Source organism: Alligator mississippiensis, chromosome 13 (assembly GCF_030867095.1).
Source record: "Alligator mississippiensis isolate rAllMis1 chromosome 13, rAllMis1, whole genome shotgun sequence".
Classification (NCBI taxonomy): Eukaryota; Metazoa; Chordata; order Crocodylia; family Alligatoridae; genus Alligator; species Alligator mississippiensis.
In genome coordinates, this window is record NC_081836.1 from 7,736,071 (window position 1) to 7,793,416 (window position 57,346).

At 46.5% G+C, this 57,346-nt stretch overlaps 3 protein-coding genes across 8 annotated transcripts; all 3 read left to right on the top strand.

Annotated features, from left to right (window-relative positions):
- Window positions 1–28,075: 28,075 nt before the first annotated feature.
- ANKRD65 (ankyrin repeat domain 65) lies at window positions 28,076–33,017 on the top strand. 2 transcript variants are annotated; one of them, XM_006263012.4, is made up of 5 exons: window positions 28,076–28,473; window positions 28,611–28,797; window positions 29,979–30,198; window positions 30,313–30,862; window positions 31,814–33,017. In XM_006263012.4, exons 2-5 carry the CDS (start codon window positions 28,791–28,793, stop codon window positions 32,249–32,251), a joined length of 1,215 nt encoding a protein of 404 aa, XP_006263074.3. In that variant the 5' UTR covers window positions 28,076–28,473; window positions 28,611–28,790; the 3' UTR covers window positions 32,252–33,017. The 2 variants fall into 2 exon arrangements, with proteins under 2 accessions (XP_006263074.3, XP_019349591.2); XM_019494046.2 differs by having other exon boundaries at window positions 28,615–28,797.
- A 4,970-nt stretch (window positions 33,018–37,987) lies between these two features.
- On the top strand, window positions 37,988–41,800 carry MRPL20 (mitochondrial ribosomal protein L20). The gene is made up of 4 exons (XM_006263013.4): window positions 37,988–38,110; window positions 38,812–38,922; window positions 39,430–39,507; window positions 41,357–41,800. The coding sequence occupies exons 1-4, from the start codon at window positions 38,024–38,026 to the stop codon at window positions 41,528–41,530; spliced, it is 450 nt and encodes a 149-aa protein (XP_006263075.3). The 5' UTR covers window positions 37,988–38,023; the 3' UTR covers window positions 41,531–41,800.
- A 100-nt stretch (window positions 41,801–41,900) lies between these two features.
- Window positions 41,901–53,249, top strand: CCNL2 (cyclin L2). Of its 5 annotated transcripts, XM_059716659.1 has the most exons (11): window positions 43,094–43,474; window positions 43,758–43,832; window positions 44,132–44,241; window positions 44,590–44,710; window positions 45,973–46,037; window positions 48,954–49,053; window positions 49,142–49,246; window positions 49,458–49,599; window positions 50,157–50,274; window positions 50,364–50,456; window positions 51,846–53,249. In XM_059716659.1, exons 1-11 carry the CDS (start codon window positions 43,109–43,111, stop codon window positions 52,198–52,200), a joined length of 1,650 nt encoding a protein of 549 aa, XP_059572642.1. In that variant the 5' UTR covers window positions 43,094–43,108; the 3' UTR covers window positions 52,201–53,249. The 5 variants fall into 5 exon arrangements, with proteins under 5 accessions (XP_059572643.1, XP_059572642.1, XP_019349388.1 ...); XM_019493843.2 differs by lacking the exons at window positions 43,094–43,474; window positions 43,758–43,832; window positions 44,132–44,241; window positions 44,590–44,710; window positions 45,973–46,037 and adding an exon at window positions 46,044–48,639; XM_019493842.2 differs by lacking the exons at window positions 43,094–43,474; window positions 43,758–43,832; window positions 44,132–44,241; window positions 44,590–44,710; window positions 45,973–46,037 and adding an exon at window positions 46,044–46,888 and having other exon boundaries at window positions 48,284–49,053.
- The last annotated feature ends 4,097 nt before the right edge of the window (window positions 53,250–57,346 follow it).

Here is a 57,346-nt window from a genome sequence, read left to right on the forward strand (position 1 = left end):
CATACTTGTACACAGCACTTTGCATTCATGAATTCACCCATGCTTGTTGTTTCCCGGGAGCGAGAAAACAGCTACTTTCCCCATTTCATACATGGGGAATGAATGCAAAGGTAATGAGCTTAATACAGGGAGGGAAACTGAGGCAGACAACCTGCCCAAGGTGCATAACTAGCTAATGGCAGAGTAGAGAATAGAACTCATGAGTCCTGGCTTTCATTTCAATATTCATTCCTACAAACTAGATTTGTTACCAGAGAAACACGATTTTGGTGATGCTAAAACAAGGTCATCTTTATGATACAAACAAGAGCTGGTCAGGAACTATTTTTCCCTGCCCATAAAAAAATTCACTGAAAATTGTCAAATTTGCAGGGGACACAATCGGGGGATGTTTCCACAGGAAGAAATTATTTTTTTTGTCCATCCTGGCTAAAAGCCCTTTGTCGGGGGGAAAAGAAAACAACCAAATGTTTGCCCAGATCCAATATACACATATTGTACCAATGACTCACTTCTTCTCTATGGCTCAGGTGCTGTGGTTAGGAGCACTATTTAAACGCATGGGTTATATAGAGGAGATGGACGTCTCCAAAGGGTTCTCTGGACAGACATGAGAGCTTTCCCACTCAGCTGGAAGCCTTGGGAATTGTTACAGCAGAGGGATGAGGATACTGGACAGTGCAAAAGTGAACAGAAAATAGCTCAGTGTTAGATTTGCACCGAGGAAAAACAAAAGAGGGGCTGCTGTGCTTTTGGGGGGCTTGGAGGACAGTCACATCTCGCACAGCTTAACGGCATCCTTGCAGCCTGATTTCCGAGCAGCGCGGGGATCCATGCAACACCTTCCCGGGCATCAAATCCATCCACGTCTGAGCAGCTCTAAGTAAACAGGCAAAGAGAGATTTCATAACAACCAGTCCCCCCGCACTGGCGCTGCTTCTCTCTCATTATACAGCCGTTCATTTGGACGCTACATGTCTGAAGTGATTCCTGCAGGAGAAAGCAGCTTTGTTCCTCAAAGGTTCTTTTCAAAATGCTCCATTGTCCAGAGCAGGGCCAGCACGGGCTAGCCGGGCATGCCGCGTTCCCCGCACTTCGGTCACGCTCTCTCCGGAGGAGGAGAGCTTCTGCCAAGTGGGTCTGAGCTGTTTCTATGCACCCAGCCTGCTGCTGGGAGTGCCAGGGATCTGGGGCACAAATGCCCACCAGCTAAATTATGGTGGCTGTCCCCTGCAGACGGCAATGCTGCTACAGAGAGGGATTTCAAAGGACTGAGCAACACCAATAACAAGGTGGTGGGGGGAGAGGACTATCCCAGTTATGCAGTTAGGGAACAGAGGCAGCAAGAGATTAATGACTTCCAGAGTGCAGATCTGAGCCCAGGTCCCAGTCCAGTGCCTTCCCCACAAGCCCAAACTTCTCTGCCTTCCTGATTCACAATGACAGGCTCAAACATTGAGGCCCTGGCATCACACCCTCAGCTCTGTACAACTGGGAAAGGCTCTTGGTCTCTCAGGCAAAGCTCAGACCCTTTTCACAGCACCTCTTGGTTGGAGCTTTCGGCATTGCTGCAGCGAGGTGGGTCCTCTTGGCTCCTACGCGCTTTGGCACATGGGTTGCTCAGAAGAGGATGGTTTTGGTCACAGTTCATTGCGCTTGCCGCTGCAGACACCGAAAAGGCTAGTGGCAACATGGCCTGCTATTAATGCAACTCTTGGCTGCCAATTAGACTGTACAATGCACGCAGGTTTCATCCATTTGCAAATGTTCAGTCGCACAACCCATTTGGTACACGTAGCGCTTCCCCTGTGGTGGAACGGACGTGATAGCTATGTCCGCTGCGGCGGCTGGGGGAGTATATTTTGGAAGTCAGGTCTATAGCCTGGGGGTGACCATCTGGGTGTGCACCATATGGAATCTGCTATTCTAACGGAAGCCAATCTTTTGGGCTGGCATGCTGTAAATTAAGCCCCATACGCTCCCTGCCTTTCTGATTCCCTGGTCCTGCCTGATCTGCCCAAGCTGCTGCTCTACTTTTTGCTCTTTGCCCTGCCTTCCCAGTGCTGCCTGCTCTCCCTCCAGTCTACTGCATGTCACATCCAGAGGCTGACACAAGCTGGACACTCCTGAGCTACTGCTTTTTCACTCCCCATTTGCTAATGGGGCTGCTGTGAGCTGCAGCCTGCACATGATCACTAGAAGAGCTCTGTGAAATCAGCTCATCGGTAGTTGGTAGAGAAGGGCCCTGAGCATGGCATTCGGTGCAGGAGGAGGGGAGTGCTCCACTCCCACGAGAAGGAGCTGATTTCACCTTCTGCTTACCAGATGCTGGTAGAAATGCCAGGAAAAGGAAACAGCTTTAAAATTCTGCAGCAGAGTGAAACTAAGATGTGAGCAGTCACGCTTGCCCTGCGAAAGCACCAAAGGGACAGGCCGATGTTCTCAGAAACCTTCCCAGCCATTGCCTTGTTGCTGGAGAGAGAACTTCTGTGGTGCCCCAAGTGCTGCTGTACCCCATACAAAAAGAGAAACCAGATATACACATTGCCACCTTTTATAGCACATCAGGCTTATTCAATATCCTCCCACAATCCTTAAAAAACTAAAGGGCTGCCTAGGAAATCAGTAGTTCAGATGCTGCTCCAGTTACATGGGTAGAAAGCAGGAATCATTTGCCATTGAGAGGTGAACCTTCCAAGGCATCTTATTTTGTCCGACAACAACTATTTTTAACAAGCAGAGCAACCCCCATATGGGCTCCCCAGTTTCACTGGGTCGATGATATCTCTTTGAACCACTTCAGGGAGCTCAGAAATCACAAGAGGTTACTCTGGGATGTGCAACAAATGTTTGCAATGAGCAGAAGGTGATCAAAAAATGCACTTTCTGCCAGACACTGTTTAAAAAAAAAAAAAAAAAAAGTAGGACAGGTTCATCATTTTGGCTAAATGAAAAGGGGAAACGAGTTCAAAAAAGCACATCCTGGTAGCGTGGCGAGAGTGACAAGGTCTCATGCTGGGAAGGCTGAAACGTTACTCTTTGACACTTTCTAAACCAAGCATTTTGATTTTTCATATTGAAATGCTGCCATTCCTTCCCACAGAACATTTTTAAATGGGCTAGGAAGGAGTTAAATAGCTCCAAGAGGATATAAAATGATTAATTTCAAGTCCAAGAGAACACTTCAGGTAGACAATAAAATATCCATTTTTATCACTTTTTTCCTTTCATTGGAAAATCTCTGAAAAAAAAATCTGTTTTGGTTCATCTTGAGCCAAGTTCATTCAGCCACCGAACTGAACAACCCAGTGTTTGCCCAGATCTCCTTGCTTCTCCATATTGGGCGGTTGGTCCACCCACTCCAGGTCTGGTCTCAGACAACAGCCAGAGCAGATAATGCAGGAAGAGGCACAACACCCCAAAATGGACAATTATAGGGAAAAAAACTGCCCAAAGGGATGGGTTTTTTTCCTTTCCAGACAGCCTTCAGTTTATTCCCAGAAGCACAAGCCTTTCAATATAATATTTGCCTTGTCCAGTGACTCTGGAAAATGTACTCCCTTTCTTCTGCGGGGCAGAAAGGGTTAGCATGAATCTCAGTGGGCAATTATGCAAGTGGCGCCAGCACCCCAAAAGCAAACAAAACAACCAATTTTACACGGGAGTCTTAAAATAATTAAAATAATTGTTTATCACTGCCAGAATGAATGGCTGACTCTACTGGGCACCAGAAGATCTCAAAGCCCTGCAGAAGCGTGGGAAAATCTGTCACCCCGGATCCCCAGGAGCGGATAAAATTCACCCCACGTTACAGGTGGGAGGGAAGGTAGGAAAGGGCAGCATGCCAGAAGCTGACACAGCTTATTCTGCTTGCAGCAGGTGCCCAGCATGGTACCGGGCAATCACCCCTCATCAGGCCTCTGCTCCTGTCAAGAAGAGAGGAACTGAAAAGCTTTCCATTAACTTTCCAGAAACCCAGATGCTGATGAGCCTGTTTGTTCTGGGGAAGCATCTCTCCCCTTCGCAAGCCATTGCTAGTCGGCTCCCCTGGGAACCAGACCAGAGAACTGCTTTTAATGAGCTGAATGGCAGGCAGGGGTGTGGGAGGAGATATGTCAATACCTAATTACTGTGCCACGATCTGCATAAGTGCTGAGGAAAGTTACACAGCTAGGCTAGTTTTCTGCAATGCCTAAATTAATGGCTTTGCTGGGGAGTTAATTGTGCATGTGAAGGGAAGGATGTTAACATTTATGGAGAACACAGACCTGACTTTTCAGATCCTTCAGCTATTTGCTAGCAGGTTTTAGAGCTCCAGCTGTCTTACTATCCTCCTTTCAGCTATAAAGGATCTGAGTGAGAAGGCAAAATTCAAGCAATGAGGATGGAGGGTTTATTAGCCCTATGCCAATCCAGTCCTTAGCCCAAATTTAGGATCTTTTCACTAGGAAGGAGAACCTGATTATCGAGGTGTGTATCTTTGATGCGACTCTGCTAACTTACAAAGCACTTTGCGCTCTCATCTCCAAGTCCCTTTCCAGCCAGCACGCTGCCCAAAAGCAGCTTCTTCCCAGGGCCCTGCTCCCAGCACTGGGTCATTAATTTTCCTTCTCCAAAGCTGTTTGTGTGTGCCATATTTGTCCTGCTTCTCTCAAACCCAACATTTTCAACTATTTATGCTGGTGTAAAAAAAGATATCGGATTTACCCAAAGAACCCTGTCTCTCGTAACCCAAACACGCACCCCTCTACCAATGTACCCCCCCCCCCCCCTTCCATGCACACCTCATGCATATCTTGTGGTTTGGGAGGTTACGTGGACCTATGGTTTGGATGCTAGATCTCTGGTCCCATAAAACAGCCAAGGCCAGATGAATGCTGGCTACTACATCCTTTGCTTGGGTGAGGTTGGTTCATATTAAATATACCTGGCTGTGCTGAGTAGTGCTTCCCATGTATCTGAGCCACCCAGCCCTGCAGTGAAGGAAGTGAGCTGCACTCTTTCAGAGGCTGAAGTAGCCAAATCCCCTCCCCAGAGAAAGAGGAGAGCACAGAAACCATAGGAGCTCAGCCAGGTGTCTCTGCAACATGGTGCCGCCTGGCCCTGCTCCTGAGGTTACCACCTCTTTCCAAGGGTAGAGCCTACTGACTTAAACCAGCCTTTCCTTAATTCACCCCCCATTTCCCCTTTTCTTCAGCCCTACTGGTGACACCAAGCTAATTCTATCTCACTCATTACTATTTATCCTCTCAGTCAAGTTTTCTTCAGGGGGAAAAAAAAAAATGCAGACGTGTCAAAGAGGGGGTTGCTTTAAAAATAGAAGCTCAGACTGACAGCACCAACACCAGCTTGAGTCACGACATGTTCCAGCTGGCAGCTGGTGGTAAATAAGGCAAAACATTCATTTCTAACGGTGTGTTAAACGAAGACAACGCGTTTCAGAGCACCCGCCTGCACTGAAGCCAACCGCATACAGGGCTGGGAGCAGGACAAACACAGTAAGACCTTGTGTGGGCAGCAAGCATAAAGCAATGCCCCTGGAGAGGATGGGTAGCAGAGGATTTGAACGCAGCGCCTGAGAAGAAAGGCTCCACTCTGTTAGCTCAAAGCTCATCAACAGGTATATGGTCCAGCCAGTGGGGCAGGCTAGTAGGGCACCTCTAGACACAGGCCCTGGCAGAGCGTTGGCATCAGCAGTGCTGCATTTCACAGTGAGGCACAGCCCTGGAAAAGCCTTTTCCCATCAAAGGGATACTCCAGTATCCTCATGCGGTGGCAACACAACTTCATGGCATAAAATAATGGATGCATTTGTATCTCATCAGACACCCCAACTGAGACCAGAAGCCCATTGTGTGAGGTGGCACGTGCACAGTCCCTGCCCTGAAGGAGTCACAGGCCAAACAGATGGGAGAGGGAAGAAAGGAAGCGTTGTTATTATCACCACTTTACAGGTGCGGGGTTGAACTGAATCCAGACCTGCCCAGTTCCAGCCCATGTCTTCCACATGAGTCCACCTTCCCCTGGTCCTGCCATATTGCTTCATAGCCTAATGGTTGGGGTGCCCAGGACTGAAAGTCAGGACTCCTGGGTTCCCTTTGGTGTCCTTATTCAAAGCTCCTTAATTATTATTCTTACTTATGATGTGTGTTGTGGTAGCATGTAGCAGCCCCAGCTGGACACCAGAACCTGATTGTGTAGAAACACTTAGAAACTAGATCATCTGGAAGGCACTGGGTATTTACCTGCTTTCTACGTGCTATGCATGGAAATGTGCAGCAGAGAGGAGCGCTCCACTGCTAGTGTGGGATGAGATGAACTAAGGAGACCTTTGCAGCTGCAATGCCTAGGCAGCCCAGAGGAATGACATGAGGCTCAATGATTTAAAGTCTGCAAGGTGTCTCCGCTGTGAGATCCAGCCAGAGCGAAGCAAGGTGGAAATGAGGATGCCTGACCGGAAGAGCAGGTGATGGACAGCTGTGCATTTTGCATTTGTCTCCTTGCCGTCTTGTTATTTTCCTGCAGTCTGCGTCCTCTGGCACCAGGTCCTGGCCGTGACTCCTCGCTGATCAGTAGCTGATACAGCTCTATTCCCTCTGAGAGATACAAATGCTAGGGAGCTTTTGTCTCACATTTCTCATGGGATCTGAGATACTGGCCAGGCCAGCTTGACACCCAGGGGCAAGCAATAGCTCCATGACACTTATCTGAAGCCAACTCCCTCAGTCGCACGATGGGCATTCAAAGACGAAGGGAGAGCAGTGCACTTCGAGGACCTCACAGTCCAGACCCGAGCATTAATAGGGTGGGCTAGTGGTGGGGATATAAATGGGGCAGACAGAGAGATCTCAGCCGGCACGCAGGCATGTATAGAGACTAGGGACTGCACTCTTTACTGTCTTGCTCAATGACCTCTATAGCATGAGGTAGCACAGCCACTTGTAACCAGTGCTAAACTCAACTCCTGGCAATATCCGTCCTCACCAGGAATCTCAGCAGGGAAGGCAAGGACTGGGGTGCAACAGTCTCCCCGCTCCGTGGCTGGGCTCCCCCTGGGTTTTGCATGCTGAGAGGATGCAGCGTGCTGGCAGTCAGCCCGGCTAGGAAAACTAGCAGACAGCAGTGCAAGTCTGGCCTGGGGGCAGGTGCCATCATGAGACTCTCCCACCCCCATGCAGCCCTCACTCATAGTGGTCAGGAAAACAGGTTGGAGTTGCACATTCTGGGTTAAACAGTCTCCCATTTCCAAGCTGCATGTTTGTTTAAAAAAAAAAAAACTGAAATCCTTTCTAATTCCCCTCTCATCAGAAACCAGCAGAGAAAAGGCCTGCAAATGCCAGCCCCGTGTTCCCCCCGCTTTCTTCCCTGAAATTTAAAAGTTGTGATATTGAGAAAATATTAGCCAGCTCACTGCCAACGGCTCCAAGTGATTAAAAACACAGCCCAGCTGGAAGATCGATTTCTGCTTTAATCAAACTGCAGCTCTGCTCAGCCCAGCCCTTTACCAGGGAGAGCGGTGCAGATCTTTGCCAACAGCTGGACAGACTCTTCAGCGAGAGAGGCTTTCGGCTGGAGCACTAGGGAAGCTAGCAAAACATCTCCATAAACATCCTGCCAGAGAGCAGGAGGTACAAGCCTGCTAACCACTGGCACTGCAGGGCCTGGGAATGAGATACCTTGAGGCAGGAAATTCATAATCTCACATCGCCTAGCAGCAATGAATAATTCAAGGTTTGGGGAGATAAATGACCCAGAACAACAGGGCTCTTATGTGCCAAATAATACTAATAATATCTCACTCTCCTATTGCATATTAATAGATCTGTGAATGCTTCAGCAAAGGAAGACAAGTATCACCATCCTCACTTTGCAGGGTGGGGAAGCTGCACTACAGAGCAGTGAAGTGACTTGCCCAGGTCACCTCACAGGCCAGTGGCAGAGGTGGGAAGGGACTCTGGGCTCTTGCAGGATGCTCTGTCCTCTAGGATATAGTCTCCCTTAGGATAGGTTTATAGCCCAGTTCTGAGGACAGGCCACGCAATAAGCAGAGCAACCGTGACAACACCAGCTCTCCCTGCATCTTAATTCAGCTTTTATCTGGCTGAGCTGGTACAGAGATCAGCTGGAGCCAACTGCAGAAAACAGGAGCTGAAACACTAACAGGCACAGAGGAAAGGCTGATGCAGAGTAACGCAGTAACCCTGAACTGGGGAGCAGGTCAGCCCCAGAGATGCAGGGGGAGCAGGGAAAGGGCAGGATCCTGACCCCGGGACAAAGCTGCTGGCTGGGCACAGCCAGAGCTGGAACAGAGACCAGGAGACAGCCCCAAGCCCCCCATCTGCTGCAGCTGGTGGTTGGACTCAAGGAGGAAGGTCCCACCCCAAGACAGCTGATCAATTATCTTGCATTTCTGAGCCTGCAGCTGGAAGGAAAAACCCCAGGAAAGGGAGCCCCACATGCCAGGCAACCAGGGAGATGGGTCTAAGGCCAATGTGCTGACCTGAGCCCCCCAGTAGCCCTAGAGCACAGCGAGCACATAAGGTACAGCAGAGAGAACCAAACACCACCTTATTGTGGGCATCTCATGGCTCCCACAATGGTTATACTCAGGGCCTTGAAGCTGGCATAGCAAGCTAGTGCCCCTTGTTAAAAGCATCTGCAGCTGAGCTCTTCAGTGCCCTTCTGTGTCCCTGGCTAATTAAGCAGCATTATCAAGGGCTGTGTCATGAGCATGGGTGGGGCACCAGCTGCAGCAAGGCAGCCCTCACCCCCAGCAGGGAGGCATCGGGGCATACAGGAACACGAGGGCAACTTCCCACATGGTGCTCCAGGAGCAGGGTCTCCCTCAGCACAATGGGGCCCAAGGCTTTACTGAGTCTCAGAGAGCTGGGCTACCCCTAGCAAGGCCAGGGGGAGAGCACAAGGAGCTCCCAACACTGAACGAGGCTGCAGCAGCTGAGACAGCTCCCAGCTCATAGTGGCTAGGCCTTTCCCAGAGGAGCAGAGCCACGTCCTCTCCTGCTCCTACTGCCTCTCCTCTGCATCCCACCCAGTGGTTACTCTTGAGCCACAGCTGACCTTCCCAGACACCCTGATTCAGCCAGCAAAGCAGCTAAGGAAAGAAAGAGGAGCTTTGTGGATGCAGAAAAGCCTACATCTACATCTACATCTACATCTACATCTACATCTACATCTACATCTACATCTACATCTACATCTACATCTACATCTACATCTACATCTACATCTACATCTACATCTACATCTACATCTACATCTACATCTACATCTACATCTACATCTACATCTACATCTACATCTACATCTACATCTACATCTACATCTACATCTACATCTACATCTACATCTACATCTACATCTACCCGCTAGCCCAGCCCTGCAGGAGCAGAGCCAAAAGTGCTACCAACCAGCCCACCACTGCTTTATAACCTCCTGGTTCCCTCCTGAGCACCCAATTGGACACCAACCCCCAGCCTCCTTCCTTACTCACCCTGTGCACCTGTGGAGGATCAGTGCAACAGTTAACCCCATGTTGCCAACTGAAAATTAAACACCAGACATGGTCCTGCCCCACACACCAGGGCTCCTCCAGAACTAGAAGCTTGTGACTGAACAGCTGAAGAGTCAGGCCTGAGAGGGGCAGCTGAAGCTGGAAGCACAAGAGGGAGCTTGGGCAGAGGGGAGCTGAGTGACGTATGCTGCCCAGTAAGTTGCAGGGATGAGCTCTCTGGCTTGTTCTAGGACAGAGGAGTCTGGAGCAGGGGGTGTGGAGCCCACAGCAGGTCAGGATTTGCCTGAGCATCCTGGAGCATTTAACCAGAGTGCTGCAGAGCTGCCCAGCCTACCTCCCCTGCATTGGGGAATAGCCCCAGCAGGAGAGAAAGCAGCACTTGGGAGTTCGTCTACCACCCTCATGCTGACAGCTGCCCACGGTGCCCTGTGGTGTAGTTCGGGGGGTGCCTTTGCTCTTAACGCGGAGCAGCAGCCCACAAAGCCATCTGGATGGAGCTGTATGTGTAGGAGCTGTGGTGGTTGAAGGAAGGTGGGTTTGGCTGTGTCCAGACAAATAGGAACAATACCACTCAGCGTGTCCAATCTTCCTCCTTATGGGGCTGGATTCAAAGCCCTGTGGAAGCGACAGCAAGTCTCTTGCTGCTTTCCGGGAGTTTGGGATCAGGACTGCAATGTGCAAGAAAGGATGATGCCTTGAAAGCCCTGAGCAGGGTGTGGAGGCCTGTCCCCAGCCTGCCCCATCCAGCTCCTGCCCCACAGTGGAGGTGGAAAAGGCAATGCAGCAGAGCCGTACGTGCTGCCCTGCTCACAGCTCTGAAACATCACTCCAGAGCCGTCCATCTCTCTGGGGGGAAATAACTGTCAGATACATCCTGCTTCTAGTCACTGCACAGGCCATGCCCAATGTTCCTATCGCCCCCAATCAGAGCATAAAACCAGATGGCGCTGGCTATAATAAACATGATGAATGGCATGGAGGGTTCCAGATAGTCTGAGCATTTATGGAGCCTGGCTAGCCGCCCCTGATTTAAATGCACAATATTGCTGGAGCCCGAGTTCCGACCTCTAATCGGGGCCAAGGGCAGCGGTTTATCAGAAGAGGCACATCTGCACACAGGGAAGACTATGGGAAAACAGAGGGGAGGATCAGGCTAAGCCAGGGAAAGGCACAAAGGAAGTGCCGCGGATTCAAATTTGACTCTTACAGCACCCCTGCTGTGCCCTAGTACTGCCCTTTACTGTGCCCTGGTCCCTTACCCCCGCTACAGCACAGCGTTGCAGCTCTCAGGTATTATATAGCAGGGCTTACCCTTCCCTAATGGGTCCTTTGTAGCCCTTCTAGCTGGAGCCTTCCACCCAGGATGCTCCTTCTCTCTTCCTTTTTTCTGAGTGCAGGGTGCATCTCCACCCTGCAGATGGAGATGTGATTGCAGCACCAGTAATTCAGCTGCCTCAGGTACCAGCATAGGGAAGATGAAGCAGCACACAGGCTTCAGTGTGAGCTGCACAAACCCTCGGGGCCCCTGGGCATTCACCAAGGTGGAGCTACCCCACCATTTCACTCGCACCCGCTAAATTAAAGTCTAGCTTCACCCTGCAAAACCATCTGGTCCCACCAGGATGGAAACAGGCCTAGAAGAGCTTGTAACATTCTGGCATCTTCTAATCTAAATGTCAGCCTTGATTGAGCTTTGAATTGGAGCCCTTTGCTCCACCATGACTCTCAGCCAGGTCTCGAGCCAGCCTGCAGCAGCGTCCTCTCCTGTCTCCAGGGCAGTGGTGGCTTCCCCCCGGTCCGTACGTGGCACAGGGAGTTCCCCACCACTGTGCCCAACTCCTGTCTCAACAGAGAGGCCTCAGTAGAGTGGTTTGTAAAGCAGAAAGAAAAAGGCATGAAAAACCCCAAGTTGTTGCCATGTCACAGTTCCAGGAAAAAAACCAATATCTTAGACCTGCTGAGAACTCTCCGTTTTTAGTGATTTTCCTTTCTGTCTCCCCCCACCCTGCTAGCCTGTTCTCACCCTTACTTCTCTTTTGCCACTTTGCTGCTAGGAAAAAAAAAAAATCGATCAACCTAGAGCTTTCTTGCATGACTGACCCTGGCTGGATTTGAACTTGTGATGCAAAAAGGCAGCAGTAACTGAGAGTCGTGATGTTCTGAAGGGTCAGTGGTAGGTGATATATAAAGACTGATCTATAACTATAGCAGAGGAGGTACCAAGTGGTTCCTTGAGTCCAGCAGCCTGTGCGCAGGATCATATGTCTCATAGGGCACAGACAGAAGTGACAATTTTCACCTGATCTGGCCACAGAAAGCAGTTTATAGCTGTGACCAAACACAAATAGTGAAATGAAAGAAAGCCTCTAGTGACAGCAATGGGCAAACTTGCCTGCAGGGAGAAATCTCTCCCCACCCCCGGTAGTTAGGTTGGAGAAGGTCTGGAAGGACAAGGATTTAAATCCCTTCCAAAAGGTGCGTTGTCTGGTTGTATTTTAATTCCTGTTGTTATAACCGAATCGTACTAAGCTCTTGGCCTCAACAGTATCTTGTAGCAAGGAGCTCCACTGGTGTGTTTCATAGCAAAAAATGCGTCTGCCTTAAAAGAAAGCTGTTATAGCTGTTGCCATTAATGGGCATCGTCGCTGGTAGCCTCAGGACTGAACTATGCTCTCACCTTTCCGTGAAGGGCACTTCAGGGCAGGGCCAAGTTGTAACCGCTGGCAAGAACAAAGGTTTTGAATTGATGTGAGCCAAGATGACCCTGCCTTTGCTGGTCCTCCAGCTGCTCTGTGGATCAGCAATGGGCCTCAGTATTAGATCTCTCAGCCCATCACTAAATTCACTCCATTTAAAAAAAAAAGGAGATAGCCTCAACAGTGCTGTGACCCATCCATAGTCTCCTCTGCTGGAAGCGTCCGTGCAACCAGTGCCTAAAGAAGGTTATGTTCCCTGCACTGTGAAGCAAGCTGCTCCCCTGGCAGCTGGTTTGGGGCTTGCTTAATTTCCCCCCAATGAATCAAGCTGAGAAAGGAAAAAAACCAGCATCAAAACCCCGCTGATGCAAGATTCCAGCATTGATTTATTGACAGGGAGCTTGCAAAGAAGCCCCAGGAAAGAGGCGTTTTTGTTTCCAAACAGAACCTGCTTAAGGCTTGTGCAAGCTTATTACAAAATCCCCTCTGGGGTGTTCTCGGTGGCGAGGAAAGCCAGGACAACATGAGTAACATCCGCCTGCCGGGACACCACTGTAGAGGTAGAGCTGGATTTAAAATTTAATTTGTTTCCCCAGCCCCCAAACTCACACAGCCTCTTAACGGTGGAATCAGCAAAGAAATGCAGATGGATCCCCTACACGATCCTCAAATGGGATCATCCCTCTCACCTCTTGAGTTATTGGATCTGGACATTGAGCTTTTCCAGGTGGTATCGGCCAGGTGCCAAGCTACTGATCCCTCCTCTGGCTGAGCTAATGTTGAGCACTGGACCCCTTGTGTGTTTTATGACATCATCTCCATTTGCATGTTGGTGACATCATTCGTTTGTGTGTTCGTGCATCAGGTTTCATCTGTGCCCCATCTCCATTTGCATCTTTGTGATATCATCACCTTCCCACAACAGCCGGCAATGAGGCCAGAGAGAAGGAGGGTGTGAGGAAGGCCTCAGCACATGCAGCATGGACAGAAAAGGAAGAGCAGCGGTGGCAGAAGTTTTAGCTTGTTCCCCAAAGCATCTCTGTTTATTAGTAATAATGTGATATAGCCACCAATGGTCACTGAGGCACAAGAGGCTATTCTATCCTTTGGTTAACTCATACTCATCTGAGGGGTGGCTGGGCATCCAGGGGAGCTTGGAAAGAGCAAGGAAACCAGAGCACTAAATCCAGCTGTGCTCCTTGCTAAGGAATCTACTGAGAATGAAAACCCCAAATCTGGGTTTGGACTAAAGGACTGTGATTTGGGTAGGTGAGGGTGGAGGGAGGGTGTGCAGGGGCGCAGGGGACTGGGTGCATTTATTGTAACAGGAAGCACAGGTGTCTTAATGCAGATTTAAGATATGTCATGGAAGCTCATGATAGAGGATGTATATCCAGTACCAAACCAACACCAGCCCCACCACGCGCTTCAAGCAGTGGGTCCAGCCCAGCCCTGCTAATGCTCATCTCGCACTGTTGCTTCTAACACTCAGGCAGGAACTGCTTTCCAATAGGCGTATTTTTACCCGTGTGACCTTTCCTCTGCCACAGAAATAGATCACAGCCATCATGGATAATTCCCTTTCATTATCCTTCTCTCCAACAACTTGAGGAACAAAAGCATTTTTTGCAACCCTGATTACAAGGCATTTGTTTCTATTTTGACCCCTTAATTTATTGTTTCAAGCACTTGGCAGTGCCATTACCACACAGCAAAATGCCACCTCTAGGGAACCAGGCAGTCTGGAGATCCTTCCTGGCACTTTTGTGTCTGTGTCAGCAAGCCTCTGGTACTTTCTAGTTTTTTAAATGACCTCCGCATTCCTTTCTTTTATATATATATATACATACACACACATACACAGTATATATATATATATATATATATATATATATATACACATACACATACACAGTATATATATATATATATTAAATTCAGCAGCATTTGAGGTTCAAGCAACTCAACAGCTGTAGCTAGTGGTGCTGTCTCAAAGGTCTCATCTGCCAGACAAAAAGCCTCTTTCCTGTACTACTTGTCCCATAGTAGTGTGTCATTTTAATTATGTTCTGCCATCCTCTGATATGTGTAAGGATTGTTTTAATGACACTGCTAGACAGGACCATGAAAACCAAGTTACGATGGAGTGCTTAGAGGTGGAGACCTAGTGTCAGGACTCCTGGGCTTATTTTATAGGTACACAGATTTTCAGGCCAGAAAGGATAGGTATCTCACAATCTTACTTTGCCTTTTTCATAACACAGCCCCTTTTTGTGACCTTGGGTAAATTGCTGCTTTATATTTTGGTTGCCCAAGTGTTGACAGCCAATCTGTGATGAATCTGAGAATTTGCCTGGGTATTCACTATAAGACTGCATCTCTTTCCTCTGCCTCAGTGATTCAGATCTGCATCTGGCTCCCAGCATTTCACAATGCACCTGAAGGTCAGGTAGCATGAAACAGCACAGGAAAGCTGCAGGCATGTCCCCAGTCTGGCCGCCCTATCATATATAGTTCATGGTCACTCTCGGAAGCCTTGTCTTGGGTGCTTCTGGTGTTTGATACCAACCAAAGCAAGGCCTGATTAGGAAAGAGTTGATGCTCTTTATTTCATGCACCGTCACCTTGAAAAGTCCAAAGGATAGGAAAGGAGCCCAAAGTATTTGCCACTCCTAAAAATACCAACCTTTGGCTGCATATAACTGACTCCGTCTGACTTAGCGGAAACCTGGAGCACCACTGCTCAACAGCTGGAATACAGCTGGAACGGACAGTCCTCACAAGTCAAGGTCGTGGGCGGGCTTCCCCACAAAGAACTTTCTCTCTTGCCTAAGAAGACCTCTGCCTGTGACCTTGTATCTCCTGGCCATCAAGCCAATAAATGTCAATGAGCAATCATCAGGCTCTCAATAACCATTGCCCATGAATCTATGCCAGCTGTCAGGATTATTAGCATTCGCTGCTGGAGGGCCTCGTTTATAGCATTTTTTCCTGCAAGCTCTGCAGAGCCGCTCTCCCACTTTGTACCCTGTGATCTTGACCCAGACAATACCAATTGATTTGCCCGTGGTCTCTCCAGAAGTCTCCTTTGCTGCAGAGCCCTGACTCTTCAAAAAGGGAATGTGACTACTTATATCGATGCTAAATTTGAAACTGCTTTGAGTCTCCTCTGCGGCCTGGAAAAGCACTCGAGAAACAGGTCACAGCGTCAGTTTGGAAACTGCCCATAAATGGGACTGAAGGGTTCAGCTGGTGGGAGGTTGCAGGTTGTAGAGATTTATTCCCTATTATATTATATGCCTGTGTGTTTGCACATGTGCCTTTGTGTTTATTGTAGTGCTGTGTAAAACAGCCCTCCAAACAACTGAGAGCAGAGCTGACAAGTCGCCCACACGGGAGGATGGAAGACATAAATTCATACTCTCCCCCACCCAGCTTCTCATTCTCAGAGCCAGCCACAACCCTGCTAGGGCTGCAGGGTAGTCGGGAAGAAAAAGAAGGAAGAGCTGGCCCGGCCCACGCTGCAAAGGTGTGACTGCCTTGCAAATTCAGCTGCCCTTAACCAGAGCAGCCATGTCCACAAAGCCACTAGTGTGGAAGTGGTTGTGCTGATGAGAGACGGCTTTGGTTTGCTTAGATTATGTCAGAGAGGTAGAGAACCAGGAGCAGCATTGGGGCAGAGCAAACTGTGTACTTCCAACAAGATGGTGAAAGACTTTTGGTTATGTTTTAGCTCAGTTGTCTTGGAAGGAGCAGGGACCCTTTGCACAAGGTCCTTGAAAGGTAACCCCTATTCCTGGGTGTAGTTACACAAGCAGAAAAATCCTTTCTGTCAGCATATACTCAGTCTACAGCCAGCAAAGCTACAGCAACAGCAGCTCTGTGATGTAAGTGAGCCCACAGAGAAGTCAAAGGAGGGTAGAAATGGAGGGAAGGAGCTCAGTTACTGCCACAGTGGGGGTCATGAGAAATAGATCCAACAGACTTCATGCCCCCACTTCCCGTCCATCTCCAGGATGCCGATTCCCAGTGCCTGTGTTTAAAGTGAAAATGTTTGCATGTTTGGCCCCAGGGATCTGCCAGCTGGTTGATCCACAAGCCCAACCCTGCTACTGCGCCACTTTAGCGGTGCTGCGGAGTAAGGATCGAGGAGCAGAAGAGCAAAGAGAGAGGCCGCTTAGAGCCAAAAGGATCTTCTGTGTCAGAGGCAATGACAAAAGACATTGACAAAACCGGGCTGGTAATTAAAGCCTAGGAGATTTACTGGACTATAGTAAAAGAGAGAACAAGTTAATATACTAGGTATGAGATTGCTCTGAGGAGAGAGAAGTTCATTTGGCTATATTTAATTCAATTAAGTTCGAGGAGGGGAGAGCGTCTGGATGTTATTTGAGCAAAGAGGACTTCAGCATCGTTATTAAACAGGAATTAAAGTTGTAAAGGAAGAGTACAAGGATGCCTTTATTTGTGCTTGCAGCACAGCTCAAGAACTATCAGAGGCGGAGAAATGAAGTAACAGGAAAGGAGTCAAAAAGAAGTCTGTCCCAGGGCATTTTCACACTGACCTCAAACACCAGCCAGTGATGAGGTACAGACCCAGGACAGCAGGTGTGGAGAAGGTTAAGACCTCTGAAATTTTTTTCCATCTGTGGTCTGCATAGTTCTGGTTATTGCTATGGACCCAATCCCAGAGTCCAGCTAAGCTGTGCTTGATACAGCAAAAAGCAAAGACTACTTGTATCATGTTTATGCTCCCGTGATCGTGCAGGCTGAGTCCTCCCCAACACGTGGAACAACTTAGAGCAGCTTTCAGTGGATGGGACCTGGTAGCCTCTGGTCACACCAGATCTGGAGAGCCATAAAGCCATAAAGCTTTATACTGTCAGGCCTACTCAGTCATGCCATTGAAGTGATGCAGAGACATTGCCTCAGTGAGCAAGAATGGTTCTTCTTGTTTTAGGAACAAGAAAAAATGAGAGCAGCAAGGCAGGTCATGACTGGGGTGCACCCGGGAGAGCTGGGACACCTAGGTGGGCCTGATCTCCGGGTGTGCTGGTGAGAAGTCCAAGTTACAGACACCCAAGCTAGGGACAGACACTACACATAAGCTGGTTTAAATGATCAGAAACTGGTTTAAACTTGTAACAGAACAGATGCTCAGTGTACATAAACCAGTTTGAAAATGGCTGAAACCAGTTTGAGATAAACCTGGTTGAATGTAGTATCAGACTTAACTGATTTGGGTCAAACTGGTTTGTGCAATGACTGTCCCAGACCCCAGTGGATGCAAACAGGGATGATGCCCCTTTAATCACAAAGGTAGTGTGTGCTCTTAGAATAAGATGCCATTTATTTAACCTGGAGGAATATTGCATTAGCAGGAACAAGGGGTTGGATTAGTGACCCCTGAGGTCCCTTCCAGTGCTGATTCGGTGCCTTCAATGTGTTGCAGCACTTCTCGGATTCTGGTGACACGAGAAGTAGAAACCACTCGGCTCCCTAGAGGGAAGCAACTGCATGGGACTTTCGCCCTGAGCAGGCACAGGGAGCTCTGGCCTAATTCCCACCCCAGGTTTCCAGGCCTGATCCTCCTCATACAAAACCAAGGGGGATAGCCCATTAATTTGAAAAGCAGCAGCTTCAGGACCAGCGAAAGGCTATGTCTGCTGCTGCACAGAGTGCACTTGGCGATGGACTTTTGACCTCAGTCACTGCTTAGCAAATAAACCCAATTTAGCAGAGTCAGCACTGCAGTGAAAGATGCATACAGCTGTCTTCCCACATCCTGGAGGGATGAGATGAGGGCGCAGGGAGAGATTTGTTGCATTCGTTCACTTCCAGTAAATGGAGACTCTCTGCTTGCTTTGCCTGTTCATTAGCCCTCTGGCTGAAGTAGCCATGCTGGAATGGAAGACCAGTGAGAGGAAGGTAGTTATGCCCTCTGCTCTCTGGCTGACCATTTATCAGACGTGACCTAACTGGAGCTGTGAGCATGACCTGAACCTGAGACTCAGTGGACAGTGCTTCCTTGCGAGCCAGCCCCCCGTTTGCAGGGCACTCTCACAACCTTGGGTTGTGCTGGGAGTCTAAATCTAACTCCAATCTGTCTAGGATATCACAGGTACCATGAATAATGCATGAGCCCGGGGCTTGCTATAAACCACTTCTTTTTGCTCTCTGAGGGCAACATAAAATATCCCCTCCAAATGACTGCTTTATGGAAATGGAACGTCACTTCGCCGGGCACTGACATGAATTGTTGGAGATTTCTTTTTTCCTAGGCAAGGCCAGGGTGGCAATAGATACATTTTACGGGGGGTTTAAACAGGTCTTATTAAAACCCTGATTTGTCCTGGGATTCAAAAAGATATTTACAACTCCCTTCCTTCTGCTGCCTCCATCAGTCTGTGCAAGCAGCCAAGCTCTTGATGTTTCTCCATCCAGGACAGCCAGGTTCCAGAGGGGCAGGCGCTGAGTTGAGTCACATCCTGCCCTGCACCTTCCCTTTGCCCTGGGGATTGACCTAGGTGGCGGGAGAATCCTGCTGTCTCAGTGCATTTCTTTTCTCTGTTATCAGCCCCCCTCTTGCCGTCCTCTGCCGTCAGCCCACGCCAGCCCTTGGCCTCATCTGTGCCCTCAGTATTTCCCAGCACATGCTGAGACCGCTAACAATGATGCCTCATCAGTCAGCCAAGAGTCACATCCCAGCATTGTTTCCTCTTGGTGATAAACTGACACAGGCAATAGGATAGCAGATGATGCACTTAGGCGCTATGACCCTCCATTCACCTTTACCTGCAGATCAGCCTGCCTCTGCTCACCTACCTCCTATGGTAGGGCAAGAGTCCTCTCCTGCTTGCAAGGAACTTCACAGAGACCCCCCTAATCATGTCACTTAAGTCCATGTGATGCAGTTGCTCCTTGCTTTTCCCATATCCTGAGGCTCACTCCCATCCAGATTTCAATTCAGGGACCTTGAACAAGCCCTTGATCCCTCCTTCTGTAATCTCGCCAGGACTTGGTGTATGGAGCCAGATCCTTAGGCCCAGCTGAGCAGTGCTCAGCACAAGACCCAAAGGGGTGTGTATGTAGCGGGGATGGCGATTAGGATCTCTCCTAATCCTGGCAGCAACCAGAGGTCCTTTTGGCCTCTTGTGTAAGTCAGAGTGACCTCGAGGCTGCTCTAACATATGTTAGTTTACAGCAAGGAGGGTTTCACAGCTGGGGATGGTAAGTGCCAGGTGTCCCAACCAGACCCCTTCCCGGTTCCGCACATTCCCTTCACAGAGGATCTGGAGCAGGTGATACAGAGTCCAAGCCACCCAGGGATTACCCCACAACAGAGGAAATCCCTGGCTGCCCTGCTATGGGAGGGTAGGAAGCAGGACCATACTTCCAAACCCCTGGACTGTCTTTCTTCCTACCAAAGAGCTGGTCTGCAAATGACCTCACAAGGAGGTTGGCAGCCTTTGCAACTGAACACAGCAGAGATCCCACCCAAATGCTGCCGCCACTACTCCGTGCTGTCACCCTTGCTGCTTTTTGCCAACACGCGTGCAACCTGCTGGAGAATCCCCCTGCCACTGAAGTGCCGTCAATAGCTGGGCCTTGCAGGCCAGATGAAATCACTTGTTGGGATGGATCCAGAGCTCTGCAGGAAATGGCTCCTCCCATCAAATTTCAAATTAAAAAATGTAGTTTTAATTTCTGTCAAAACTCTTCTTGGCAGATGGCACAGTCTATGCAAAACCCCAGCCAAGCGGGAGAGAAGGCAGCCGTTATGCACCAAAGTTCCCATTTGATCCAAAACGCCCGTTTTCCACCACCGACAGAACAACTCCAACCAAGCTCTACTTTTCTCTGCGTCTCAGTTTCCCCTTTGGTTAAATGGGGATAACGATAACGTTTTTTGTACGTCGCTTTTGACTTAAGAATCCAAAGTGCTGGAGAAACTGTCACCCCTACTTTAGAGCTGCTTTTACAACCCATGATCAGCCAGGATTCACAGCAACTTGAGACTGTCTCCCAATTAACATTCCCTTCACACCTCCCACTGCTGAAAGGACTGACACTAATAAATGTTGTTCTAAAAGGTGTTGATGACTGAGGCTAATTTTACTTTATTTCTGAAACACTGAGTCGCTTTTCACACAGGCCCTCACAGAAGGATTTAGGGCTGAAATTTCAGGTTTTTTAAATGGAAAAAAGTCAGCGTGATTAGGAAGGGGATGGTAGAAATCAAGGGGGGGGTTGTTTAAAAAAAGACATTTCAACCAAAATCCAACGGTTTCCTTCTCCCTTCCCACCCCAACTCTCTTCTTAATTGAAATCTATCTCCCCACATCGTTGTGAAGCTCGTCAGCATGAGGCAGGTACAATGAGCTACACACCGAAACCCGCTATAAACAGCGTGACACAGATCACTGAGAGTGAAATGCAGACGAAGTTTTAAAAATAGCACAAACGGCGAAAAGCTCATCATCTTCATACGGCTCTTTCCGCTTGGTTACTCTTAACTCTAATTAGTAACAGATTTATGGATTGAGATGTTGGTTTATTGTTGTTTTTTTTTTTTAATCTGAGTTTTGTGTCATGAGAATGTCCCTTTGAAGTTGTGCGTGGGAAGCAAAGCCCAGGCTTCCAGGAATCCCATTCGCAAATGATGGAGCTGGCCAAATAGTAGCTGAGAAATTATGTTTCCTGTTAGAGCTGGTCCGGTCATGCCATGACTTGGTGCATGTCTCACCTGGAGCAGAAGGCAGCGCGGGGCTGCTGCACAGGGTAGGGCAGCTCGGCCATCCCCCCATTGGCATAGCAGTGAAAAGGGGGGCTTAGATCAGGTTCACAAAGAGAAACTCAGCTTTATCCGATAGCAAATGGCGCCAGGCTGGGGGTAGGGGGATGCACTGATTTCACCACAGTGGCTTGAAATGGAGATGAAGTGGGACAGGACATCAGGGCAGGCCAGACCACAGAAACCCAAGGCAGCTTGAGCAAGGCCTAGCTTCTACATAGAGCTTCTCATCCAATGGCCCTTATCCGGGTAGGGACATGGACACTAAGGAAGGGGAAGAGACCAGCACAGAGGTGACCAAACATAGGACCTCGTTCTCCTCCAGTCCAAGTATAAACTGGGAACAACTCCACTGAAGTCAGTGCCATTACCCTAAAGTGAATGGGAAATGAAGTCCTGTGCCTTGTTTTCCCCTTCTCACTTGGCTCCTATTGCATCCGTCCAGCTCCTTCCAGCTTCCTCCTTTGGTCACGCAGCGATAAACTTGCCGGTAGCTCATCCTTGCATCTTCGAAGGGTTTATTTCCTCGTCTCTCAGGGACCTGCTTAATCTTTTTGTCCTTCGGCTTTTAACCAGGATATTCTGAGTCAGCCAATCTATCTTCACCCTAAGTCGATTGCCTTATCTCCTGCCCCAGTAAAATACACCAGTGACATTGGGTGAGGACTTGTGTCAGTCCTTCCCATCAATAAGAACATTTAAAAAAATAAAAGAGAGGCGTAAATTCATCACAGTGCTGGCTCCATCCATCAGGGAAGCAGCTGGACCCGGCCGATGCAGTGATTCACGTCCGGAGGTTTCAATTCTAGCTTTGCCCTGCTAAAAAGTTCTTAATGAGCGACTGGAGTCCGTGCAGCCCAACAGAGGGACATGCCATTTCTGAATGTCTTCAGCACTTTACAGCAATGTGCCCTGGTGACTAGAAAGGCAAAGGCACCAGTCTGTTGGCAAGGAAGGATGAAAAAAGGCCAGCGTGATGGGACTGAATAGAGCCGAGGAAGATTCAAGGCAGAACATCAGGATAAATCACCGAGCAGGGAATGTGGTGAACTTGCCTGATCTGAGCGCTCATTTTACCAGATGAAGAGTGTTGTTTCAGAATGAGAACAGAGGTGGCAGATGATGCCAAGCTGGTGTCATACACAGCTGGGCACCGACGCCCCCATGAAACACTTGTGCTAGGCACAGGCTGGAATTGCTTCCCCCTGGGGCTGAAATGCAGCCAGTTCTAGGGCAAAACACAGCTGCTGTTTGCTGGTGCCTGGAAATGTTACTCTACAGCTCAGGGCAAGAAATGAGGAGAAGCAATAATTGGCAGCATCCTCAGTGGGTGCAAATCAGCGCAGTTCCCCTGATGTCTGCGGAGCTGTGCTGATGCTGCCGAGCTGAATATAGCCCCTTCATTCAAGCAACAGTGCATGGGATTGCAAGCAGGCACCATGGGGTGAGTGCCCAGACTCTTGGGGAAAACACTTGAATCTTTCATCGTTGCACAGGGTCTTGTGTCTCCGGACAGTGCGTGACCTCAGGGGTCTTTGCTGCCACCATCTTCCAAGGACCAAGTCCCAGTCATCCTTAGCCAGTCCTGACTCTCATCCAGACACAGTTTTACCTACAGCAGTGGTTCTCAACCTTTTTTAGACTCAAGGCACCCCTCAACAGACGGGAGAAAATGCCACCTCTTAGTTGTCACTTGGTTTTTGACTACAGAGAAATAATAAAGCAATATAAAAAAACTCAGATCACAACAGCTGAGAAAGGTTTTAACACTATAAAAACCTTCTTTTGCATCCTGTTGAAACACTATAAAACGCTATAAAAACCTTGCACATGTGTCGTGTACAAATGCCCATAGATTTCTATTTGAAGTCTCTGGGTTTATCTCGTGAATCCTGTGTGCACACCTAACAGTGCTAACATTGGGTGACACCCTGAAGCACCCTTGAAAAGACCTCAAGGCACCCCAGGCTGCTGCATTACCCTGGTTGAGGATTACTGGCCTATAATTATACCCAGGGTGCAAATTAAGAGGGAGCTTGGGGGGGGGGAATGAGCCCCCCAATAAGAGATGAGAGCCCCCCTGTAAGATCTGAAAATCATAACCTGAGGGAGTCTCCAATTGGATTGCTCCTTCACTTAGGTGGACTTGTTAATCAATGAACCAGTTTAATTTTTATTGCAGACTCCCCCAAGAGTCAAAGTGTAGTTCGGACCCTGGTTATGCCATGAAGGTGGACCTCATGCCATTCTTGCCTTTCCTTTGCACAGGTATAAGTGACCACGAAGGACATAGTAATGGAGATGCACACCTGTTGTGCAAGTCTGGAGGGGCAGCATGCCAGCTCTTGCAGCCGCGATGAGTGACTCTGAAGTGTACATTGGCTGAGTTTCAGCTGTCCATATCCCTGTGTGGGTCCCCATGCAATAATCTTCCGTGTGCGCTGGGAAGTAGAACAGGCACCTGTCGCTGCTATGCAAACATAAGCCCTAGACGTTGGCTCATGTCCCATCAATGCAATAATTTCCGATCAAGCATTCAGATCCCCAAGAGGGAGCTGTGGGAATGCAGATTTTGGCTCCCTTGGCAGTTTGGAGGGGAAAAGCACCTGGAGCCTCCTCAGAAACATCCAGATTTTCTGGGTGGGCCAAACTGCAAGGGAAGTCTTATGATTTCATCACAGGCCTTGTGACATTCGATTTCTTTCCCCTGCGTCCTTGTATCTTGAGCCCTGTGAGTTCACGAGATACATCATTCTAGTTTCTAAAAAGAGGACTCTTGTATCCCTGCCCCTTGTAATTGCAGAGAAACATTTGGGGACATTTCCCAGTCAGCCCATAAAGGTTCGAAAGCCAGCAACATGTAGGATATTTTGAAATTCTCGTGATCGTTAAGTCCTGATCTGGGAGTGGGGGGTCCAGAATCATGACTTCTGAATACCTGAGGTGGTGATGCTGAAAAAAGGCTGGAAGGACAGCCTATGCCAAGATACTTCTTGTTCTCAGTGGAACTAGGAAGTAGAAAGGTGTAGGGGAAAAAGTCTGAGATAGTAAATGTTCCGCTTGCATTTTTGGTGGTCTTCTTCTCAAGCATTTTGGCCATTCATATTTAAACCCTCAATGGCTGTCTTTAATTGGCTACCGGGTAGAGTATAGTTGTATAGGGTATATAGGGGATGATCTAGTTGGGGCTGGTCCTGCTTTGAGCAGAGGACTGGCCTAGCTGACCTCCTGAGGTCCCTTGCAACCCTCACTTTTTTTAATTCTATGACTGTAGGGCCCCAATAGTGGAAACACTTAGACATGTGTCACATGTGAGTGATGCACTGGAAAAACAGCGGGGTTACTACTCATGTCTATAGCTGTTTGCAGGGTGGGGCTCCATTCTGGATCTGAATGAGTGGCTTAAGGCTTTTGTGCCAAGGGACATTGGCCAGAATAATCATTCCAGAAGAGCTTCCTGCATGTATATCTCACTGAAATAATACATGAACTTACTTATTCTGGAGGGAAATCATTTGTACTCCAGAACAGGGGCCCATGCAGGAAGCTTTTGCAGATGAACTGCCACGAAATATCTTATTCTATTGCTGTTATTCTGGGCAATTCCTCTACGTAGGCAAGCTCTCAGAAGGGAAGTGTTCTGTGCCCATCGCCACTCCACTGACTCGGAAAATTTCTCTGATGAGTATACACCGGAGAAACACTTTTTCCTGCAAACCTGAAGGAGGGAACAAAGATGAAACGCTGAAGGGTAGCAGGGCAGATCCTCGGGGGTGTGAATCTGCAGAGCTTTATTCGTTTAAATGCAGCTTTACAAAACTACACCAAGGAATTAACAAGTCCCATTGAGTAATATAAAGCCATGAGCCTGGTTTGGCTGGGAAGTTACATGGGGATCACAGATTCACAGACATTAGGGATGGAAGGGACCTCGTGAGATCATCTGGTCCAGCCGCCTGCCCCAGGGGCGGGAAGTCAGCAGGGGTCAGAGGACCCCAGCAATGAGACTATATTGGAAGCTGATTCAAAGTGATATGAGGGGGGCTTAGTTATTCTGATCCTTTTGTGTTTCAGTCCCAAAAAAACACAGGGGGGGCCTTCCCCTTTCTCCCTCTCCCCTGCTTTTCCTATGACTGGCCCTGCAGTCCCTGAAGTTGCTAAACGGCCAGTGAGGAAAGAAAAAAACACAAGAAAAAGTGAGGTTATTTCTCAACCTGCAACAGTGACTTCGGGTGAGCTGGGTCAGATCTTCAGCTGCTCCTTGTCATGCATTTGTTTCGGCAAAGCTACTTGGATTTTCCCCCAGATGAAAGTCTGTTCCCTGAGATCCTCTGGCACTGGCCTCACAGGTGCAAATTAAGCACGCAGCGTTAAAATCAATGCAAATAAGTAATATTGACTTTGTTTCAAAGGCTGACACATTCTGTGACCGTGCTCCCAGCTAAGCCTGCTAGCATCTCAAATGAGTTTGGCAGAATTGCAAAGAGGATGACTGCACGTGTGTTTCCTAAAGGGTTAAAGGTTTCTTGGCTGACAAGGGCAATCATGAATGTAGATAAACCAGCCGGGCATAAATTAAGGAACACAGTATTCAAGGCTGAGCGATTCCATCTAGCTCATTAACATTCTCAGGAGGTTTTCTTAGGCAGAGAGGCCCCTTTTACCTTTGCCAACCTATGAGGCCAATAACCTGTAATCCTGCCACCAAAAACAAAAACCCAGCACACGCAGTGAGTGGCTGCAAAAAGCACAGAATGGAGAGGCAGCGTATGCTCAGCTGACGGATGGTGATAGAAGGGTTTATTTCACAGTAGTCAGCTGACATTCAGGCTTGTGATGTTCTTTTTATTATTATGATTAGGATAATAACTCCCAGCTGCTGTCAAGAGACATGTCATTGGTTTTAAAATTGCAGGCCTTACCTGCTTCTAAGAATACCTGCATCTGATTATTTTTTTCAGTCTAACAAACAGTTCCCACTGATGCTGGTCGGCTGCTTGTTTCCATCTCTTTCAGCTGGGATGGGCAGAGTCAGATTTTGACAAAGGAAGAACCAAAGCACTACATTTTCCCCCTGCACATGCACTGGCCCTGACTTACATCCTCCAAAGGCACATATGTCTGATACACATTTCTCTGTGTGCTGACTGCTTAGCTAATCACTTTGTGGTGAGGCCTCAAGTCTTCCTTGCATTTGTAGAATAAGCTCCCTCCTGTTTGCCCCTGGACTGCTACTGCCTCACTTCTGATACTATTAATACTGAAGTTATTGTGCTTGGCTTCCTAATATTGTCAGAGGATATTTAGGGTGGGATTCTCTGGTGTACCTGCTTCCCCCCCATACCAGCTGGGAAGAGATGGCCAGTGTTAAAATGCAGAATACTTGGGATTAGTTTTTACTAACGGCTATAACATTTTTGCCAGTACTACAGTATTGTACAGTCTGCAATACCTGATCCAGTCTGCCTCAGTAAACCAATAAAACTGGGTCTTACTCATGAAGTCTGCCTCTCCTATAAATATTAGGCCCCTATTTCTACTGGTTGACCTCCTGGGGGCTCTTGTATTCCAAAAACATAGATAGCACAGGCTTCCCTTGCTCCCAAAAGCATCTTGGTTCACTCATGTGGTCTCAGATAAAACCAGAGCAATTTCCCCAAATGCAGTAGTTACTCCAGGTTTTCCTGAGACTCAGATTTAACCCACGGAGGTCTGAGAGTTGTATTTCTTGACCACAGTTCCGCATGGAAGAAAATAATTATTCTTCTAGTCATCAAACTATCACCCCAAAGCTCAGAAATAGTCTGCAAAGTTCACCAACTCCAGACACAAGCAGGTTGCCCTGGATAGGGAACAATTTCTCCAGTCTTTGTAGCTACAGCACCATCTTGTGGGGTTTTATGATTCATACCTTGATTTTTGGGAGGTTTTTTGCAGCCACCTCTTCCTGCCATTCTAGCAATTCTTATGCAGCACTGAGCTTTCAAAGCCTCTGAAAACCTGGGGGGAGATGCTGACTTACACAAAGGCCTTGTTGTAGTGCATGAAATCATCTCTAGGTCCGTGTAGCCCCAGCAGCACAGAGCCCAGCACAGACAAACCGCTGCCAAATTGGCATGGCTCTCTAGGTGGATTTTGCAGCCCATACTTAGTTCTGTATGGCTGCTGGCAGCTCCCAAGCCAGCTAGCGTGAGGGTGGCTAGGGTATGTCCATAGGAATTGTGCTAGGTGGAAATAAGCATGCGCTAAGGGAAGCTGGAGGCAGAGGGCAGATGCCCGTTTTTCCTTGCCACCTGCCGTCTAGGAGAGAATCAGCACATGGCAATTTCTTACACTAAGATCATTCTAGTGGCTGGTCTCCCTCATAAGCATTGGAGCTTGCTTTTGTTCTTACGATCACCACAAATTATGGATGTCTCTCTCTGAACCTCGTGGCTTGCACCTTGCCAGCCTAAACACCCCGTGCAGTTTCATCAGATACAGGAGTCTTCTTCCCTTCCTTGCTTTGCAGTGGGGCTTTCCGGGCTGTTAAACAGCTGCTGTGTTCCCCCCAGAAGTAGTTTCCTTTCAGTGACAGATTCATCCAGGGTCTGCATTCACTGAATACCCACAATTTTGGTCAATAGGAGATGTAGGTGCCCCTGGAAATGTGACCTATTTTTTTCATGAGAATTTTGTAAAAGGTCTTAGGATTGTTCAGGCTAAAAAGCACCAGAAAGCAAAGTTATTTCATAGACATTAGGGGCTGGAAGGGACCTCATGAGATCATTTGGTCCGGTCCTAACACCCCACGCCCTCCGCCATAGGCAGGAAGTCAGCTGGGATCAAGTGACTCCAGCAAGAAATATAAATATAAATTTCCCCATTCTTTGTATAGGAATATGAGCAAAATTTCAGGAGAGCAATACTGTATGCTGAACTAAACAACTACTTGACCCTGTTTGGAAGATCAGAGGTTGAGCCACTGCCTAGTAATAGCCAGTTATCATGTAACTGGAGGAGTCTCAGGCAGGGGAACATGTTGGTGCTTGTCCGAAAGTTTGCAGTTTAAAAAGAGTATCAGAGACAGCTTTTGTTTAACTGCCTGGGTAGATCTGGAGTGAAGTTAAGTGTCATTCCTACTTTCTGAGCAGCTGACTCGCAGCTTGCTGATGAACTGGATTTTATAGTTGTTTGCTTGGCAAGAGACTTAGTTAAAGATGAGGCGAGCAATGGCTGTGTGACACTGACCCAGAGACGCCCATTGTACGGTGGAATGCAGGCAGCGCCGCTGAACGGTGACATACCTGCGGGAAACCAACATTATCCTATTAACCACCAGCAGCCAGATCCTCCTCCAGAGTCACTGAGTAAACAGCACCTGGCACCTCACAACGGGCAGATCACTAAGAGGACAGTGCTGTCATCAAAGCCTACGTGCTTTAAGCCTAACCAGACCGGACAGGCTCAAGGTGAGAGTGACTGACCCTTTCCACTGGCAGTCTTGTGCATCTCAAATCTGCTTGAATGATCTGAGGGCTCCCTAGCCTTGCCCCTCTCCAGCTTCTTCCCTGCTTGGCCTAATTTTCTCTGTTTAATTTCCCTCCAGCTAGCAGGCACACAGGAACAACCCTCCAGCAGCTCGCAAACTCTGCCATCCCGGATGAACAAACCAGCGCGCGAAGCCTGGCACTCAGAAACATCCCCGCAGCCATCAAGCAGTGGGTACGCTCACACCCGGGAGCTTTCCTCTGCTAGATGAAGAAACACACGTGACTGCGAAAGGAAAATGAGCGGTAAGGAAAGTTATTGTTGCGACAGTCTTCCATGAAGTTAGATGAGATTTACTTGATTTTAATCATGGTGTGTGTCTCAAATGGTATCTCCTTACTCTGTTAGTAGCCAGAAATCCTCAGGGCCGGCCTGCGATATTCCTTATGGAGGAACAATACCTCCACGAGCAGTGAGCTCAGCCCCTTTGGGGAACAAAGGGCTTGTTGTTTGATCATCCTTTTTCATTTGGACTCGGGGCAGCAGATCCCTTATTAGAATACTGCTTTGCACACACAAGTGCAGCTGGTCTTGTCATTGTGCTGCTGAGGGGATAGTGTTTGAATGCCCTCCCATTGTTTTATAGTTAATAGGCATGGAGCTAAAGAATGATGTGTCTGTAAACCTACTGCAACCTGCAGACACATCTTCACAGCAAACTTACTGTGGCAGGCAACAGTGCCTTCAAGCCCAATGTGCTGCTCCAAACTGGAAGCAGCGTAGCTGCTTTTGTGGAGTATTGCACCCTTGATGATGCCTGCCCGCAAATGCCAGCAAATCTTGCTATGCTGCTTCTGATTCAGGAGGCCGTCTTATCTGAAGCAGCATGATGTCTGAGGACCTGGCAGCCTCACATCATCAGGCTGTGGTGTGTACATGTCCTGCATCTCCCAACATGGCTAGAAACATAGATTTACGTTATGATACTTTAGTGAATTATTAACTGGGACCATGTCAACCTACAGCAGGTGGAAGTTTAAAAGTTCATGGAGGGCTTGTGAAAGAGGACAGAGTAACAGGCCTGCAAGCCACAACCCAGAGCAGATACAAGGGGAACCGACCACCCCACCAGCCCATCACTGCTGTTCTGAAAGGTGTTTCCTGTACACTGAGGATAAACTGTCCATATAATCCTTCATATCTCTGCTAAGGCTACCAAAAAAGAGCCTAATCTGTGACTTTTAGGATTGAGAAAAGGCTGAGCACCAAACATGGAATGAGAACACCTAATCTGTTTCAAAGAGGCTAACAAATAGCGATGGTTTGGGGGCACAATTAGATTCAAAGTTGTGCAATAGAGACTCTATAACCTGTTCCTAATGCCCTTAACTCTTGTAATGCCCTCATCTGGTGATGAGGAAAAAATAATAAATGAAATTAGTATACATCTGGTTATTTCTTTCTTGTAAAAAAACAACAAAAAAAGAAATGAGACCAGACGCCGAGCTCTTGAGGAGGTGGATGGAGCTGAGCGAGGAGGTGACGCTGGAAGAAGATGCAACGGAGAACCATTCCACATCGGTTAGGCAGATGGAGAATAACACATCATCAGCCTGTGTGTGGAGGGATCTGCACCTGGCTGCTTGGAATGGTAACACACTTCTGGTGAAGCAGCTGCTGAAGCGGGGGGCAATGATGGAGAGCAGGTGAGCACCTGTTGGCCGATAGCTGCTGTATTATTTCAGGCTTGTCTTGCTTGTTCTCTGCCTGTCGCTCTCTGACGTAAACACCTTGAGTTTTCCTTGCTTCAACCCACCTAGAGACCAAAATGGATGGACGCCCTTACACGGTGCCGCACTGAACGGATACCTCAGCATGGTTAAATTCCTCGTGCAGCGTGGAGCTGCAGTCCATGCCATGGATCAATCACGCTACACACCGCTGCACCATGCTAGCTGGAATGGCCATACCCAAGTGACCGAGTTCCTCCTGGCTCGAGGAGCCTCAGCAACAGCAGGGACCATAGCGGGCCTGACCCCACTTCACTGCGCAGCAGCCAGTGGTCACACCCTCATTGTGCAGTTGCTGCTACAGCAAGGCACAGATCCTGCCAGTAGGGACACGAATGGGTGGACAGCACTGCACTGGGCGACTGTGAGCAGCCATCTGCATGTCATGGACTTGCTGATGTGCCACGGCCTCTCCCCAGACCTGGGCAGTGATGGAGGCATCACAGCATTGCACGTGGCAGCAGAGACTGGAAGAAGTGACGTTGTAAGGTTCTTGCTTGCAAAGGGGGCCAATATCGATGTCAAGGATGGGCTGGGGAGAACAGCACTTGCCATTGCTGCAGACAACGGTGATCAAGAGGTAGGTCTGTAACATGGTGATACTTCATTATCCATTGATCAGGGCCAGCGAGATAGGAAAGATGGCCACCAGATTCTCTCCAGCCAGCTTCTTCAGTTAGAGTGGTCTGAGATGAACAATGATGCTGATTTACTCAGTTGTTCGTAGGACAAGCCTGGCTGATATTCTCAGCTGTGGACCATGGATGCTGTTTATAGCTTCCAGATACATACAGCTTTTCCTGTTGATTGTCCTCTGTCTTCTGATGTGCCTCAGCATGGAAAAAATGAACCTGAATTAATACAAGGTTACTTTGACTGGTTGGCTGTTTGTATAGAACTAGATAACTTCTGGCATGTGAACACCTAGTGTGTGCTCATGAGGTCTCTCTGCAGGGACAGTAAATGAGTCGGGGATTTCCTCCCTCAATGATCAGGACACAGGCGGGAATTCAGATGGTGGGTTTGAGATACAACAATGGAAGAGAGGAGTAAGGAAGAATTTTCTCACTAGGCGGGTGGTAAAACACTGGAACAGGCTACCCAGAGAGGTGGTGGAAGCTCCATCCTTGGAGGTTTTCAAAACCCAGCTAGACAAAGCTTTGGCTGGGATGATCTAGTTGGGGATGGCCTTGCTTTGAGCAGGGGGTGGATGTGACCTCCTGAGGGCCCTTCCAACCCTAACTTTCTATGATTCTAGAAAGTCAATTTTTATGATTTTATGAATGAAATAGCTAATGCAGACTTAAAATTAAACTAATGAATCAGGAAAAATTGTCTCTGCATAGAAGTTTTCACTAATAAAAATTAATCTACCGTGCTCTGCCCCTTTGAGAACTTCTCAGAGTAGCAGACTGCTAAAATGCTTACATGCTTAAACTGAAATCCTGGCCCTACTGTCACTGATTCAGTGGGACCCATTCCTTTGTGGGCTGCCACAACATGAACTCACTTTTTCTTTCCTCTTCCCCAGATTACAGGAGTGTTGCTGAAAGGCAAAGCCAATGTGCACCTGAAGGACCACTATGGCTGCACAGCTCTCCACAAAGCAGCAGCTGGAGGATACCTAGCCATAGTGCACCTCTTGGTTAAGGAAGGAGCTGGTGTCAATGCTAAGGATGGTTTGAATCTGACCCCACTTCACAGAGCTGCCTACTATGGGCAAAGCGAGGAAGCCAGTTATCTCCTGGAGCATGGAGCTGACATCAATGCTGCTGGCTGGCTAAGCAAAACCCCGCTGCACCTGGCTGTGGAAAAGAATCATCTCCCTTTAGTGCAGCTGTTGCTGGGGAAGGGGGCTAGTTTCTCCCTGAGAACTTGCTGGAGTAAAACAGCAAAGGATCTAGCATTGCCAGGGACATTTCCTGGAGATTCGCCATCTGCTTCAGAGAAGCTGGCAGGTGTGAGCTGAACCAGCCTCCAGCCCAAATGCAGTAAGCTCAGCCTGACAGAAGAGAGAACAATTTTAACCTCCTGTTTTGTCTGACACCGTTGTGTCAAGGAAACATCAGATTATCCCAGCACTCCAGTACTAAAAGATAAAATTTGGCATTGCAAAGGAGCCCCAAAATGGCTGTGATACATATTTACAGGTAAATTACACCAACTTTAAGGCACCTTTGTACGACTAGACTGCTGTTAGGGAGCCTTAGTGCAATCGATGAATCATGCTCTGATTTATTAAGGGGTTCTGTCTTTAACAATGTACCGCTGTAATATGCATTTAATACTATGGATGAGATTAAACCATTTACAGTGATGCATTTGCTATGAGAAAAGACAGCCAATGAACACCAATATGAATCCCAAGTCATAAAGAGAGGCAAAATGGAGAGGATGTAAGAGGTAGATTCTGGGGCCCAGAAAAGGATTGTGGGAGGAATAAAGCAATAGCAGAGCAGTGCCAGGTGGAGAAGTGTGATCAGACACATAGGCCAGGCAACGAGACTGAGCAAGACCATCCTTAAAATGCTTGCTGTCACGTGGCAGTAGGCATTGTAACTGCCTGAAAATCCTACTGGTTTAGTTTTGTTGGAGAAGAAAGAGCAAATCATCAGACAAAGACTATTTCCAACCCAGGCACCCTCCTTTCCCTAGAACAGACCTTTGTATGTTAGAATGACGTGTTACTTTATTCAGTGGCTGGACATTTAATAAAACTGCTTTCAGAAAAGAAATACTGAGTCAACTGGCAAATTTTAGTGCTTCCTAGCCTATGCTACAGGCACTTGTATCAGAAAAGCTGTTATTAAGGTAATAACTACACCTGCTGCCTCCCCGTAGGGCAAGATTCTAAATAAAGACAGAATATCATTTGTTTCCAGAAAGAAAAATAGCTCCAATCTGCAAAATGCTCCTGAGTAGTCACTTCCCTGCCTGCAGTTAAGATCTGACACATCCATTTCAAAGAAAGACCTGGGACAAGAGAGAGAAATATGTCAACAGAAGTTAAATGAAAACAAGGTTGGGTCTCGGTTAGAGGTGGCTGAATAGTATTTGTCAAGCAATGGCAGTAAACCATATTTTGCATTGCTCAACGGCATAGCTTTCCTGAATAAGGTATCCGCTGAATAATACATGATCCAGACAATATTTTATTTGATGAATCATTTTATTCAGCTCTGTTCTCAGTCCCTCCTGTAGAGAATAAAACACGTTACAATAATTTTCACATCCATGGCCCCTTCTAGCCACTGGTGTCAAAGCACTTTGTTATTTACTTCTATTACTCATTTACAGAGCCCTTTCTGAGCATAGACTAAGGCACATTATTAACTCAACAAAAGCCTGGAGTCTCGGGCTCTGAGCCTACAGCTGGATCCCCCCCAGGCACATCCCTGCATCTAGATACCAGCCCTTGAAATCAGCAGAGATCTGTGGGGGTGCAGGGGTCTCCTACATGCAGATTGTACAACTGGGGTCTACAATGAGCACGGCAAGGCAAAAGACAATGGGTCAGGTGTGGAAAGAGAACAGGCAAAAGTGATTACAAGTGATTGTTAGAGGTGAATTAGTGGGGTACAGCAATCACAAAACATACTGTCAAGCCCTTTATATCCTTCCCAGAGCCTCTTTCGATGCAATAATTAATCTCCCCATAGAGCAAAATGAATTTAGCTGTACATTGCCAGGACAAAAGGAGCTAACCCTACTTCTCACCCCACCCCGGCCCCCCTGGGCTACCACTCTCAGCCCTGTAGGCAACTATGGTATTCCCAGGGAGCCTTCCCAGCCAGATTCTTATGGGGATTTCGATCTTCAGGGCGAACAAAAACCGACAATTTGATAAACAAACAGAATTTTTATTCAAATCTGGTATTTACACATTTCTCTCAAAAGTGAACCTACTTACATTTGAAATGATGAAGCCCGTTTCAAATTAAGATACCATCCTCTAGTAAAATCATTTACATTAAAAATATATATTCAAGCAATATGTGTTTGCTGCTGACATTTTAAAGCAAGACAACCCACTGAATTGATGGCAGTTACTTGATAAGGCTTTGTTGAAGTGGCAAACTAGTCTGACAGCACTAGGAGGAGGCAAGGAGAATATTTTCTCTCTTTCAGTTTAGCTGCTTCAGCTCAACTCTTTTTTCTTTCTTTCAATGTTTCAAATATGATTGGAAGTGAGAAAAGCAGGGAAGTTTTCCTCTTTCCAACTTAGGTCTGAGGCTCTAGTTCTATGAACTTGGAGAACGTGGTGGCGCAAAGGATCAGTTCAATTTATAAAATTCAAATCAAATTTCCTATGTTTACTAAATACATTAGTTAAATACAAAACACATTTTGGTAAGCAGACTCTCTTCTCTTAGCTATCCAGAACACAGTAGGTATTTTGTTTAATGAATAAAAAAAATCTCGAAATCCCATTTTTGTGTGTTCTTAATTGAATTCCCATGTCTTTCTAAATGTGGATTCTTCCAAATGACAAGTAAAAAAAAAAAAAAGCTTCTTTTAAGTAAGAATATGTCATCCCCCATTTTTAATACCATAAAATTGTGAAGCATAACAATCTGACTAGATGGCTGTTAGGCATTAAAAATGCTCAAATAAATATGCATACACACATACTATGCTGTCCTGATTAGCAAACAGACATACCAGATTTATTGTAGAGGCTATATTTAGTTGCAAATCAATAGCTGTCTTCCAAATCAAGACAACCTTTCTGTCAGAAAATAATTAAAACATACAAATGCAACCTGAGATGAAGATTGTCAGTGTAATCAAGGTTTCTTCTTCGCTGGTTTACATTGTGAATAAAAATAGCGTTTTGAATCATGTGGATTTTAAATCAATCTGCCCTACCTGCCTTCCTTGCTTCTATCTGGACTGGCCTGCAGAGTCAATGCTGCCTCATTATCTTCCCTTTGCACAAGGGGGAAGCTGGGCTAGCAACAGCTAGCTGTTGACAAACAGGATAAAACCCTGCATGCTATCTTGAAAGGTTTTGGACTCAGAAAAGTTTGTAACTCCCAGACAGATCATTTCATTCATTCACTTCTCCCTATTCCCTACTTATAAAATCAGAACAAACATCACAACTGGAATAACTTTGCCCCTGGAATGCAGTTATTACCGGGGTAGAACGAGAACAGCTGGCAAGCAGAGGGCACGGCTGCGTGCAGTGTGTGTATAGGAGAGAAGAAGAAATATTGTTGGGCACCGAGGCAAAAACCTTCTCTGGGTACCCGCTAATACAGTGCATACCTAAAGCGCAAAGTCTCTATCGATAACATGAGGTACATCTAAACTATATGTATATACACACATATACATACATACATATATAATATATGTGACACCTACACCTATTGCACCATTTTATTATTACAATTATTATTTCTAATGTCCAAATCAAATTAACCGTGTCTTTAAATATCCATGGGTCATTTAGCTTCAACCAGGCCAGTATCCTACCTCCCAGACTAGTAGGCCTGGGAACTCAGACACTCCCTATATCCAGGCAGGCATCTTGTGTGCAGGTTTGGGCCTGGGAGTTCAGACACCCCCAGCCTAACTGGAACAGTCAGGGCTAAATCACCCCTGGGAGAGTTTCTCCTGAGAGAGCAAATGGCTGTACATGCTTCTCAGCCTCTTGAAGGCTCAGATCAAGCGTGGTGACTTCTTAACAAGGCAGAGGAAATACCATGTATCCGTGTCCAAGAAGGCAGTCTTCCTGAACCACTTTGCGGGAGAACTGCTCTTCTCGTTCAGTACCTGCCAAGGCACAGCGTCTTTAAGCCCAGTTGATGGATATGGGAGTCTCCTCCCTTGCTTGCTCCGAGGGCCTTATGGCTAAGGGCAAGCAAAACTCGGGGGCATCTGAACCCCAAGCTTCCGGACTTGGGCCTGCACGTAGGACACCCACCAAAGGTTTTGGAAACATCATGAAGCCCCAGCGTGGGTGGAGGATGTTTGCCAGTAGTAGGGCCACTTATGGTTCTGGACTCCTGGATTTGGAATTAGTTTCGGTTAATTTGACCTTGGATACAAATTTAAAAAAAATATATAAATAAAAAAAGAGCCACCCCAGCTTCTCCAAGGATGATGACTAGAGGTCGTCTTTCAAATGTCCGAGTCCACCCACGGCACCCCTGCAAGGGTGGCTGCCTCCTGCTTTAGTGGGACCCTGCTGCCTCCCTGCTTCGTGGCACAGGAGACTGGGCAGCATGGACCGACGCCCGACACAGTCGAGGGCAACCCTTGTGTGACGATTTTATGCGCAGGCCTGTATCTCCCCCCACCGAGCCCATGCGCGGATTTAGGATTTTGAAAAGCGGGGCATGCATCCTCGCATAGACACCAACCCGTCTTTTTCTCCAGCTGAAGAGAAACTTGATGGCTTACAAATATGCTAGTGAGGCAGCACTCTACTATTCAGTTTTAAGATCAAAGCAAAAACAAATACAACTATTGGACCGCGTGCTAATTTGCTAGATTCTGCATGAAGTTAAAAAAAAAAAAAATCCACAAAAAAATAGGAGAACTGCTCTTCCGGTTCAGTACCCACCAAGGCACAGAGGCTTTAAGCCCAGTTGATAGAAATGGGGATCTCCTCCCTTGCTTGCTCCAAAGGCCTTATGGCTGAGGGCAGGCAAAACTTGGGGGCATCCAAACCCCAAGCCTCCGGGCTTGGGCCTGCACGTAGGATGCCCGCCAAAGGTTTTGGAAATATCTGAGGCCCCCAGCGTGGGTGGAGGATGTTCGCCAGTAGTAGGGCTGCTTATGGTTCTGGACTCTTGGATTTAGTTTTGGCTAATTGGGCCTGGGATACAAATTATATATATATAGAGAGAGAGAGAGAGAGATGTGTGTGTGTAGATAGATAGATAGATAGATAGATAGATGTTTGTACAACTAGATAGATAGATAGATAGATAGATAGATAGATAGATAGATAGATAGATAATGTCTGTACAACTAGATAGATAGATAGATAGATAGATAGATAGATAATGTCTGTACAACTAGATAGATAGATAGATAGATAGATAGATAGATAGATAGATAGATAGATAGATAGATAGATGTTTGTACAACTAGATAGATAGATAGATAGATAGATAGATAGATAGATAGATGTTTGTACAACTAGATAGATAGATAGATAGATAGATAGATAGATAGATAGATAGATAGATAGATAGATAGATAGATAGATAGATAGATGTTTGTACAACTAGATAGATAGATAGATAGATAGATAGATAGATAGATAGATAGATAGATAGATAGTCTGTAGACCCTGCGCATCCAAACTGGGCAGTCCCGCGGATTGTGCCCTTCTCGCACGCCCCAGCTCTCTGTGCCTGGCCTTTGGTGCGGGATTTCGGGCCTTTTGCCCAAGGTCAGGGTGGGTGGGGGGTCCGGACTTGGTCACTGGAGGCAGGGGGTGTCTGCACGGCTGGGCGCGCCGGGGAGGTGGGACGCTGGCCTGGTGGACGCTCAGCGCCCCGTATGTCAAGGCACGGTTGGTTTGATTTGGGCACTGGAAATCATCATTGCGATGATAATAAAGCGGTGCAACCGGGGCAGGCGCGCACCGCCGGGGAGGGGGGGTTCCCCGCTCCCAGTGACGCAGCGCTGGGGACTCCGCCCCGGGCCGGGCTGGGCCGGGCGGTGGCGGGAGCCGGACCCACGTGCTCGGAGGGCGGCGCCGGGGGCTGCAGCGGCCGACATGGTTTTCCTGAGCCTGCAGCGCTGGATCCGGTGCCGAGCCACGGAGCGGCGCTGGCGGGTGCTGGAGGAGCTCCAGTATGCCCGGGTGAGTGCGCCCCGCGCCCCCGCTGCCCCGAGCCCGAGGAGCAGCGCCCCGGAGCGCGACCGCTGCCGCAAAGACATGCACCGCCTGTTTGACCTTCCTCGTGGCGGGGGATGGTTTCGTTAGGGGGGATCCCGCCGTGGGGTTGATGTGGTGGGGGTCCTTCCAGCCCCCCTGCCTTCCTGTGCTTGCTGGTGCTTGCTTCAGCCCACCATCAAGAGCAGGGGCTGCCCTAGACACCAGTAAACCCCTGGCTCCCTTACAGACCGGTAAAGCAGCAAAAGGAAACACTGGTGGTCTCGGGGTCACCCCATAAACATGCCTTTGGGTGCAGGTCTCCGAGGGGGTGTAGGGGCACTCAGTTGCGCAGGGAGCTGTACAGCTACGGGGTCGTGCTCCTGCTAATGGCCTTCCCTTTGGCCCGGCGGTTTGCAGGAATACATGCTGGCTCATTGTGCGTGACTGGTTTCTGCCTGTTTGAATTGTATGCCGCGTCTAAAATGGATCACGTTGGTGTGTGCTCTGCCACTGAGAAAATTGTGGTCCTTCGGAGACGAGCTGTCTCTCCCATCTATAAAGAGTTGTGTGGTGCTTGATGGCCAAAACTTGGCTCCCTGTAAAGTGGAAGCTGTTTGGAGAGCCTCATTATGAAATGCTCTACAGAAATGCAAAGGAGTATATATTTTTCGTGTTTTTTGCTTTAGCATTTTCGTGGAAGAAAAAACCGCTGCTATAGTTTGGCCATACGGAATATTCACAGAGCTTTTGTGAAGGCTACAAAGGCCAGAAAATTGAAGAAGAGATTCATGAGAACGGTAAGGACCCAAATATTAGATGTAAAACAACCTCCAGCCTGAAGGTCAGATGTGGCGTGCGGAGCCATGGGATGTGGCCCCCAGGGCTCACCATGGGTTGGGAAATTTGGCAGTGGGGAAATGGTGGCAATTAATACAGCCACCCTCCCCTGCTGCCAAAGCCTGGCCATGGCCTGTCGGGCCCAATGGGCAAAAAGGTTGAGCACCACTGATGCAAACAATAAAAGCAAGAGAAACTAGAGCTCAATTTGATATTGCCCTTGCTCTGGTTGGGGGATCCCAAAATGCTTCACGGTGCTGGTGAATAAGTGCTGAAAGCTCATGTACTTTGCCACCTGCAGCAATAGGAAACTTAAGAAATGTGTAGCTGTGAGAAGAAATTTTTGTCAGAACACGCTGTGTTCATTCGTTAACTCTGAGCAAATCCACATCTAGTTCTGTAACCAAAAATACTCTGTCAGCTGAAATGTTAACTTATTTATATCTATCGTTTGGGTTTTTTTAAAGCTCTGGATTACTAGGATCGAAGCAGCCTCTCTTGAACATGGTTTGAAGTATCCAGGTTTTATAAGCAATCTTGCTAAGGTAAGTTGCTGGCTGGAAAAATAATTGTACTGAGGTGTCTAGCCGTCCAAATGTCCTGTAAGGGTAAACTTACTTACACCCAGAAAGCCTCACAGTTTTGTTGAAGAACGGTTATTGATTCTTTTTCCTGATCACTTCAGTAACAGTCATGTTTTGTAATCACATCTATTTCTGCAGTGTTTTATCTCAGTAGGATAGAAGCATCAACAGACTTATATTCTACCTTTTCTCTGCCAAGTTTAAATAATCACCATTTTCATTTGTATTTAAAGGATCTTGTCAACGTAAGTCAGATAAACTTTCCTTACCCATGCATCCACTTCACTTGCTCAGATCGAGTAGCCTTCCTCTTGTATTAGTTTAAGAAGTCTGAAAAAAAATAGAACTTGGGTTAGTAAAAGCACATTTTAAATATCCAAATTGTCTTCTGATTGTTGTGGATTTCAGAGCATGGACAGTAAAATTCAATAGTCTCTTTCTCACGTCTACTCTTAATGCTGAGACACTTGTCTTTAAAAAAACAAACACAAAAATGGGAATTGTAAAATTGATTGCAGTGGAGTTGTAAAACTAGAATTGTTTTTATTGATTTTGTAAAAGCTTGTGTCCCTGCTCATTACTGCAGAGCACTATATATAGTATAGAGTAGTATACATAAGTGACAATGTCCTTCAGTATTTTCTCAAAGTTTTCCCCCCGCCCATTAGGACTTCCGAGTAGTTGCATAGAAACCTTAAAAGTAGTCTCTTGATAAGTTAATTCACATACCCTCAAAGTTATCTAACAGTAAAGTTTTAACCAACTTATGCTAATACTTCCTCTTGTGACACTTGGTAACTAAGAGAATAATGTATTCTGTCTGGAGACTTGGATTTCTCCCAAATGTCTTTCAATTTTTTCCCCTCTCATATCTCAGAACAGTGCATCTGTCAGTCCCTGGGTTAACTTATCCATAAGACCGTCCAGCCTGCATCTGGTTTCTGTAATATCTTGCCCTTAGATAATCTACCCATTGTTCCATGTGTGCTATAAACATGGCAGTTTATAGCACTGATCCTGCAGTTCCTTCATTGCTACATGCCTTTTAAGGGTCTGTTCTTGGGATGCAAAGCACTGCTATAAAAATCAGTGGGAATAAGCTGCTGTTTACCACCTCCTGAGATCAGGCCCCTAAAGGATAGCCAAGCTTTTAATTTTTTAAGGTGAAAATAAGTGGTATTACCAAAGAATGTTACAGAGTCTGAAAAGCTATGCAAACATAATTGACACACAGGATTTGGAATTGAAAACTGAATTTTCTCCTTAAATCTGCATCAGACATCTAGTGGCATGCTAACTCAATCAACCTTCTGTGTCGTCTGCTGCTTCTCTAAAGCGGAGAGCGTACTTTATTCAAGGAGCTTGGAGTTTCTTGGCTGGGGTTTGGTACAGAAGTGCAAAATACTGTTCCAGTAAAAATTCTCATCTATTTTTGGAATCTAGTTATCTTTCTTTGCTAGAATTTGAAAACTAGAGCTTTCAAGATAACCTGTAGTTTTCCATGAAGGAAATGATTACAACTGTAGGTGCTGGGGTTTAGTGAAAAGGTTTTCTGCAAACTTGTGGATGCGGTATTTTAGATTACGTGATGCATCTTGGTACATATGTGATGATAAAGAATATTGCTGTTTTTATCGGATAACACTTTCCAGCTGAGAGATTAACAAAAAAGAACCATGTGTCTTGCGAAGAGCTCCAGATAGAAAACATGAAGCAAATTTTAATGCATCTTAAACACGCATTAAAATTTTTTTTAATTTTCTGTAATTAAAGTTTTCTCCTCTTAACTGATGATTGTACTTTCTTTCAGTGCCAGGTGGAACTGAACAGGAGAATGCTTGCTGATTTGGCTATTTATGAGCCAAAGACTTTCAAATCCTTAGCTGCTTTAGCCCAAAGGAGAAGACAAGAAGGCTTTCTTGATGCCCTTGGAGATGGAAAAGAACCAGAAGGAATATTTTCACGTCTCGTGCACCATTATTGATGTGACGGACATAATCTGCAGTTGCAGAGGTTTGTTCTAAGTAGGGACCTGCCTTGTAATGTACGTTTGCTCCCTAAGTACAAAAAGGAAACAAGACCCTTCTTAGGTCTGGGTGTCATTTTTCTGTTAGACTGATCCCAATGGGGCTTGGTAAAAATTGTCAACCAAACTCTGCATGGATAAATAATAAAACTTGTAAAAGTCATTTAAAAATGTAAACATTTCATTTTGTAACAGCCTAATAAAGATGTATTTGTTCTTTTTTTTTAATATTACAGAAGGCTTGGATGAGTTGCTGCTGAGGTTGCATTACAATAAAAGGTACTTGCAGAAATCTGATAACTACTACAGATGAAAGTAGCCAATCAGATATGTTGCACCTGCCAAATTGAAGGTTTATGTTGAAAAGCTGTGGCTTAAAAGTATGATACATAAGAAATAGCTGCTGAAACTTAGTGAAAGGAAAGCTTTTAATATATTAGACTTGGTATTGTTAACACTCCGGCCACTAGATCACATGTAAAATAAGTCACTTAAACATTTTATTGAAAAAAAAAAAAAAAATTACCAAAAATCTGCGGTATGAAAAGACAAAGTAATATAGTCAATGATGCAGTTCCTTCTTAAGTGGCAAGATGAATTGATGTTTAAATTAACGGCCAGACAGACTTAGAAGCTATTTTAATTGAAACTAACACAGAAACTTTTAGGATGTCTAGGAAGTGAGTTTGGTATCCAGGGTGTAGCCGTGTTGGTCTAGAGCAAAAAGCAATCGGGACTTGTGGTAGAATTGATATCTTTTATTACACCAACAAGATTTTTTGCCAAAAAAAATTCTTCAATTGCAAGCTTTCGGGCACAAACACCCTTCATCGGGCATCGGAGAAAAGATTGCAAAAGTTCTCCTGGGTAGAAATGAAAGTTCGCATTTCGGAGGATTTCACAGAGGAGTCGATGGTGGCAGTCAGGGGCGGGGGACACAAGCTGTCACGCGAGAGGGTGATAGCTCGACCCCTATTCTTAAAACCCGAGGAACAAGTTTGCTTCGTAGCGTCTTTTACTGGACTGGCTGTAAAGTGTGGAGAGGCGACGGGGCGTTCGGAAAATTTGGCTCCCGACCGACCCTGTAAGCTGTTGCAGCGCCCGTCAACCTCCTAGCAGACGGGTTGCTTGCTTCTCACTCGGTGTTTGAGCGGAAGCCGTTCTCTCGCACCACGGCGGAGGGGGGTGGACGCCAATCCCTGCCCTCCAGTGCAATCTCCCTCTGCCCAGCCCTGGGGGCCTGATGCCACAAGAGGAGGCAAAACTGTGGGTTCAATGCAGGCAGGACTGCGTGTTTCACGCTGGAGTGGCCTGTTGCACACTGAGGCCAGGCTGGACCCTGCCTGCTGGCTTGGGTGTGTGGTGGGTAGGCCCAAAAAGGGGGAGGGGAGACCGGAAGTGAAGCTCAGGCACCCGGAACTTCCGGCCGTTCCACCCCATTCGAATTCCCAACGGGTGCGTCACACCGCTCACGTCAGCACGCAGCCTCGGCGCGGCAGCAGCCAATGAGCGCGGGCGGCCCGGCGCGTTTGGCCAATGGGCGGCGAGCGAGGGCGGGCGCCGAGCGCCGAGGCACCTCCCGGCGGGCAGGCTGCGCAGACGAGGCGTCGGCAGCGCCACAAGATGGCGGCGGCGGCGGCAGCGGGCAGCGCGGCGGCGGCAGCCGGGGCGGCCCCGGGCGTTGGGGGCCTGCCCGCGGCGCCGGGCCCCGGCGCGGTGCTGATCGGGGACCGGCTGTACTCGGGGGTGCTGATCACGCTGGAGAACTGCCTGCTGCCCGAGACCACGCTGCGCTTCACGCCCTCCATGAGCAGCGGCCTGGATGCCGACACCGAGACCGAGCTGCGCGTCACGGGCTGCGAGCTCATCCAGGCCGCCGGCATCCTGCTGCGCCTGCCGCAGGTGAGCCGGCCCGGCCGGGCCCCACTGCGCCGCCGCGGCCTGCCGGGGAGCGCCCGGCCGCTGTCGTCATCGGCTGCGTCACGCCTGGCAGCGGCCCGGCCCTGCGTCACAGCCGGTGGCGCTTCCTGGCAGGCCTAAGCCGGCTCCTGGGGGCAGGGGGGGGCTGCACCTTCCCTTAAACACTCCTTTTCGGGGCTCGCCCGTTCCCAGCAGCGTTTGTTCAGCGCTGGCCGGATGCGACACCAACACACGAGTGCAAATGTCATGTCTTTTTGCTCCCCAGGTGGCCATGGCTACGGGACAGGTGCTCTTCCAGCGCTTCTTCTACACCAAGTCCTTCGTGAAGCATTCCATGGAGGTAAGGAGCCCGGCCCGCTCCTGCCCGTTTAAGTAGCCAGGCTTGTAGCCAGGTGCAAGGCCCTTCCCCAGCCCCATGTCCAGCAAATCCACGTGTGGGTTTCCCACGGAAACCTGTAGACGTTGTTTAGTCGAGCTCAGTCTTACGTATCCGCGTTACTGCTGGCAGCGATCGTGCCAGATTTTTGAATGCTTCTGCGCATGCCGTTTTGTTCTCTCGCTGCCGGGCCTCCGCTAAACGTTCGGGTCGGTCGTAGAATCGAAGCCAAACGTCGATATGTTGCCCTGTTTCTATTCCAGCACGTGTCAATGGCGTGTGTTCATCTGGCATCTAAAATCGAAGAAGCGCCGAGGCGCATCAGGGATGTGATTAATGTGTTTCATCGCCTTCGACATTTACGAGAAAAAAAGTAAGCTCGGAGTCTGGATTATAGCGTTCGGGGCTCGTTGCTTTCTTCAGTTTTGATACGGAGACGCTGAATGTTATGGCCTGAATGCAGCGTGTCTCTGTCAGTGCTGCCGTTCCTACTGGGACAGCTTCTGGGGAAGTAGGAATACATTGGGGAAACAAACCCTTGCTTGAGGAGGTAAAAACGTAAAACGAGTTCAGGAAATCTAGAAAGGATCTCAACCAGATACCTCCTTGTATCATAAATATTTGTGTTTCAAAATGCAGGAAAGAGTTCAATGTGCACTTGTATCCAATATAAGATTAATGCCTGTTCGTCTTACTTGATGGCATCTAACATTTTTTTCAGAAAACCTGTACCTCTAATACTAGATCAAGAGTATGTTAATTTGAAGAACCAAATCATAAAGGCGGAAAGAAGAGTTTTAAAGGAATTGGGGTTCTGCGTCCATGTAAAGCACCCACATAAGGTTTGTATTGCATTTGGTTAATATATTAAAATACATGTTTATCTTGCACTGCCCACTTCAAAAAGACAAAACCTGGATGAAAGCTGTTTGCTCGGCATGATGCCACTGTAGTGATCTTAGTGAAGTTAGTTTACTATGATCTTGCTATCTTGTTTCTCATTCAAGAGATTCTTACTAGTGGGTCTTATCTCGCTGGTGAGTGAAGACTGGAGGTGGATGCAGATGTTAAGTACTGGTTAGACATAACTGTACTTGGATCTTCCCTGAGTCTTAGCATGAAAACAGCTTGTTGTTGTATGAGCAGGTAACCTTGGTATTAAAATACAAGCAACTCTGTCTAAGGCTGTCAAATGACTGATACTTCATAAAATAAATCCTAGCTTTCTAGGATGACAAATTTGTCACTGCTAATGGGGTGACTATCCGTCCTTTCTAGAAGCCTGCGCATGCTGCTCCTGCATTTCTCATTTAGTCAGTCACTTGTGTCATGTAAAGAACTACCCCTTTCTTTTGCACCCTAAATATATATTTTCCATCTTGAAACATCGAAATACTGCTGCAAAGCCCTAACTGGTGCAACAGGTCAAACACGGGAGATGAAATGCTCCTTGTTTTAACAAGTCACCGCTTTTGTCCTTAACACTACCCACAGTAAGCATGGGTAAGGAAGTTTCTGTGCTTTCAGAACTTGTCACACTCCGTTCAGGTCTCTCGCCTTGCCACTGCGGTCTGATTTTTGTCACAAGACTTGAGGGGCTCTGATCACAGGACTGAGCATACCTCCAACTGCTGACTCCTGTGACTTTTTTCCATATGTAGATCAAAGAGAATTTTTGTTTGCCTTGCAAGCTGCATGGGCACAAAAGAAAAAGTTGACTAAGCTTCTTCCCAGTGGATTTGAAGTGTGGTGTTTGCCGCTTGATCCTGCTGGCACCTATAAAAGAATGTGGAGCTCTGTAGGAAAACCGCATCTATTTTGAAAACTGAGTTGAAAGCAAGTCTTCTAGTTGACTAAAATGATGCCCGACTTTGGAAGATGCCCTATTAGGAAGATCTTCCACACAAACCTTTGCGGCCTGTTTTTTTTCCCCCTCTTCTGGAAGACAGGAGCTGCATGGGTAAATACTAGGCATTTGCGCGCACGTTCTTTACGGATACTTAGCACCTAGGACAGAATAGCAGATGCCTCATGGATGCCCCTCTGAGTTAAATACTTGGCTCTCAAGATTCCTGGTAATAATTTGATAACCCATATCTTCCAGATAATCGTTATGTACCTTCAGGTATTAGAATGTGAACGTAACCAACACCTGGTCCAGACTTCATGGTAAGTTGATTTTTCTTGTTCTAAGAGACCAGCAGGGGCAGTGGCAGAAATATGTCATTTGAGGCACTCTGGGCAACATTTGCTTTAGCCCGCTACTGTGTCCATGAGTAATCCACTCCAGTGTTTCCTGGGGTGCCTCAACCTACTACCCAATTGTTGATCGGCCTGTCAGTTTCAGGCACTGTCTTTAAATGGTAAGGTAGCTTTAAACCCTCACCCCTTGCTCTATCTTCCCTTCTCTCCTATCATTCATCCTCCCTTTGAAGCGAATGTGTTCAGTGGTTATTTCTTGGTAAATCACACATGCAGTTCTAGTCCTTTCCTGATGTTCTTCGTTCCCAATACTTGGTCTGTTGATTGCAACAAGTGCATCGAACTCTCAGCACACATCTTAAAACAAGATGTGTTTTGATTCACGTGGATAATCCAAGATGTCGGCTCCTAAGACTGGAAAAGCTCACTGTTTTACATTTGTCACGAACAGTCTTCTGCTTGCCCCGTCTGCTTTCACTATAGTGAAAGCAACTCACTTGGGGATGGGTATTTCATGTAAAATTCCAGGTCTCGATTTTTAACAAATTGGTAATTGGTATAACAATGCCGTTAATTAAAATTGGGGTAATGAACCTAACGATCATATTTCTGCTGACTGAACTGTCTGGTACTGTGCCCTGTTTGGTAGAGAACCTATTTTGACTTTTCTTTTCTGTACTCTTTTAATCAAAGGGTAGCCTCTGAGGGTAAGTGACTAAGACTTCTCCTCTGCTGCCCAAGCGCTATGGTGCAGGGATAGCTGCCGTCTTCAGTCAAACCAAAGCAGGCTCTACAAAGAGAAGGCTGACTCTAGACAGGTGGTATATATACGATAGTATAGTAACTGGCCAACTGCTGCTTGTGCTTATCCTTTTGACTGTTTTTATTGTTCATTTTTTGTTGTTGTGCCTTTTGGATTCTTGTACATTTTTAGAACTTGATTGTCAACATTTTGAAACCTGCTAATGTTAAGTTTCTAGGACTGTGTTAAAACCGCTGTACTACCTTCACAGTGCAAAAAGCCATTTTAAGATGAGACTTGAGTCTTATGGGATGGGGGGAGGGAATGCATTAAGTGATTAAAAACTGTGATAGACTTCATTTTTTTTTTGCCATAATTTGTGTATATTATCTAATCTGACATTTATGATGAAAGTTTACAGTTCAGAATTAAGGGTAGTTAATGCCACGGGATGTTTCTCCCACTACTGGATTAAGTAGTGTTAATGCATGCAGAATTTATATAAAAACTGGGGGTTTTAGATGCTGATATTCTGCCTGTTCGGGATGGGAAGAAGTAACCATAGTAAAGCAATGTTCCAGCCTTTAAAATGTATTTGGGACACGGGTTTTTATACATATATAAATGTGCTCATGGTGGTTGCTCCAGTTTCTGAAAAGTGGGTATCCAGTATAAACGATTATTGAAATGTGGTAGTTTTCCAGCATTGCTGTTTCTAAACTATTGTAACAAGAATTCATTCCTGTGTACACCCAGACCCAGAGCCCGATGATCGAGTGCACAGGTAGCAGCCTGTGAGCATGCTGTGTTGTTAGCTTGGCAATTATGAAACACGAATCGTCCTTCTTTGGAATGCTGCGGTTCCTACTGTCCACCTAAGTGTCATCATCTTCTTAACAAAATTGATTTGTTGTGGCATTATCTTTCCTCAAAAGCCAGGTGTCAAGGTGCAAGATAAACTAATAGTTTTTGCTCCTACTTTTCCACGGTCACAGTCATTCTGTTAGGACTGAGATGTAGGAAAGGTCCTCATGCCTATGTATATACCTTTTTCAGTTGTTGCAGTGGAATTCACAAGCATCTCCTATTTGCTCTCTAAATACAATTTTCTGTAAGCACAATTTACATGGGCTCTGGGGTGGGTGTCCTTGGGGTAGTGAATCCTTGTATCCTGGGTACCCACATGGTCAGTTTTGGACTTCATTCTGAATGCTTGTTGCAGAAGTATACAAAGGCCTTTGTTCTGGGCTGAATTCAGACATTACCATCTGATATCCTGCCTGAAAGAAATGTTATGTTCTTTTTAAAAAGCTTAACCCAATTGAGCATTTTATTTGCCTAACTAATTTAAAGTACAAAGTACTTGCATCTGAATTTAGGGTTTTAGAATTACACTTTTTTTAAAATGTACTGACTGTGGAATATGTGCAATATCTTACAGTTTTCTCATACTGTGAATATTCATTTTAAGCAACCTTGTTGAAATGGGACAGTTTGGAAATGATACTTTCATATGCCAAAGAAGAGGAGATCTGCCCGAAACTGAGCCTTCTTCAGCATTGATGTTCCTCAAAGCACAGATTTCTTCTACGGCTACTTTTTTACATCAAAATGGATTCTGTTCTGGATGATGTCTTGCTGATGGAGAATTGACACGTTGCCACGTGAACCGTACTGTGGATGTGGGCACGAGCTGCATTGGATTGCTTTTCCCAGAAGAACTCCTTTGGAATCTGTGGCTTTGAGTGGCACCCTGCGTCTACATGTTTCTCCACATATGGGATTGAGCCTAGATTGCTATAACTGAGTACTTTTACAGATTATATTGTATGTTGCCTCTACACAAACTTTTGTTCATTGCATGAGAGCAGGCCAGTAGATCTAGAGGAAAGAAAAGTGAAGTTAAAATTGGTTCTCTTTCATAACAGTTATCACAACAGCCAGTCAGTCATTAACTTAACTCCCAACCCCTTGTTCCTTCTACTTGAGGGATCTTTTAGTAGACTAATTTAACTTCTCTTTAGATTCACAGGAGCATAGACCTTAACTATAGTAATTGAATGCATAGCAAAGTAGTTCTTGTAGAGTTAAAGAGAGTAGAATGCAGGGCATAGCAATTTTCCCCCTTACTTGTTTTTCAGGAATTACATGAATGATAGCCTGCGAACGGATGTCTTTGTCAGATTCCAGCCAGAAAGCATTGCCTGTGCCTGCATATACCTTGCAGCAAGGACACTGGAGGTGAGGTTTTTTCAGTTGCTTAATGTAAAAACTTAAGTTTCTGTTTCTTCAAAAAGTCAGAAAGCTAATAGTCTGTGACATCTTACAGATTCCACTTCCCAATCGTCCTCACTGGTTTCTACTGTTTGGAGCAACAGAGGAGGAAATTCAAGAGATTTGTTTAAAGATTCTGAAGCTCTACACTCAGAAAAAGGTTTGTATGCGTACGCCAGCATGAGATCAGTATAGACAACATTTTGTCATAAATTGAGGCAAGTTATCATCCGATTGAAACCTTTTGTAAAATTCCAATGAAGTGGGATGCAGACCCCCAGAGTTGTATCTCTTGCTCTTGGTCTATGTGGTAAATAGGTAGTTTAAATGCAACTAAGTGGAGAGTTGACCTCTTCCATTTGCATTTGTAGGTTGACTTACCTTATCTGGAAAGCAAAGTAGAAAAGAAAAAGCTAGCCCTCGAAGAAGCAAAAGCCCAAGCGAAGGGTCTGATACCAGACGGAACCCCCAGTTTGGATACGACATCAGGATTTTCTCCTCTTCCTAAAACTGGTTGGTGTTGTTCACATGTGTAAAATATGCTCCTTTGCCCTTTATCTCAAGGACATTATATCCATTATATCTCTAATGGATATAATGTCCTGTCAGTTACCGAGTAGAGATCATCTCAGTGAGGCTGTGTCCAGTTGCCTGCGGTATTCCAGTTAATGGCACATTAGGCTGTTTGCCTGCCAAATGATTATGTGAGCTGTTCTTTGTTGAGTGGGCTAGATGGACGCTTGGCTTCATCCCATTCAGCAACAGTTCTCTTGTTAACACTTTTAGCATGTAAGAAATACAACATGAAAATCTTAATTTTAATGGGACGAGCAGGCAAACCAGTTTCAGATGGAGAAGGTTTCGTGTTCTGTTCTCAAATAATTTATGCTGCAGCAATTTTCATACCTGTAAGTAAAGGAAGGAAAGTGGCTTTGTATGAAAGAATTATTTCAGGCCATGAAGGCAGGTGCCTGCCATTCTATAATTTGTTTGCTCTCTAAAGCCTGGTAGTTTATTCATATCCATAGCCACATATATATAGCTTTCTTTATTTATTTTTGTGCTTCCAGAGTCTCCAAAAGATGGCAAAGGGAACAAACCTTCACCACTTCCTGTCCAGGCAATGAAGAATGCCAAAAGAAAAATGGAGGGAGCAAAAAGAACAAATCCTAACAGCCCAGTGAATGGGTAAGGCTCTGCATCCAGTGGAGACTGTTTAGTTTTGGTTTGGGAGTTTTTTGGTTCAGTCTAAACCACTTGTCCTTTGTCCTTCTCAGTATTCAGAAAGGGGGAGAAAGTAGAAGCCGGAGTGGCAGTCGAGAGCAGAGTTACTCAAGGTCACCCTCGCGATCAGCATCCCCTAAGCACAGGTATGTGCTGCAGTGGGCAGGTATGCACAGAAGTATTTCTCCACGCTTGTGTTGAAAACTAGCAGCCAATGGCAATTCCAGAGTGGGCCTTTGGAGAGTGGCAAAGGGCTCGACTGAGGCAACAATTCAAGCTGGCAACAAATTGAACTGTTCAGAAGGGCTGTAGAGTAGCCAGTCAGGTTCAAGTACGCATGTGGTCAGTGGAATGAAGGTCTATGAATGACAGGTTATTTCTGAACAAGTCTCCTGCCTTGTGTGTGCTCCTAGTCCTTTCTACTGGCTTAAATGACAAAAACATGTTTGTGCTTCTGTGATTACCCTTGCTGTAGACACAGCAGAGCAGCAGCACAAGGATCTGGATTCTGTTTGGTCTTCCAAGTCAAGGGAATTCCTTTGTTTGTACTTGTGCCAAAGATACCAAACCGTGCAGCTGCACAAGTAGAATTCGAGTTTTAGAACGTGGCTAGAAAAACCTCTTGCTAGTGATCTACAGGCCAGGGACAAGATGACTTCAGACATTCAGCTCAAGTTTTCAGAAATACACATTAGAAAAACACTTCTTATATTTAGAACTGGAATGAAGTTGACCCTTAATTTTCCACTAAAGCTCTGCTATAAAGATCAGACAGCTTGATAAATGTAATAGGAGGCTTTGCATTCTTACTAAAAAGATTTTGGGGAAATAGCGTCTTCAGTTTGTCAGTGGCTGTGCTTTTTACCCACTGTCCAGTACATGAAGTGCCAGTTAGCTTCCTGCAGGACGGAGAGAATAGGCAATATCTATTTGCTCAGCTTTATAAGCATAGGGATATAAAATACTGCTTCATAGTTAAATTTGTAGGCAAAATGCTACTCAAATCTTTTGCTTCAGTCAGGTTTGTGCTACAGCCTTGAAATGGGTGAGCAGTAAAATATACTCTGATTGTCAGTGGGTGGCCAAAACCAAAGTTAAGATCCGCTAATCTACATAGACGTAGACGTTTTGCTGAGTCGGATAATTAAGGGGTTATTCAGATATATTTAGAGACGGTTCTATTCTTATAAGACTTATGTGAGGCAGCTTTCAACCTGAATATTGGCTCTGCTAGATAATAGCTTCTCTCCCAGGAGAGGGGGATTTTAAGAGATGTTAAAGGATAACATCTATTTAAATTCAGACTTCATCTGAAAATGTTACATAATTAATCTTACAAATAATTCCCAATGTCTGCTATAACTAAAAGATTGGATGGCTTTTTGAGTATGTTTTGGTCTTGGCAGCATTAGCTGGATCTAGTTAGTCCAGTACGTCCACCTGGGTGTGGGTACATCTGCGATGTTAATAGCACTCGGGGTATTGACATGGGCATGGGTTGCTAAGAACCTTCTGCTTTTGCTTTCTTCTTATAGAAAAAGTGAAAGCTACTCTACATCCAGCGGTTCCAAATCTCATAGCCGCTCCAGGAGTCGCAGCGATTCTCCCCCAAGACAGTTCAACCATGGTGCTAGTTACAAAGGCTCCAAGATGAGGAGTTACAAAAAGTCCAAGGACTACAAATACTCGGCGCACAAGCCAAGGAAGTCCCGTAGCAGGAGCTCATCGCGTTCCAGGAGCCGATCACGGGAGCGCTCCGATCACTCGGGGAAGTACAAGAAGAAGAGCCACTACTACCGCAATCACCGGCACGAGCGTTCCCGCTCCTATGAGCGCACAGGCCATCGCTATGACCGGGACCACCCCGGCCACAGCAGGCACAGGAGATGAGCAGTAAGGGGGTCTCTTTCCTTTGCACTGCAAAAAGAGCTCACCACCCTCCCCCTTGCCCTACTTTTAGCTCTTGCAGCTTAAGGATAACCTGGCTCACAAACCACTGAATTCCAGTGAGCTTCACTCATAGCTGCTAACTCTTACTTGTTAGCATGAATCCAAAGGAAAGATATCAACAGATCTGTGGTTCTGGAAGATTTGATGTGGTAAATGCCTTGGTGGCTCTTGCTGCTTGGAGCATCTGGTAACACTGAAGAGTCCTCCTGTTGCAGTGGGTGCTTCTGTGCTTGCTCTTTGGGAAGGGGTGCGTTAACATACAGTAGTGCAATGCTATGTTACTATACTGTCAGACTCAAAGAATGGAGAGCAAAAATTTCCTCACTTGGCAGTGGAGCTGTCTGCTGCTCAGCCTCTCCTAACTGGCTGTGAAAGCTCATGTTTGCTGAGAACCATTGGAGTGGCTTGGTGCTAACAAAGCTCTCTTCGTACTGACTCTATTATGTTGTACAAATAGAAAGTGATTTTTTTTTTTTTTTGTAGAATTGATGCCTATATTAGGTTCTCCGTGTGTATATATTTTGCAGTGTTGAGCAGTACAATATGGGAAAATGGCCTTATTAGCCCTTACACTTTATTCACAATGTAAATAAGCATTTGTTTCATACCAGTGAAGGCTATATACTGAAAACTCAAAACTTGAACGCTCAGTTTAAAACTTGTGTAGAAATTCTGATAAATGTGAAAGTATCTAGCTCCATGTATTGAAAGTAGTATATTTTTTATCCGTGCAATGCTGCGTGCAGGTCACCAGCTCGTAAATAGAAGTTTCATATATATACATTTTATGTGGTTTGAATAACTCTATACTCAGGATCTTTGACACTCTGAAGAAAATGGTAGTTTGTCAATCTGCTTGCTTGTTTAAAAACAGAAGGTGTTTGAAAAATTGTACACAGCCCAGCAGTATCCGTTTTAGTGGTATATCTGAGCTGGTCTATCCTCCCGTGCGCTCTAATTTCATTAAAGTATTGGATTTTGTATTAAAACTGCTTGATGTCAGTCTCTGAATTGCGGTTGTCTTGTAAGCTATATCGCCATGTCTAAGCTTTAGGGGGAAAATGCCTGAACCTTGAATAAGATAAATGAGTAAATCGCAGCAGTTGTAGTTTTAAACTGAAACAAGTGACTCATCTCAGTTTTTTAAAATAGCTTTGAACTGATGTTCTAGCCAATGGTTGTGGGGGTGGGGTGAGTAATAGTAAAAATTACTATTCCCTTTTAAAAGCTACATGACTAGAATCTCTGAGAGAGCTTTCATCACCGCTTTAGGTAATACATCTTGCATAAGAAGAGATTTGGTTTCCAGTCTCTTGAAAGAAAATAACAATTTTTCTAAGCTTCTGACCACTGATTTGGGATGGGTGGAAGGGGTAGCTTTCATGGTGCTTAGATACAGATGAGTGTGATTTACTGCTCTTCATACCCTCAAATGCATAGCATTTATCTACTTGGGTTTCTCATCAGGTGTGTGCTGCCTGCACTTCCTTCTACAGCAATCTGGTGATGGGTCTCTTGACTATTTCCCAAGGTTTGGGGCTTTCTTTGCAGCCTCTAAGCACCTTTTCAGCAGTATTGCCCAGTAATAGTGATCCAATTAAAGTTCCTCGTTCTAGTATTTCAGACTGGAATGGGGGAAGCAGTGAAATGAAAGTTAAGTCACACCTCATCATTTAGGATGGAGTGAGCAGTGCAATGCCATGATGCCTTGGCCTCAGTAGCAGTCCTCTTTGCTGTCTTCTTTGGCCCTTTCCATATTCTAACCAGTGTCTTGGCAGCTTCCTCATTCTTCTCGCATACTGCTTTGGAACGGGGCAGCCAAGGGGGCCTGTAGGCAGCTTCACAGACACACAAAGTCCCTAATCTGAAAGAGCCAAGTGCCCCTTTGACAACCAGGCCTCTGCAAAGTGTCTCAACTTGTGTTCCTACAATCTGAAACACTGTCCCCCTGATCACTAGTCAGAGCCTACCTGTGACTGGAATAGACTGGGGGGCAGACTTGTGCTGCTACAGAGGCATTAAAATCTCCAGGCTTATAGTAGTTTCCAGTTTGCTCTGCCATCTGTCCTTGGCAAGTTGCTAATAAAAAAGGGAAGCCCTTCTGAACCACGAATACCCCTGACAGTTGCTATAAGCCAGTGGAAGTTGCACAGTTTGGGATGGTAGGGAATTGCTAGAGAGCAGGGATTTTTTTTTTCCATCTGTTATCTCTGACAGTATTGTTCATGCTTCCTTCTGGATTTTGTATTTTCAAACGTGAAATTAAAACCCCAAATAAGATTTAATCCATTTAGCAAGTTACAGCCCATGAAAAGGATAATGTAGGAATGGAAGGAACGTGAGCATTTCTTCTGAGGGACTTGTATCCTTTTTAAGGGCTTGTCTAAGCAGGGAAAAGAGCTGGCATATCTCTGCTGCTAAAACTCCCTGAGGATGCTCTTACACATTTTAGGCTAAATTTTTCCTCTCATTGCTTTGAAAGCACCATAAGCTAAAGTGTTTTAAATAAGAGCTCTTATTCTGGAATGAGTGGTGTGAGAGTGGTTTTACTGGTGTAGCCATGATCTTTTTTTCTTTCCCCCGCTAGGATAAACAAGCCCCAGCCTGGAATCTATTTTTAAAATAACACTACCCATATTATAATTATATATATAATTTTATTTATTTTTTTTTTTTTAAATCCCCAAAGGGATCAGAGACTTGCAGCTGCATGGTACTTTCAGAGCTGGAGGCCAGTGTTCATGCCCCCTAAACACTACAGCACGTGGGTTAGATGCCTGGGAATGAGAGGAGGAAATGTAAGGCTTTAGGCTAGAGCGAGGACTTGAAAACAACTAAGATGTACCAGCCAGGTGTCCTTGCTAGGAAGCTGGAGTCTGGCCCAACATGGAACAGTTTCAACATGGGTGTAAAAATTACTTATCCTAGATCCCCCAAAGGCAATTTCTTGGAAGTTGAGAGACATGGGGTTCAAGTCCCTGTTCTAAAATAGGCCTTGTATCCCAGGGGAAGCCTAGGGATTTGGGGTGAAATTCATGCCTGCCCTGAGAAGTGTCATTCTCAGCTATCTTTCGCATTAGTGTCTGATGTAGCAGAGGTGTTCTCGAAACGTGTGTTGTAATGACAGAGCAAAGATTACAGTTAAGATTAAGTACCTGCAAGTGATAGTATAATAATTTGAGATGATATTGGGTGGATAGCAGAGACTCACAAGGCTAGGATTAGAATAAGGAGGAATAAGACAAGCGGCCGGGAACATGAAGTTCAATAAGGGAAAGTGCAATGAAGGACTAATCAAATGCCCAAAAAGAAAATGAAGAGTGACTGGCTAAGTTACAGAAAAGACCCCAGGAGTTAAAATGGATCACGATAGTATGCCACTAGCATTCTGGGATGCAAAACCAGCAGATGCATGCAAGTCATAGGTAAATTATTTTGTACTCCATTCAGCATGGGGTAGGGGGCTGCACCTGGATTACTCCATCCAGCTTGGGGCACTGTGCTTACAGAAGGACATAGTGGACAAATGGGAATCGAGAGAAAAGCAACAAAAATTATATTAGAGCTCTAGGAAGCGTAATAGGACACTCGTTTGGAAAAAAAAAAGGGAATGAGTTATTTTGGAGAAGAGGAAAGCAAGGGAGATTTGGTAGTCTGCAGATACAAAAAGCATGGTGACTAACTCCATTTCCATCTCCAACAGGATGAGAAGTAATAGGATAAAATTACAACAAGGGAAATTTATGTTAGAAACTAGGAAGAAAGAACTTTCTACCAATGAGATTAGGTTAAGCACTGGAAAAAATTACTTGGAGAGTTTGTGGAACCTCCATCACTGGAAGCTTCCAAGTGTAGGTTCAACAACCACTGGGCTACGATGATTCAGCCAGGGATGATCCTACTTGGAGAAGGGGAATCCATCTATTGTCCTATGATTTGGTGATACAGCGGCAGTCAAGGAATTTTCTTACGTTTGTGGGATTTAGTTCATAGATCTCTGCAACTTCTTGCTCTGCGTGGAACAGAGCAGGAGAAACGGTTGTTTCTATGCTGTGGCACGGGGAAAACCCTGGAACTTAATTTAGGGCAATGCAATGCCAAGCAACATAGTGTGTGAGTTGGGCTAGGGGGAAAGTGCTAGTATTGGGCCTGCACAAAGCAGCTAGTATTCGCTTTGGATTCGGATTTGGCCGAGTCAGGGGACAGTGATTTGATTCGGTGATTTGAATCACTCTCCCAAATCCAATCAGCCAAATCTCCAAATCGACCCCATCCCTCGCCCACTCTCCCAGGTCCTGGCTCTTTAAAAAAAACAACCCAGGCTCACCGGCTCCTGCTGGGTGGGGGGTGATCCTCGCTGCCCCCCACTGCCTGGTGCTGCATGGGGGCCTCTGCACGAGCCCCCCAAACCCCCGCGGCTGCTGCAGCAACTGGTGAGTGCAGGTTTTGGGTTTTTTGTGGTTTTTTAAAGGGCCAGAGCTGGGGTGGACTGGGTAGCCATGGGGGAACTAGGAGAGCGGTTAGGGGGCTGAGGGAGCAGGCAGGGGATGAGTCCCCATGGTCCCCCTCCCCTGCCCCCTACTTACCAGCTCGGAGTCCGGCTCCAGCTCCCTGCTGCAGCCGCCGGGGACTGCCCGAATTGCCGAAGGTTTCCGAATCTTTTCCAAATCGATTCGGAGAGCTTCGAATCAATTCAGACCTTTTAACTGGTCTCCTGATTCAATTTGGATTTCGAGATTCAGCCACCGAATTGAGTCGAATTGCCTCTGAATCAAATCAGCACCCAAAGCTTCTCACAGCCCTAACTAGCATGGACTTGAGCTGGCCAGTTTTAACCAAGCAGGTATCTTGTTTACGCTGAAGTCAGCAAATCACTAGTTTTCATCTGTACCTTACCCCATAGGTAGAAACTAATTATTTTGCCCCGTGTGTACTAAATCATGGAAAATCAAAGCTCAAAAGTAGCCAAAGATCAATACAATAAAGCAAAGTACTCTTGACCTCTCCTAAGTGTCTCTCATCTGAACCTATTGGGCAGGAACTGGCTTCTGCTGGGAGTTTGTATTCAAAGCCGTTATTCTTACTA

Bases quoted from the DNA above. Each gene is read 5' to 3' on its own strand.
- ANKRD65 (XM_006263012.4), top strand. The intron at 30,199-30,312 runs GTGAGCACCTGT...CAACCCACCTAG, and splicing joins GGGGCAATGATGGAGAGCAG to AGACCAAAATGGATGGACGC. The intron at 30,863-31,813 runs GTAGGTCTGTAA...CCTCTTCCCCAG, and splicing joins CAGACAACGGTGATCAAGAG to ATTACAGGAGTGTTGCTGAA.
- MRPL20 (XM_006263013.4), top strand. From the start codon at position 38,024: ATGGTTTTCCTGAGCCTGCAGCGCTGGATCCGGTGCCGAGCCACGGAG. The intron at 38,111-38,811 runs GTGAGTGCGCCC...TTTTTGCTTTAG, and splicing joins AGGAGCTCCAGTATGCCCGG to CATTTTCGTGGAAGAAAAAA. The intron at 38,923-39,429 runs GTAAGGACCCAA...GTTTTTTTAAAG, and splicing joins AGAAGAGATTCATGAGAACG to CTCTGGATTACTAGGATCGA.
- CCNL2 (XM_059716659.1), top strand. From the start codon at position 43,109: ATGGGCGGCGAGCGAGGGCGGGCGCCGAGCGCCGAGGCACCTCCCGGC. The intron at 44,711-45,972 runs GTTTGTATTGCA...CATATCTTCCAG, and splicing joins ATGTAAAGCACCCACATAAG to ATAATCGTTATGTACCTTCA. The intron at 50,275-50,363 runs GTAAGGCTCTGC...TGTCCTTCTCAG, and splicing joins CCTAACAGCCCAGTGAATGG to TATTCAGAAAGGGGGAGAAA.